Source organism: Lactuca saligna, chromosome 5 (assembly GCF_052625555.1).
Source record: "Lactuca saligna cultivar CGN05327 chromosome 5, ASM5262555v1, whole genome shotgun sequence".
Lineage (NCBI taxonomy): Eukaryota > Viridiplantae > Streptophyta > Magnoliopsida > Asterales > Asteraceae > Lactuca > Lactuca saligna.
Window position 1 is genome coordinate 53857186 of NC_136421.1, and position 65501 is coordinate 53922686.

The window sequence follows — 65501 nt, forward strand, 5'->3', positions numbered from 1 at the left end:
AGTAGTTCTAGACTTCGGTCCAATGCAGTAGTTCAGTGTGCTTGATGTATTTTTGATTCAAGCATGTCTTTGTGTTATGTGTTCCAAACGTCGGTTCGATGTAGTATGCAATGTATGTGTAATGCTAGTAGTTATGATTATGATATGCTATGTTCAGTCAGTTTCGGACTTTGATCCGATATAGAGGGCAAGGCCCTGGTTAGTTTCAGACTTCGGCCGATGCAGTTTCCGGACTATGGTCCGATGTAGAGCGCAAGCCCCTGGTTAATTCCGGACTTTGGTCCGATGCAGTTTCCGGACCACAGTCCGATGCAGAGGACAAGGCCCTAGTTAGTTCCAGACTTCGGTCCGATGCAGTTTCTAGACTTCAGTTTGATACAGTGGGCAAGGCCCAGTAGTTGCTTTATATGTTATTGTATGGTAGGTGGTAGTTTGGGGGAGCTCACTAAGCTTTGTGCTTACAGTTTCAGTTTTTGGTTTCAGGTACTTGTGCAAGTAAGGGGAAGAGCTCGGGATGATGGCATGGCACACACACCACAACTTCAATTTATCCTAGGAGTTTTATTCGGATGTTTTTGATATGTTTTGACATCATTTGATTTGATACATTCGCTTTTACATTTGATACATGCGATTCGTGGTTTTATTATATGATGATTGATTTCATGGTTTTAGTAATGTTTAAAACAAAAAAAATTTGGGTTGTATTTTTGGGACGTTACACTATGTATAATAAAGGAGATGCCTATCAACGGTTGGAAGTTTCCTAAACTCCCACCAACGTAACCTCAATCTGAACAGCCACTTAATTATCCCCCACTTGGGATCGACGAAGCTCTCTCACCTCTTAATTCTGATGGATCTCCGACCCGTCTCCCTCAAATGGCATGAACCGCCTATAACTTGCGCTAATCAATACTAGTGTTCCATTGCTAGCCAAACTCAATGATCGTCCAATTCCTGAAATCCTGAAGAATACTCTTGAAATCTTAACCGGTATAATATTCCAATTCACATGCCATGATATCAATTCCTGAGTTCTTATGGTGGCGACTAAAACTATAACCCTTGCCCTAAACCGATGAATCTTTATCCCAACTTCCATTCTTAAACAATCATTGAGTTCTAACTGACTATACCCTATGAAAAAATAAAACTCCTCTGACACTTCCAATGACCAAACAACTCATGTAATTGACACTACCATCTTTTTGCTACCGCTCCCCTCCTAGCGACATCAGTGCTTGAACCCTAAAGTTCTTCCATAGGCAACCACCACTCCCACGGAAACAGATACTAAAACAACTAAATCCTGATGATTACTAGAGAAATAACTCGCCGAATCATGACCATAGACCTTCCACACAATACCCATGGACCGATCTCAACCAAACCCATGATAACAATTGAACACATTGGAACCCGCTACACGAGATATAACCCCTTAATAACCTACTAATGATTCAAGGCATGAAAAAGACATAATTCTCAAAGATATATCCCAATAATAACATAGAATTAAACCAAAGATAATTCTTACCCAAACCAATATAAAATTCCAAACAACATGCATATTGATAACAACTGAAAAGAACGCAAAAGATAACATACCCGCAAAATCACTTGTCGAAGCACGTGCCTCCCCTGTTTGACATTGCAATGACCGTATCCTCTCTACTAGGGCTCCTACCCTATCATCATGACTATCAGAGATCTGGAAAATAGCCAGAGCAAGTGCACTCACTACTTGTCCCCTCCTTATCAGACAGACATCCCTCTTGTGGCCCACTTGGTTGCAGAGAAAATGTAATAGGCTTACCCCTTGAGGACAATCCCTGTTGACATGATCAATCCTATTACACTTGTCACAACCCATACCCCTAAAGCGACAAGCTCCATCGTGCAGTTACCGACACGTGTTGCACTGAATTCGGCCCTGCTGGCCTCTCAAACACTGATCAAAAGTCTTGCGTCTGTTCCACGACCTTCTGTAACATCCCAATTTTTAAGGCCAAAAATTTCGTTTTTAATTAAGCAACTTATAAAATCATTTAATGAAAACATTGTCGATATTATATCAATCCATAAAACCATAATAAACATATCTCAAAATCATAACATTGAACAGTAGTAAAATCTGAGTGCAATCCCATGAATCTCAAAATGCAGAATCGTGTGTGTGTATGTAATGTGTTGTTACCGCGCCAGCTCCTTCCTCTTCAATGAAGAGGTACCTGAAACAAAACTGGAAACTGTAAGCACTAAGCTTAGTGATCTCCCCCATCATACCACATACCACGTAATTCCTATTCCTCAATATCTTTCAACCGGTAACCGGGAACTAACCTCCTATTCGGTATCTTTCAATCAGTAACCGGGAGCTAACCTCCCTTTCAATCTCTTTCAACCGGTAACCAAGATCTAACCTCCCCTTCGGTATCATTCAACCAGTAATCGAGAACTAACCTCCCCTTGGGTATCATTCAACCGGTAACTGGGAGCTAACCTCCCCTTCGGTATCTTTCAACCGGTAACTGGGGACTATTTCACCCCTACCACTATCACATAATAATGTATCATGATCATACTACTAGGCATGCATGGGTACTACCTACCCCTTTGGTATCTTTCAACCGGTAACCGGAGACTATTTCACCCCTACCACTACTAACACATATATCTTAGCATCCTAGCACATAAATATAACATATATCAACATACAAGACGACTATCACAAACACAATCATCTTTACTACAATGTCTTACTGATGGGCCGGCCTTGGTGTCTTAGACCCATTTCTACTGGAAGGTAACTCACCTCGTAAAACTGTGCGTCGAATCTCGCGGAAAGTAGTCTCTAACAGCTACTCTGATGACTCCCGGCTATCATAATTTCACATTAACACTCAATCAGAGTCTATAACACTACATAGGGTAGAATGACCATTTTAACCGTTGGTCCAATTGGAACATTCATAAGTCCCAATTCCAGCTTATTAAGCCCAGCCCTCCTATGGCCCATCAAAGACTCCCTAAGGGTCCACTAATTGCCCAATTTCTGAATTAGGCCTTATCCCCTAAATGGGCCCATTACAATTCCAAAAAGTTCCAAGTCCAAACATAATAATTCCAAAGGGTCCAATCATGGCCCAATAGGCCTAATACTCTATTTCTACATTCCTAAGTCCAAAAATATGCTTCATAGTGGCCATGGGGCCCAAAGGGTCCAATCATGGCCCAATAGGCCTAGTACTCTACATGCATACGCACGACGTACCTGGCACGTATGCCTAGCGTACGCTGGCCTTGACCAAAATGGGGAGTTGACCCAGTACGTGCGGCGTACTGGCCAACTTCCTTGGGACTTCATTCATGACTTAATCCAGTAAGTCCTTACGTCCAAATTGTAGATGCAGGTCCTTTTAGACCTCCTAAACCATAAAGTCACAAAACTTTATGTGCTTGCATGCATGGTTGGGGTCAAAACATGATTTTGGTACATTTACAAGCTTCAAGACCAACTAGCACTTGCATGGTTGTGGCTTAACCATCAAGGACCGATTTTTATAACCATAGATGCTTCTAAGAGTCCAAAAGGACAAATCTTATGCTCTGAAACCATCAACACTCAAGAATTCTCAATAATGCAGTCTAAAGGTGAAAAAAAAATACCCAAATAAACAACTCTAAGCATACAACGGTGTAACGCCCGCAGATCCGGGCTAGTCAATTTAGAGGCAATAGGGGTCAAAAATGACTTTTCAACAAAAGATTATTTAGAATGAATAGTCTTAACCAAGTTTTAGAATATGTCACAAGGTTTCCGTACATATAAAGAACGCCGAAATCCGAGTTATAACGAAGAAGTTATGGCCCGCCGAAGTTTTACGGCAAAACCGGCACGGCACCGGAAGACGTAAATAGTGAATTTACGATAGAAGACTTTTTAGCCTTAGTAATCTAAACAAAAGTCGTAGAATATGTTAAACTAAGGGCGTCGATAAAAAGAACGCCCAAATCTGACTTCGTATGAGGAAGTTATGATTTTTCTAAGATTTGGCTTAGCAGTGTACAGCCCGAAACTCGAATTTTAGTTCGAGCGGTTTTTGGCTTACGTGAAGTAAATGAGAGTTGAATATCTCATTAATAGGAACTCAACGGTAAAAAGACAGACGAAAACGGAGTCCGTATGAAGGAGTTACGAATTCTTCGCGGTCATTTAACAGTCTAAACGCCTCGTACTGTTAAATTTAAGATCGGTCGAGAATTAGCCGACGGAGTCAAAATGAAAGTTATAGATATTATTTTTACCTACGCGTGGATATAAAGAACATCAAAAACGGAGGTCGTATGTGAAAGTTACGGATTTTAGAAGTCGGAAGTGTGTTGTGCGAAAATGGGTGATGTGGCACAATCTTGGCCATTGCTTTCTCCCCAAGTCTTACCACTAAAAGGTGACATGTGGCACCAAGTTCAGCCATTTTCACCCTATAATACCACCTCTCCCACCCTCATTTTCTTCACACCTTTCTCATTCTTTCTTCTCTTTACTCTCTCTCTAGAACCTCTCTCTAGCCCCGAAATCCCCCGAAAAGCCTAGGGAACCTCCCTAGCACGAGGCGGAAGCCCCGGAGTGCTCGACGGCTCCGAGAAGAAGAGCTTTTCGGCTCGGAAACGCTGCTCCAAGCAAAGCCTGGTTTTCTATAAAACCCGCTGTAAGTGAGCTACGCCTACACAATTTTTAATATAGTTTTTATTTAATTATATTAACGTTATTAAGAACATATAATAAATACTTGGGCTATTATTATGGGTTATATAAGTATTTTTTTTAACGCTTATATAATAGTAATAATAGCTAGACTATTAATTAGTCTCGGCGAATAATAGACTAAAATCTATTGGTGATAATACTAGGTTTCGTCAAAGGAAATTATTTTAAAGTAAACGAAGCGCTGTCCGAGTACCGAGTCACCACCTTCTCAGGTGAGTGCATAGTCCCTTTCATGAACATGATTTTAATACAAGTATTGATTGAAATATTAATTATATGTTTATGTGCGAGTTAATTGATGTTGCTTGAAATTCGTGTTAAAGAACATACCTGATTATATTTGATAATTTAGGATAAAGAGTAGACCTAAATTAAATATGAGGAATATTGGGTAGTATATTCTTACGAGTACAAGTAAGTTAAACTCAGAGAATAGAAGTTAGTATATGTCACTTATCCGGGAGTATGGATTAGACATAGTCATTGTCCCTAGTCCAAGAATATGGATTAGGCATAATCATTCGTTAATCCGAGAGTATGGATTGGCTATTGTCCCTAGTCCGAGAGTATGGATTAGGCATAATCATTCATCTTTAATCCGAGAGTATGGATTAGTCATTCGTCCCTAGTCCGAGAGTATGGATTTGGTAAATTCGTTCATTTCTAATCCGAGAGTATAGAGTAGGTAAAACGACTAATCTTAGGTCCGAGAGTATGGATAGCCTCGTTGCGAGGATCGACGGGGTGGGATAAGAGTTGTTTATATATATGTATGGTGAAATTGTATATTTTGTGAATTTTAAACTATATATATGGTATAACATTGTGGGATTGAAATCCCTATGTGCTCACCAGGTTTCCCAACCTGACCCACTCAGTTTATTTATATCACAGGTGTTGATATGAAGTGACATTACACTGAAAGATTTAAAGAGATGTAGACCACTAGTGTGAATAATTGTAAGTTCTGTTTATGCTTATGTTCCTGTATTAACGATGACATCCCAAACGTTTTAAAATGAAATAAATACGTTTCTTCGAAAATGTTTTAATAACGTATTTACCATGTTTTTCTGGGAACAAATTCCGCAACCTTTTTATAAAATGAAGTACTCTGATTTTTATAAAGCATAAACAAAATCGGTCTTTTCTGGCCGTGATTTTGGGGATGTCACAAACGGCCAAGTATGGAACTGGATACCTCAAAAGAGTCAGAAGTGGTGCCAATCTCCTGGATCTACAAGCTCTTGGTGGATCCTTGCTTCTTCTTAAAGCTTCTTGCTTCCCTTTTCACTAACACCACACACAGACACTCTCAAATGGCTTCCAAATCACAAAGGCACACAAATATGAGCTAAGGTTTTCGTGGTGGTTTTCTATAGGTGAAGGGAGGCTGAGCAAACATGGGTAATGTTCTTTATATAGGGAGAAAACCCTGATTTTTAGGGTTTAAGGATCTGCACACATACGATGGGCGTACATGCATGGCTTTGGCGGTTCATTCTCATGAGTTCGCAGAGCGTACATGGAAATATACGCTCCGTGTACGCAGTTTCCTCAGCCCACTTGCAAGGGCCCAAAGGTCAAGCCCAAACCAACCAATTACACAATTTAACTAGGATTACAATATTAAATACCTAGAAATTCCCGGTTACACTCACCTGATTTGGCCCCCTCCTTCCTAGGTGCTCCAAATCAAGTTCCCGCTCTCGAGCTCTAGAAATCATATCATTAAGGGTCTTGCACCCTGAAATAGCCACAAACTCCCTCATATCATTCCGCAACATATCATGATACCTCACCTTCTTCATTTCCTCATCAGATGCATATTGTGGAACCCATAATGTAACAGCATAAATTTTCAAAACAAATTTTCAATTTTAAAACATAACATATCTCATGATGAAATCTCAAAACATCAAATGTATCAAAATTTATCATGGTAGAAACCTACCCTAGAATCTCAAATACAATTGCATAATACTCTATAAGTGTGTACAAATCATGTTGGCGCCTTCCCGCAATCCTCACCGGTACCTGGAACACATATCACATAACACGATAAGGATAAATGCTTAGTGAGTTCCCCAAAATACCACATACAGCACATAAGCCACTCGAGGCTATAACTCGGTATGACCCTCTGGTCAATGTGTCTCAAGGGGACCCTCCATTCCCGTAGCTCATTGGACCCTCCGGTTCGATCTAGCTCGTTGGACCCTCTTGTCCGGTCTGATCGAGGACCCTCCGGCCTCATGAGTCGTTGGACCCTCTGGTCCGGTCTATATAACACATATCATACACATAACACAATGCACATAAATCTCAAACATACACATACACATAACACATAAGACCCTCCGGTCTGCACATAGATACCACTCTAGGTAATGTATACTGAGAAGACTCACCTCGGGTAATCTCAGAAAGTCTTGAACTCGATGTGCCGGTCTAGCCTCCGCATAATCGCATAAAGTAATTTTACCTCTAATTAACAACGATTCCCAAAGGCTAGACTAATCCCTTCATCTAGTCTCTTAGAAGGGAAAAAGACCATTTTACCCCTCCAACGATCCAAAAGTCCAATCGTTGACCAAACCCTAAAAGTCAACGAAAGTCAACTCAGTCAACGGTCCAACTTTGACCAGACTCGCCGAGTGCACTCATGGGACTCGGCGAGTTCATGCACATTTTTTGAATCCTTATAAGGCCTCACTCGACTCATCGAGTTAACCTTTCACTTGATGGGTTACCAGTGATCCTGAATCGCGGGGCAACCCGACTCGACTCGTCGAGTCCTCCCATGGACTTGGCGAGTTTCTTCCATGACAACTCCCAAATGACCTTCTAAGGTCAGATATGTTTCTCTAACTTATAAATCTGACCTGTAAACACTCAAAAGTCACGTAAAGGTCCAATCTTTATGTTCATGCAACACTCATATGGCTCTATTTGATGAATTACCTCTTAATATGACAACCAATATCCAAAACCCCAAAGGGACTGCATAAAGCTGGATGATTGGGACTCTCTGGACCTCTCAAGGTAGGTCCAGGTCCAGATTTAAGGTTTATTTCAGATTGGGACTTCTCATGCTTCTTATTCCAACTCAAGAAAGGGTAAAGAAACCCTTGATTAGATCAGCCTACAGAATAAAGAAGAAAAGGGCCAAATTGCTACCTCAAAGTGATGTCTCCTTGCTTGAAAGTCTCAGAACAAGAACCTCCTTTGGTCCTTCTTGCTAGATCATTTCTCCTCCTTAGAAAAATCACAACAAATGGCTCAAGATGGCTCTCTCTCTCTCTCTCTCTCTCTCTCTCTCTCTCTTCCTCTCACTTCACATGCTCAAAAATGCTAGGGTTGCTTTCTTTGGAAGGGTGGCCGCAAGTGACGGCCATAAGGACCCTTAAATAAGGCACATGCCCAAGGATTTAAGGTTTCTGTCAACAGCAAGGACGTCGAGTCTACTCATTAATCCGAGTCATCATTAGCAATCCTACTCGACGAGTTAGGGCATCAACTCGTCGAGTCACTCCTCATATCTCAAAATAAATAATCATATAATCATACCTAGGAAAATGGATGTTAAAATTCTCCCCCACTAGAATCAGACTTCGCCCTCGAAGTCTTACTCAAACAACTCTGGATGCTGCTCCCGCATCTCCGCTTCCGGCTCCGAGGTCAGCTCGGACCCTCTCAGATGCTACCATTGGACCTGAACCAAGGGCACCTTTTTGTTCCTTAGAACCTTGATCTTCTGATCCAAGATTGTGATCGGCCTCTCAATGTAGTTCAGGCTCGCATCCACCTTAATATCCTCTAGCGGCACTACTGTCGTCTCATCATCTTTACACTTCCTCAACTGGGATACGTGGAAGGTATCATGGATCTGACCCAACTCCTTGGGTAGCTCTAAACGGTATGCTACTTTACCCACTCTGACGATCACCCTAAAAGGACCAATGTACCGGGGGCCCATTCTGCCCCTTTTCTTGAATCGAATCACTCATTTCCAAGGAGATACCTTCAGGAGTACGAAATCTCCTACCTAGAACTCGAGCTCTGATCGCCGCCTATCCGTGTAACTCTTTTGGTGGCTCTGGGCTGTCAGCAATCTATGCCTGACCTACTGTATCTGCTCAGTCGTCTTAAGCACTATCTCAGTGCTACTCATCACTCGTTGCCCCACCTCGCCCCAACAGATAGGGGTCCTACACCTCCTCTCGTACAATAGCTCAAAGGGAGGCATATCAATACTCGAATGGTGGCTGTTGGTGTAAGAAAACTCGGCTAAAGGTAGATATGAATCCCAACTTCCACCGAAGTCCATGACACATGCTCGAAACATGTCGTAAAGCGTCTGAATCATTCGCTCACTATGTCCGTCCGTCTATGGGTGATAAGCAGTGCTGAAATGCAATCCCATGCCCAACTCCTCATGAAACTTCTTCCAAAACCTGGAAGTAAAACGAACATCTCGGTCTAACACAATTGAGATCGGCACTCCATGCCGCGACACCACCTCCCTCACATAAATCTCTGCTAGCCTCTCTGTAGAAGTGCTCTCACTGATACCAAGGAAGTGGCTGCTCTTCATCAGCCGATCCACAATAACCCAAATTGCATCAACACCCCTCGCGGTCCTCGGCAATTTGGTGTTGAAGTCCATAGAAATATATTCCCACTTCCACTGGGGAACCTCTAGTGGCTGCAACTTGCCATGCAGACGCTGGTGCTCGGCCTTAACCCAACGACAGGTCAAGCACCTTTCTACTACCCATGCAACATCACTCTTCATACAAGGACACCAATAATCTTTCTCCAGGTCCAAATACATCTTAGTGGCCCCGGGATGGATCGAAAATCACGATCTGTGCGCCTCCTCCATCAGTATGCTATGTACCCCGCCCATAAACGACACCCAAATCCGACCATGAAAGGTCATAAGCCCTCGACTATCGGTAACAAACTCGGTTATGTTGTAGAAAAAGGCTAGTCTTTTAAACAAAAGGGTGAGATAACTAGACGTCTTCTACTAGTGATGGTTACTTGTTGGGCGAATCCTCAGATCCGCTAGTTGACGCATAACTTCTTGAAGGTGTCGATCATGAATCCTTTGGCGTGCTCGGAGTTCCCTAACTTCGGCTCGGGATGCAACCAGCTGATGCTGCAGAGCCTCGTTGGTCCTCCTTGTCTTGTCCATGGCTTCTTCGAGTTGACGGATGCGAACCGTGTTGAGATTCAAGTTGCCATCCACTTCTACAACTCGACCTATAGCAGCTTGACCTTGCTCGACATTCTTGGCAATCCTTCGGATCATGATGGGCAGAACCCGATCTGATGATCCTCCTTTGCTTATGTTGTAGAAGCTTCGGTCTCCATTGTATGGCATGGGCTGACCCTGCTCCTCGTTCCATCTGTGAAAGGATATGGCCCACATAGGAGTGGGACCCTGAAATGTCGGATGAGGGTTGGGGTTCGGAGCTCCGGGAGGTAGGTTATTAACTTCTGGCTCGGAGCCGGAGTTATCCGAAAAGCCTTCTGCTCTGTGGTCATCCAAAGGGATTGGGTGATCGTCGTCCGACTCTTCGCTGAGCCATCCTCCATTTCCCTGGTTTGGGTAGTACGGGTCGCCTGGAGGGTGGAAGCCAACCATGATATCTATGCGAGAAAAGGGAAAAGAAGATTAATAGGCGCACTAACCTAAATTACTTATAAGATGATCGTCACGAGTTAGACCAATAATTGCATAATGCATACTAATTACATGTGACCGGGGCAGCATAGTCCGTCGAATAAGTGACCCTAACTCTAAATCCACAACCAAACAAGGAACAGGAAGTAAAGCAAAGATCACAGATTCTAAGTCTATAACGCCCTAGTCACATATAACCGGAAAGTATCCATTTAGCACCTATTGCTCCATCAGTAACGACCCTTTTTAGTTCTCACACATGTATGTTTTAGAGGTACAGAATACTCCTATAGTATTCTTATGCTAACGTTATTGTGGTAGTGTTGGTAATTTTTAGACTTGTTGTAACACCACAACCAAGCTGAGGCACGTGCTAGTCACTCCCAGGAAAACGTAGTTGATCAGGCTACATCCCTCTAAATGTGACTATATGTCTCTAAGCCCAATTGTGCTATCCAACAATCTTAATACTTTTGTTTTGTTCTAGGGTGATACTGACTTTTGTGTTTTACAGTGATGTGTGTGTGTGTGTGTGTGTATATATATATATATATATATACTTAGTTAAATCCTTTAGATACTTAGCAGTATATATTCTTGGTCAGAGTGTTTTAGTCCCGAAGTGTTTATAGTTCGTATATCTTTTATAGGTTGATATACTTGATTCACTATAAACAATGCTCTGATACCAATCTGTCACACCCCAAAACCAATAACGGCGGAATACGTTTCGTGGGGAGGGGGGGACGTAGTGTATAGTATCATCACAATTGCATAATAGTAAAAGCAAGAAACATACAACCATTTCATTTACATAGTGAGTGTATTTACAAGTGTGTTTTGTAATGTTCAACAAACACCAAAAGTAAACCAAAAATAAGAGATGGGTCTTGCATGCTCCATCTTCTCCAAAAATGCTGCATTATTACCAGTCTATCTTTGACCTGAGGATACAAGTTATTTTGAAAAGAATATCAGCATAAAGCTGGTGAGTTCATAAGAGTTTAGTGTGAGTTCTTGTATAAAAAGCATTTGAACCGATACTATGAAAAGTTGAAATTCACAGTCATAAGTAGTAGTAAAACTTAGAAAATCCTATATTTTCCAGAAATGTATAGTAAGTGAAAACCTTTAAGAAATATGTCATTTTCATCTTTGAAAACCATTTATCGTGGAAGTATAATAGTGACTCACCAATAAGTAATGCAATATGGTAAGTTATACTTGAAGTAATTAATAGTGGTGCAACTTCCTTTAGTATTAGATACTTGTTTACTTCGGGATATTAACTTTACCTTTTTGTTTAGTATTTTAGTGTGGTTATAGTGTATTTCTTGTATGTTATCAATAGTGTGAGTAATAGCGGACCCCATGACCTTCCCGATCATGCACAGTGTAGTGGAGTAGACGCATCCCTGGACCTGTGCGGCTCGGACTGAAGTTAACAGTCGGGATGTAATAGCGTCTGCCCCGTATAGATCTATACATATAGCGTCGTCTTCCTATCGGAAAACTTCGGGCGTAATGCGTAGCGAATAGAGTATCTCATAGTAGGTTAATGTGTTATCTCATGATTAGTACTTTCTCTTGTATTATAGTGTAGTAGTCTTTTGTATAACTCGTATTGTATTCTCTTATTAGTGTATAGTTTCATAATAAAGAGTATTATAGTGCTGTAGAGTAGTAGTTAAAACGAGTAATAGAGGCCTTAACTATACCTATTATAGTTAACTTAGTGTGTATGATTCTGGTCAGGTTAGTGATTTAGGCATCTAATGAAATAAGAAATACTCGTAATCCATACTAATATACAAGATATATAACTAAGAAATCAACGACAGTCGGATGGATAACCACTACCCTAAGCCCACAATCAAACAAGAACAGGAAATAAGGCGAGCTATCGGTCCTAAGTCCTTCAAGTCTTACTTATATAAATATATCAGTGTGGTTACATTTTATATGAAGATTTGTTACATAAAAGTATTTTCCAAAAGAAACATTTAAAAACTTGTTTGTTTATCCAAAATAGTTTTGAAAACAAATAATTTATTTATAAGGCATAGTGACAATTCACATGTGATTTGAACTACGGGTAGTGAATCACATGTGATTAATTTCTGTAACATGAATAATTGTTTTGTATAAATTTCCATAACATGTATAATCAACTTGTACCCCCCCCCCCTAAAACATATAAAACATTTGAAAGGTTCATTAAAGGGGTATGAACTCACCTGAATTCGCGTAAATCGGGTGAATCGGCTAAATCGGGTAAAAGTGTCGGTTGAGCGTTTTGTACCAAATAATGACTTGTGCACCTTTTAGGACCCTAATGTCATATGAAATATGTATTTTACAAGAAATTAATCATTTTATGCTTTCCATTTAAGTATTTAGGCATTCTAGCATCAATTCGGGGTTTTAGGGCCTAGAAGGGGTTCCCGGGAGTGGTACAAGGCCATGAGGGGTTTACGGGGGAGTCCATGAGTTCACTCCCTTGGAGTTTACAGCCCAAAGGCCACTCCTTGAGAGTTTACAGTGGTAAGCCCCTAGGCTTGGCCGTAAACTCATGTGGTCCTCTAAAATTGCAAGTTAAGGCCTTTAATCACTTCCCTAATTTCCTAGCAAGTGTCTTGAACTAATTTGGAGGGTTTAAACCATCATTTTGGGGCATTTTGGGGATTTTACGGTCTAGGATTGTGCTTGGGCCGTAAACTCCATTTTGTTCTTCAAAATGGCATGTTAAATGGTCCAAAACACTCTCCTACACCTTAGATGAATTTATAAAGGCCTTAGGTGGGGTTTTAGGGACTTTTTGGCAACATTTTTGGGTGTTTACAGCCCAAGACTATACTTGGCCGTAAACTCCTCTTTTATCCCTAAATTGTGTTGTTTAATGGCCTTAAACATTTCCAAGTTTCATAGCTAATTTACTCCATGCCCTAGATGAGTTTATGGGACATTTATCAAGGGTTTTTGGGTGTTTACGGCCTAAGCATAAGCTTGGGCTGTAAAATCCTTTTTGGGCTTCAATTTCTTATGATTTCATGTCTAAACTCTCCTAGGTATATCCCTTAATTAGTACACAAGCTTAAAGGAAGGGAAAATGGGGCTTTTGGCAAGGTTTTAGGTGTTTACGGCCTAAGGGGATTCCTAGGCCGTAAACTCCATTTAATCCCCTAAATCTTATGATTTTTGGCCTGAAAATGTTATGCACTATGATTTGGACAAGATAGGGAAGAAACCCTTACCTTTGGAAGCCGGAATTCGCGGTTTTAGAGTCGGGTTCGGGTCTAGAGAGAGAAAGTAGTGAGAGAGAGTGAAGGAGTGGTAAAAGGCTTAAAAGTAGTGTTTATTTGCTTATATATGTCTCGGGTATTGCACCTGGTACACGGCTACCCGATGCTAAAGTTTAACGGGGTTAAAACTTTTTACCCGGGTGAAGTGGTTGAAAAGTAATATAACTCTATTTAGTTAAACGAGGTTAACATTTACAAGTTATAATTACTTATGATAATATCGGGACATATAAATAACTAGATATTTGTTTATTGACGACTCCAAACATTACAGAAAATAACATATAGTGACGCATTCCGTTAGTGAAGATGGGATTTGTAACGGCAATATATTTGGGGTTGTCACATCATCCCACCGTTAGGGGAATTTCGTCCCGAAATTTAGAATTGATACAGATAAGAATTACAGTGCTACTAAGCGAAGAGATGGGGATATTTGAGTTTCATTTGGTCTTCGCGCTCCCAAGTGAATTCCGGTCCTCGTTTGGCGTTCCACCGAACTTTCACAATTGGGATACAACTTTGTTTCATTCGTTTTACTTCCCGATCCATTATCTCCGTAGGCTCTTCCACGAATTTGAGGCTCTCATTGACTTCAATCTCGTCAAGGGGAATTACGAGAGTCTCGTCTAACAGGCATTTCTTCAAGTTTGAGACGTGGAAGGTAGGGTGTATGTTGCTTAGCTCGTGAGGTAGGTTGAGTTTATAAGCTACGGGGACGATTCTGGCGAGAATCTCAAAAGGCCCTATGTACCTCAGGTTCAGCTTTCCACGCTTTCCAAAGCGTATCGTGCCTTTCCAGGGTGAGACCTTCAACAGGACTCGATCTCCCACCTGGAATTCCAAGGGTTTTCTTCGTTTGTCGGCGTAGCTTTTCTGTCGATCCCTAGCGACTTTTAGTCGTTCACGTATCTGTACAATTTTCTCGGTCGTCTCTCGAATGATCTCCGGACCAGTGAGGGCGCTGTCAGGAACTATTCCTTTAGCTAGCTGAGTGTCACCCACCTCAGCCCAGCACAAAGGGGATCTGCACTTCCGGCCGTAGAGGGCTTCGAATGGAGCTGCCTTGATGCTCGTATGATAACTATTATTGTAGGAAAACTCCACAAGAGGTAAGTGTGTGTCCCATGATTTGCCGAAGTCAATCACACAAGCTCGCAGCATATCTTCTAAGGTTTGGATCGTCCTCTCACTTCGTCCGTCGGTCTGCGGATGGTAGGCTGTACCTATGTCCAGCCTCGTCCCTAGTGCCTTTTGCAATGATTGCCAAAACCTCGAGGTGAATCTACTATCTCGGTTTGAGATAATAGATATAGGGATGCCATGCAGTCGTACTATTTCTTTTATGTATGTTCTAGTGAGCTTCTCCATCTTGTCCGTCTCCTTGATGGGTAGGAAGTGTGCGGACTTGGTCAACCTATCAACGATGACCCAAACGGTATCTAATCCACTCGCAGTCTTGGGCAGTTTGGTTATAAAGTCCATTGTGATCCGCTCCCACTTCCATTCTGGTATCTCGGGTTGTTGGAGGAGTCCTGATGGCTTTTGATATTCGACCTTGACCTTCATGCAAGTAAGGCACTTACTCACAAAGGTAGCGATCTCCGCTTTCATGTTCGGCCACCAGTATAGCTTTTTGAGATCCAAATACATCTTATCTGAACCCGGGTGGAGGGAGTATCGAGTGTTGTGTGCTTCCCTCGTAACCAAGTCTCTAAAACCTCCATGACGTGGAGTCCAGATTCGGTCCATGAAGTAGTAGGCTCCGTCACCCTTAACCTCCAGATTTTTATCCATTCCGCGTAGGGATTCTCCCGTCACGTTCTCAGGCTTTAAGGCTTCCAGATGAGCCTCTTTGATCTGTGTGGATAGATGCGAATGAATAGTCATCGTCAACAACTTGGTCTTTCGACCAGTATACTCCTTCCTACTCAGTGTGTCTGCTACTACGTTGGCTTTTCCCGGGTGATATCTAATTTCATAGTTGTAATCGTTAAGTAGCTCGACCCATCGACACTGCCTCATGTTGAGTTCTTTTTGGTTCAGTATGTGTTGGAGGCTTTTATGGTCAGTGTACACCACGCTCTTCGTCCCATACAAGTAGTGTCTCCAGATTTTTAGTGCGAAGACTACCTCTCCTAACTCGAGGTCGTGAGTAGTGTAGTTTACTTCATGGGTCTTTAGCTGCCTCGAGGCATAGGCGATAACCTTAACTCATTGCATTAAGACACAACCGAGCCCCTGATTGGATGCATCACAGTATACAACAAAATCTTCTATCCCTTAGGGAAGGGATAATACTGGTGCGGTGCATAGGGCTCGCTTCAAGGTCTGAAATGCCTTCTCCTGTTTCTCTTCCCAGTCGAAGGATACACCCTTCTACGTTAGCATAGTGAGAGGCTTCGCAATCCGAGAAAAGTTTTGGATGAATCTGCGGTAGTAGCCAGCGAGGTGAGGAATTTCCGTAGGCGTCTTCGGTGCTGACCAGTTCTCAATAGCTTTAATTTTGGAGGGATCCACGTGGATTCCCTCTTCACTAACTACGTGACCTAGGAATTCGACTCTTCGGATCCAAAACTCGCACTTAGAGAACTTCGCATATAACCTTTCGGATCGCAACGTTTCCAGGACTCGTCGTAATTGATCCTTGTGTTCTTCCTTGCTCCGAGAGTAGACGAGGATATCGTCAATGAAGACGATGACGAACTGATCCAGGTATGGATGACACACCCTATTCATCAAGTCCATGAATACTGTGGGGGCGTTAGTAAGTCCAAAGGGCATCACTACGAACTCAAAATGCCCGTAGCGGGTTCGGAAGGCTATCTTCGGAACATCTTCCTCAAGCACCCGTAACTGATGATACCCAGATCTCATATCAATCTTGGAGAAGTAACTTGCTCCTTGTAGTTGGTCGAATAGATCGTCGATACGAGGGAGAGGGTAGCGATTTTTGACCGTGAGTTTATTGAGTTCTCTATAATCGATGCACATCCGAAACGATCCATCCTTCTTCTTTACGAACAAGACCGGAGCTCCCCAAGGTGAGAAGCTCGGTCTTATAAAACCCTTGTTGAGCAGTTCGTTAAGTTGACCGGATAATTCTTGCATTTCGGTGGGCGCTAGACGGTAGGGCGACTTAGCTATGGGGGTAGCTCCTGGGACTAGGTCGATTCTGAACTCAACCTGACGTTTGGGAGGTAGGCCGGGAAGATCCTCCGGGAAGACATCAGGGAAATCGCATACTACGGGAATGTCTTTTAGATCTTTCGATTTCTGGTTAGTGTCGACGACGTGGGCAAGAAAGGCGCGATATTCCTTGCGCAAGTATTTCTGAGCCTGAATACTGGAGATAATACGAAGACTCGTACTCGGCTTATCTCCATATATCAATAGGGTTTCGTGATTCGGAAGGTTCAGGTGAATGGCTTTGTCGGAGCATAGGATATCGGCGCGATGAAGACTCAACCAATCCATACCAACAATGACATCGAAATTTTTGATTGAGACCGGTATAAGATCGATTGAAAATGAGTGATCGTCTAACATGAGAGTGCAACCTATGTAGATTTCATTAGAGCCTTCTGTTTTCCCATTACCCATTTCTATGACGAATGTTTCTTTTAGTGGTTGAGGGGTTTGTTTGAGTAAGTGTTTAAAGTTATGATTTACGAAGCTTCTTTCTGCACCACTATCAAATAAGACACAGGCATAGGAGTTGTTGAGAAGAAACGTACCCGTGACTACCGTGGGATCCGCTACCGCTTCATTGTGACCGATAGCGAGTAACCTTCCAGTTCCCCCAGCATTTGTAGCCTTTGGACAGTTCTTCTTGAAATGACCAGCTTCGCCGCAGCCATAACACGTCGGGGTCACTCCCGAACCCGGAACGTGGGAAATAGGTTTGGGAGGGGCTTTGCAGAATCGAACAGTATGGCCCTTTCGGCCGCAGTTGGAACACTGCAATTCACGGCAGGGGCCATTGTGGTGGAAAGGGCACTTGGGACACTTGGGCAGATTCCCGCTATAAGCTTTTGGCGGGGTTGGTGCGGCTGGAGTGGTTGGGATGGTGGCAGCATGGACCGCCACGATTTGCTGGTCCTTTGAGGAGGTTTGAGTTTTCTTGCCCTTCTTCTTATCCCATTGCTTCCTCTTCCTATCAGATGAAGCGGGTGGTGCAGTGGTTGTTGTGGTTGCTGTTGCTGGAGTGGAGGAGATTTCGTGGTTGATCAGACTCTGGGCCAATTCCTTGGCGCTGTCAAAAGTGGTAGGGCGTGAGGCTAGAACATTTCCCCGATACGGGGGCACTAAACCCCAGATGTACCGTTCAATCTTCTTGCTTTCGGACGGGATCATGTTGGGACACATAGCCGCCAAGTCGCAAAACCTGGCCGTGTAAGCTGTTATGTCAGTTCCTTTCATCTTGAGGTTCCAGAGTTCTTCCTCAAGTTTCTGAACTTTGCCCCTAGGGCAGTACTCCCCTCTCATGAGGTCTTTTAGAGTGTCCCAGCCCATGGCATTGGCTGTGACCAAGGAGAGTGAATTGACATGGCCGTTCCACCATGTCAAGGCCCTGTTAGTGAGGGTAGCAGTAGCGAATTTGATTTTGCTCTCCTCGGGGCAAGAGCACATTTCAAATACAACTTCGGTTCTTTCGAACCATTGGGATAATGCCAGAATTCCTCCAGTACCGTCGAAGAAGGTAGGTTTACAGTTCATGAAATCCTTATAAGTGCATCCCTGCACCCTTTGATGGACTTCACCGAACCTGGAGTTACCACCGCTCGCGTCCCCAGAGTTCATTTGGGCCATGGCTGCTGTCACAGCCGCGGTCACCGCTGTTTGGAAAAACACCGGGTCGATTTGCAGAGGAGGAGGTGGTGGAGGAGGGGTTTGAGTTGCTGGTCTTCCTCTGCTTGGACGCTTTCGTGGAGGCATCCTTTACTGGAAGATCATAGAAATGATAGCAATAGTAAGAGCCTATTGCGAATATGAATAAAGTGTCTCATGGATTGAATCACATAATTCAAGATCATAATGAGAGTCATAGCAATAGAGTAGTTAACTGCCAATATACTGGTATTAATGATGTAATACAGGTTCATGAAAATTGACCTAACAGTAGGTCTTACATCAAACCATAGAGAAAATTTTGGCAGGTTAAAGGTTTAACTAGAGTACTTTTAAGTTAGGAATGTTTACAGACGGGAGATCTACGGAACATAGAGAGAAAAAGGCTAGTCATTTTAAAAAAAAAAGGGTGAGATAACTAGACGTCTTCTACTGGCGATGGTTACTTGTTGGGCGAATCCTCAGATCCGCTAGTTGATGCATAACTTCTTGAAGGTGTCGATCATGAATCCTTTGGCGTGATCGGAGTTCCCTAACTTCGGCTCGGGATGCAACCAGATGATGTTGCAGAGCCTCGTTGGTCCTCCTTGTCCTGTCCATGGCTTCTTCGAGTTGACGGATGTGAACCGTGTTGAGATTCGAGTTGGCATCCACTTCTACAACTCGACCTATAGCAGCTTGACCTTGCTCGACATTCTTGGCAATCCTTCGGATCATGATGGGCAGAACCCGATCTGCTGATCCTCCTTCGCTTATGTTGTAGAAGCTTCGGTCTCCATTTTAAGGCATGGGCTGACCCTGCTCCTCACTCCATCTGTGCAAGGATATGGCCCACATAGGAGTGGGACCCTGAAATGTCGGACGGGGGTTGGGGTTCGGAGCTCCGGGAGGTAGGTTATTAACTTCTGGCTCGGAGCTGGAGTTATCTGAAAAGCCTTCTGCTCGGTGGTCATCCAGAGGGATTGGGTGATCGTCGTCCGACTCTTCACTGAGCCATCCTCCATTGCCCTGGTTTGGGTAGTACGGGTCGCCTGGAGGGTGGAAGCCAGCCATGATATCTATGCGAGAAAAGGGAAAAGAAGATTAATAGGCGCACTAACCTAAATTACTTATAAGATGATCGTCACGAGTTAGACCAATACTTGCATAATGCATACTAATTACATGTGACCGGGGCAGGATAGTCCGTCGAATAAGTGACCCTAACCCTAAATCCACAACCAAACAAGGAACAGGAAGTAAAGCAAAGATCACAGATTCTAAGTCTATAACGCCCTAGTCACATATAACCGGAAATTATCCATTTAACAACTATTGCTCCATCAGTAACGACCCTTTTTAGTTCTCACACATGTATGTTTTAGAGGTACATAATACTCCTATAGTATTCTTATGCTAACGTTATTGTGGTAGTGTTGGTAAGTTTTAGACTTATTGTAACACCACAACCAAGCTTAGGCACATGCTAGTCACTCCCAGGAAAACGTAGTTGATCAGGCTACATCCCCCTAAATGTGACTATATGTCTCTAAGCCCAATTGTGCTATCCAACAATCGTAATACTTTTGTTTTGTTCTAGGGTGATACTAACTTCTGTGTTTTATAGTGATGTGTGTGTGTGTATATATATATATACTTAGTTAAATCCTTTAGATACTTAGCAGTATATATTCTTGGTCAGAGTGTTTTAGTCCCGAAGTGTTTATAGTTTGTATATCTTTTATAGGTTGATATACTTGATTCACTATAAACAATGCTCTGATACCAATCTGTCACACCCCAAAACCAATAACGGCGGAATACGTTTCGGGGGGGGGGGGGGGGGGGACGTAGTGTACAGTATCATCACAATTGCATAATAGTAAAAGCAAGAAACATACAACCATTTCATTTACATAGTGAGTGTATTTACAAGTGTGTTTTGTAATGTTCAACAAACACCAAAAGTAAACCAAAAATAAGAGATGGGTCTTGCATGCTGCATTCGTACCAATCTATCTTTGACCTGAGGATACAAGTTATTTTGAAAAGAATATCAGCATAAAGCTGGTGAGTTCATAAGAGTTTAGTGTGAGTTCTTGTATAAAAAGCATTTGAACCGATAGTATGAAAAGTTGAAATTCACAGTCATAAGTAGTAGTAAAACTTAGAAAATCCTATATTTTCCAGAAATGTATAGTAAGTGAAAACCTTTAAGAAATATGTCATTTTCATCTTTGAAACCATTTATCGTGGAAGTATAATAGTGACTCACCAATAAGTAATGCAATATGGTAAGTTATACTTGAAGTAATTAATAGTGGTGCAACTTCCTTTAGTATTAGATACTTGTTTACTTCGGGATATTAACTTTACCTTTTTGTTTAGTATTTTAGTGTGGTTATAGTGTATTTCTTGTATGTTACCAATAGTGTGAGTAATAGCGGACCCCATGACCTTCCCGGTCATGCACAGTGTAGTGGAGTAGACGCATCCCTGGACCTGTGCGGCTCGTACTGAAGTTAACAGTCGGGATGTAATAGCGTCTGCCCTGTATAGATCTATACATATAGCGTCGTCTTCCTATCGGAAAACTTCGGGCGTAATGCGTAGCGAATAGAGTATCTCATAGTAGGTTAATGTGTTATCTCATGATTAGTACTTTCTCTTGTATTATAGTGTAGTAGTCTTTTGTATAACTCGTATTGTATTCTCTTATTAGTGTATAGTTTCATAATAAAGAGTATTATAGTGCTGTAGAGTAGTAGTTAAAACGAGTAATAGAGGCCTTAACTATACCTATTATAGTTAACTTAGTGTGTATGATTCTGGTCAGGTTAGTGATTTAGGCATCTAATGAAATAAGAAATACTCATAATCCATACTAATATACAAGATATATAACTAAGAAATCAACGACAGTCGGATGGATAACCACTACCCTAAGCCCACAATCAAACAAGAACAGGAAATAAGGCGAGCTATCGGTCCTAAGTCCTTCAAGTCTTACTTATATAAATATATCAGTGTGGTTACATTTTATATGAAGATTTGTTACATAAAAGTATTTTCCAAAAGAAACATTTAAAAACTTGTTTGTTTATCCAAAATAGTTTTGAAAACAAATAATTTATTTATAAGGCATAGTGACAATTCACATGTGATTTGAACTACGGGTAGTGAATCACATGTGATTAATTTCTGTAACATGAATAATTGTTTTGTATAAATTTCCATAACATGTATAATCAACTTGTACCCCCCCCCCCTAAAACATATAAAACATTTGAAAGGTTCATTAAAGGGGTATGAACTCACCTGAATTCGCGTAAATCGGGTGAATCGGGTAAATCGGGTAAAAGTGTCGGTTGAGCGTTTTGTACCAAATAATGACTTGTGCACCTTTTAGGACCCTAATGTCATATGAAATATGTATTTTACAAGAAATTAATCATTTTATTCTTTCCATTTAAGTATTTAGGCATTCTAGCATCAATTCGGGGTTTTAGGGCCTAGAAGGGGTTCCCGGGAGTGGTACAAGGCCATGAGGGGTTTACGGGGGAGTCCATGAGTTCACTCCCTTGGAGTTTACAGCCCAAAGGCCACTCCTTGGGAGTTTACGGCGGTAAGCCCCTAGGCTTGGCCGTAAACTCATGTGGTCCTCTAAAATTGCAAGTTAAGGCCTTTAATCACTTCCCTAATTTCCTAGCAAGTGTCTTGAACTAATTTGGAGGGTTTAAACCATCATTTTGGGCATTTTGGGGAGTTTACGGTCTAGGATTGTGCTTGGGCCGTAAACTCCATTTTGTTCTTCAAAATGGCATGTTAAATGGTCCAAAACACACTCCTACACCTTAGATGAATTTATGAAGGCCTTAGGTGGGGTTTTAGGGAATTTTTGGCAACATTTTTGGGTGTTTACAGCCCAAGACTATACTTGGCCGTAAACTCCTCTTTTGTCCCTAAATTGTGTTGTTTAATGGCCTTCAACATTTCCAAGGTTCATAGCTAATTTACTCCATGCCCTAGATGAGTTTATGGGACATTTATCAAGGGTTTTTGGGTGTTTACGGCCTAAACATAAGCTTGGGCCTTAAACTCCTTTTTGGGCTTCAATTTCTTATGATTTCATGTCTAAACTCTCCTAGGTATATCCCTTAATTAGTACACAAGCTTAAAGGAAGGAAAAATGGGGCTTTTGGCAAGGTTTTAGGTGTTTACGGCCTAAGGGGATTCCTAGGCCGTAAACTCCATTTAATCCCCTAAATCTTATGATTTTTGGCCTCAAAATGTTATGAACTATGATTTGGACAAGATAGAGAAGAAACCCCTACGTTTGGAAGCCGAAATTCGCGGTTTTGGAGTCGGGTTCGGGTCTAGAGAGAGAAAGTAGTGAGAGAGAGTGAAGGAGTGGTAAAAGGCTTAAAAGTAGTGTTCATTTGCTTATATATGTCTCGGGTATTGCACACGGTACACGGCTACCCGATGCTAAAGTTTAACGGGGTTAAAACTTTTTACCCGGGTGAAGTGGTTGAAAAGTAATATAACTCTATTTAGTTAAACGGGGTTAACATTTACAAGTTATAATTACTTATGATAATATCGGGACATATAAATAACTAGATATTTGTTTATTGACGACTCCAAACATTACAGAAAATAACATATAGTGACGCATTCCGTTAGTGAAGATGGGATTTATAATGGCAATATATTTGGGGTTGTCACATCCCCGGCCTGAGTCTCCAACTCAATCTCCCTCTTCTTGGGATTTGCCTGTATCTTGGAAAATTTCCAGTATGTTGAGTTCGCCACGAACTCACGAATGTCTTTCCACAATATGCTCAGATATCGGCTCATACGTGCCTGCTCGGTAGACACGTGCTCAGGGAAAAACAACGCCCTTTCATGAAACATCCGTGTTATCACAGTCATGGACTTCGTCCCCTACTTGAGGGATAGGAACTCCTGCGCCAACCGTTCCCTCTCCACTGGGGGACCGTACTCATCATGGAACATGGTGGTGAACCTCTCCCAGGTCACCGTTGTAATCTCTACAGAAGTGAAATCAAACGTCACAAATTTCCACCAGTTCTTCTCTCCCAAGTGAAGCTGGTTCAAAGCGAACCGTACCCTCAGATGCTCTGGACAAGAACAGGTGTAGAAGCATCCCTCAATGTCATAGATCCACCTCATCATCGGATCCTGAGTCCCATCAAACTCGGGTGGTTTCGTATTGCTGAACTCTATGTACAGCAATGAGTCACCCTCCTGTGGCCTCGCGGCAGCGACAGCCGTAGTGGCTACAGTAGCAGTCGCCTCAGTAACAGTAGCATATCTCTCATCAAACGTCTCAATCAGCATGGTCTTGATAGACCCGAACATCTCAGGAATGACCTCCTAGATCGCTGCGGCCACATCAACATGAATCATCTGATGAATCTCCTCGTCGCTAACGCCGCTGCCCCCTGGTGTGTGGCATGTCCCGACCATGATGTCTCTGAAACACAACATAAAAGAAATCAGAGACTCGTTCGAGCATACTCGCACTCGATACTCAACCCTACTTGTTCCTTAGTACCCTAAGGATTCTTACTTGGAATGCTCACTGATTCGGTGTTTCCAGTAGTACGGACCCTGTACTACCTTCCACACCATATCAGTATTCACCCCAAGTCCTCCTCCAAGGATCCCAGATCACAAGTACACTATATCTTATTGAACACAAGCTACCCTCTAGTAGACCACTCATAAGCTCCTCGCTGCTACCAACTTACTCTCGAAGCAACTCATAGTAGCAGTAATATCCTAGGCTAAGGCATCACAATCAGGCCACTCTAGTCCTAGATATGAATACCTAGCCGAGTCTATCATATCAAATAATATCTCATAACACATAATGTAAGGGTATTTTGGGCCTTGAGTTGAACCAAGCTAAGATAGGGGTAAGCCAGTCTTTTACCCCAAGCTTAGACTTATGATTTTTATGTTGGAACCTAATTATTAATTGGCTGATGTTTTGATATTGACAGTTCGGGAATCTGTCATCCAGTAGTTGGGTTTGTGTCTATGGGACTTCAGTAGTGGGAGGTGAGTCTTCTCACCATACCTATGGGTCTAAGGTACCAAGGCCGTCCCATTATGTGATTATGATATATGTGTTAGTCATTTTGTGATTTGATATGCTATTTGATTATGTGTTATTACATGGAAGACCCCGGGGGGAGCCCGTGATATTGGATGTAAAACCATGTGGGGTAGCCCATGGCATTCCTAGGTAAAGAACATGTGGGCTAGCCCATGACACAATAGTGTAAGACCCTGTGGGGGAGCCCACGGCATCCTTACAGGTTTATTTGTGTTATGTGTAGATATTTCTGTGATATATGATATGTTTATGTGATATGTGTTATGCTAGTTGTCTTTGTGATACTTGTATGGAAGACCTCGGGGGGAGCCCATGGCAATTAGATATAAGACCATGTGGGGTAGCCCATGGCACAGTGGTGTAAGACCCTGGGGGAGCCCATGGCATCCTTACAGGTTTCGGTATACATGGCTTATGTGTTATATGTAGCTTCTATAGCTAGTGGGAATTGTGATACGGGTAGCTTTTATAGCTAACATGATATGTGGATTGTATGTATGGTATGCTCTTGGAAACTCACTAAGCTTCGTACTTACAGGTTTTGTTTATGGTTTCAAGTATCATCGTTTTGGAAAGGAAGAGCTCGGATTAATCGCAACGCACACACCTACGATTTCCGCAATGAATGATATTGGGATAAACTCTGATAGATGATTTAATTGACTATGATTTGAAATGTTTGAATTAAATGATATTAATGTTTTAGTTATATTAAAAACAAAATTTTTACCCTTGAATTTTGGGTTGTTACAAGTTGATATCAGAGCCTTGGTTTGAGGGATTCGGGCACAGTCTAGGGTGTGTCTAGACTCAGACTGGGGACTTTGTATGAATTTTTTCCAAAAGAAAATCATTTTTACAAAAATGAATTTGAAAAAGAAGCTTAAAAGGAAAAGAACTTTGAAAAGAACAACGTGTGTGATGCATGCACTCAGCCAAGCTCAAGTAAGTTTCCCTAGAATACCCACATATGTTGTCTGTTATGACTTGGTTTATGAATCTGTGACTCGCATGCTAGTTAGGGCTAGGGGATATGCATGTATATGTTGTATGAGCTCGTAGACTTGCATGCTAGTGTTGAGTAGTCAACAATAGGTTGGCCTGATATGTGATGCTTGTTGCCTTGGAATATTGGATGCCATATTGGAATGAGAATGATAATTGGTATTTGTAACTGCTATGTGTATGCTTTTAAAATTGTATACGATTAGGATCTTATAGCCTTAGAATAATATATTTGGCCTTATTTCCTATTCCTTGTTTGGTTGTGGTCCTAGGGTAGAGTCTATTATTCGATAGTCTATTGGATCCTGTTTTGTGTATAATTTGCATGCATAAGGCAGCCGGCAGTAAGGATTGATGGATGTGGATAGCACGAGCTACGATATGTGGACTGAATTTTTTATGGTAATTCTTTGGGTCGAAGTGCAACTGCACGAATGTTGTTTGCTTTGTGCTTTGTGGAACTCTTGAGTGATGGGAGTTAGTTACTAAGTGGATGTGACGATATCCAGGAGGTAGATGGCTGACATCATGGGGAGTTCTTCAGCAGCTGATGGCAGGGCGAGGTTGGGAACCTAGGAAAGCCTAGGATATGCTCCAGTGAGTTAGTGGGGAGATTTAGTGAGGTTGGGAACCTAGGGGAGCCTAGGAGTTGCTTCGGTGAGTATCGTGTTGATGTTTAGCGGATAATTGGTGCATCAATGGGGTAGGTGACTTAGAGGATTCGAGAGGATTGCTTAGGAAAGTATGGATAGGTGTGGAAGGTAGTATGGGCCCGTACTACTGAAAGAACAGGATCCATACTCGAATCAGTGAGATACTTGGAGAATCTAAGAAGCCCGGGAAGGAGAATCCTTGATTATGATTGGAATGTGGGAATAACTAATATGCAGAATGCGGATGAGCGCGTAAGGAAAAGCACCAAGGTTTGGTCGCGACTCCGGTAGTGAGTCAGATAGTGGAAGGATAGCCAGGATTTTGAGTTTGCCTTGGATCCCTTGTATCAGGAAGCAAGGATTAATTATGTGATCTATTGCACTTTCAGGATTTGGAGACTAGGTCTTGGGGATGGTTAGTAGCCTGGTATAGAGCAGATGTTGCTCCAACTATTGCAGTTCATCCGTTGACGATTGAGCTGGTGATTGTGTCAGGGTGCGAGACCCTGATTGATATGATTTCTAGAGCTCGAGAGCAGGGATTGATGTGGAGCACATTGGGAAGAGGAGAATCATATCAGGAACATACATTGGACGGTCCCAGAAAGGGACCCAAGGGTTCGAGTCAGTTGTGAGAGGCCAGCAGGGCCGAGTTTAGTGTGGTACTTGCAGGAAGTTGCACAAGGGAGTTTTCACATCGAGGGTTTTACTAAGTGTATCTTTGGATGTGTTTCCCTGTTTGTGTTTGGACTATACATTCAAACATTGGTCATATTCCATTTGCATACTGTGAGTTACGGGGTGGTTAGTGAAAAGTGGTTTCCCTCTTTGCTGGTTTGGAGCATTCACTATTATCTGGGTTTAAGGTCGATATCGGTTCAGGGAAATGATGCAAAAGGCCTACGGACAGGATTGGTGACTCGGCCATTATGCTCGAGTTGGATTTTAGAAGCGCCAGGGGAAGTAGTTTACTATTGAGGCCTTGTCCTGGACATCGGTTATTTGAACCTCGAGATATATGTGGGGCATCATTTCAAGGCGTCTAAGATTATTAGTCTCGCTGGAATTCGGGAAGTGTTTGTCTCGTCTTTAGGAATGTGTGGTCCTTGGGGATTTGGGCCCGTAATAGAGCACTCGCACGGATGAGAAACAAGTTGTCAGCAGTTGGTTATTAAAGAGTAAGGAGGATCGGGAATTCTTCAAATCTCATGTATTGCAAAGACTTAGTCAAATCTAAGTGGGGGAGAACCGCGTAGGTATTCAGGATAGGGACATGTATGAGAACGTGATGGGCTTCTCGTCCTCATCAAGGTAAAATGGCAGCCCAAGTGGCTATTTGGTTGATGGTTGTGTGAGTTAGAGTCCGGTAAGACTCCCCGTCATGTGAATCGCATCTTCTTGGGGGCTTGATAACAGAATTTGGGGAGACGGGTTGGGGCTCCAGTCACAAATTGAGTTCAGTTCAGGTGTTCGGTCGAGTGTGTGATTGACTATGCATGTGTTCGAATCGATAGATTAGGGGTAAGGTATTGGGATACGGTTGTGTTAGGATGGAAGTGTTGTAAGACTACGGGGGAGCTGTAGCATTCACTAATGATCAGTTTGTATGGAAGTGTTACGGGGAGCCATAGCATTAACTAATGGTCAGTTGGTATGGAAGTGTTGTAAGACTACAGGGGAGTCGTAGCATTCACTAATGGTTAGTTAGGGTGAAAGTGTTGTAAGACCACAGGGGTAGCCTTAGCATTCACTAGCGGTCAGATAGTGATAAAGTATCGTGAGACTGCGGGTGTAGCCATAGCATTCACTAGGTTGGTAGATGGAATGAGCATGTTGTTGGAACACGGAAGGAACAATGGTACCCACCAATTCGGGTGTAGAAGTGATGATATGGAAATCCATTAATTGGGTTTCAAAATTACCCAGATGGATCAGATTTGGTTGAGACAGTGATAAGCCTGTAGGATCACCCCTACAGTTATGAGATCAGGAGAGTAATGGACTGCATAAGGTCATTTAGTACATTAGGCTACCATTGTTCGGGTAGCAATAACTTCTAGCCTTGGAATCGGTAACGCCAGGATTCGACGCATGGACCCGATCGATTAGATCAGGAGGTTGTTAGAGCCACAGTGGCATGATAACTAGTGGCAACTAGTTCCAGAGAAGGATTTCGTTCAAAAGACGTGTGAGTCAACTAAGTATGGAGCCCTTGGCTCCACAGCCGGGACGGAACCCGATATTTAAGATGATTGGTGAACAAATTGAGACCCGGGAGATCTCGTTAGATTTTGGAAAGCAGCCAAGTGGCAACATACTGCTTTAGGCAATTTAGTGTTCAATCAATTTCTACGTTTTGGGCAGTATTAGTATTTGTGTTTTGGGTTGCAAGTATGGACGAAATAACGGATTGCTTGGGTTATGCTAAGTCAATCGCAGTGAGATTATCTAAGCCTTAGCCGAGTGTAAGTGATCTGTAGAGGTAATTGGGCTTGTGACTGAGATTTATAATGGGAACCTTGAGTTATTGGAAGTTGAGTAGCTAGTAGAAGAATAAAGTGGACTGGGTCCAACGATAATGATTCAGTATGAGTGGTCTGCTAGGGATTCAGACCATCTTGAGACAACATATTTCAGACGTAGTAGATGTGATCTTGTTGTGAGAAATTCGTTCGCCTGCAAATCTTAAGGCTCCGTTAAGATTGGCCACGACTACCCTGGGAAAGCTAGGGTGTGCCCATGATGGTAACCATGTTACTAGAATGGTTGAGCCGGTAAGGAATGATTTCAAGGAAGAAATCTAATTTAAGTGGGGGAGAGTTGTAACACCCCTTTTATTTAATAAATAAAATAATTAATGAGTGTGTAATAGCCCTAAAATCAATAATTATATAGCAAGGTTACAATTTTAGAAGTCGGGGGTTACAAGTGTCAGTTTCAGATTAGTTTTGTAAATAATTATGAGGGCAGGGGCTATATGGTAACTTTTAGGACTCCGTTCAAGAGATTTTTGGAGGCTAAGGGACAAATTTGTGAATTATTGGGACTTCATTGAAAACAATTTGTAAAGGAGGGGCATAATGGTAAATATTGGAGCTAATTTGAAAAGATCCCAAGGGGAGGGGGGGACCGAACTTGTAAAAATGGGCAAAGTTTTGAGTGGAGCTCCTTTAGCCGCCACCTCCTTATCGTTGAAGCTAGAGTCAACCGCAACCAAATCGCCGACGAAGCTGCTACCAACGACGAAGTGCCACACAAAGACACTAGCAACAAGCGGTCGCTACTCTCCTCCAGTGAAACGCGTTGTGTTCGCCGCTATGCATGTCGGGTGTGAATCAGAAGCTCTCAGTAAGAATCGCAGCCACCCATCTATTCCTTTCTCTTCATTCTTCCTGTGATTTGGTGTCGTTCACATCGACAGGAGTTGTCGGTGGCCTTGGGTCACCGTTTCGGTGCTTCCGGTTGTCACCTTTCATCCGCAGTGGCTGGATTGGGAGTAATTTGGTGTCTAACTTGGGTTTGCGAGTGTGTGTGTTGTTTGCTCGGCTGGTTACAGTGGTGGCTATCATCGCAACTGTCGCTGCTATTGTCGTCTTGGTGCTGCTGCCGCCACCGTGAGCCACTAAGGGGGTGGTTGGTCATTTTGAGAAAATAAAAAATCATGTAGGTGTATGTGTTTTGCTGTAGATGGTGTTGATGGTCAGAAAACAGAATGGATATCCACCATTGCCGCCAGCCATGGTAGCTATCGCCGTGTACCACCACCGGCCACCACAAGGGTGGCTATGTGTGTATGTCTATATCAGTATGTGCGTGATTATGTTAGTTAGTGTGTGATATTTTTGGATTTGCGTGTTTTAAACTGTAATTGTGATGGAATGATGAAAAAGGAAACTCAAACCACCACTATAGGGTGGTGGTGGCGGTCGCCGTGTTGGGTGGCGGTGTGTTTTGCCTTGTTGTGTTGATTTGGTTGGGATGCTTGAAACCCTAATGGGCCTAGTGAAATCATAATGGGCCTAATGAACCCTAATTGGTCAAAGGACCTAGCTATTGGCCTATTAGGCTAATATGGGTTGGAAACTCTAATGCCATGAAACCCTAATTTGGGATTTATCGGGACCGCATCGAAATTATTTAATGAACTTAAAATATTAATTAATTACCAACTGCAATTAACCTAAGGCCAAGTGGGTCTTAATGGATTAAGTCCTTAATAGGTTAAGTGAGAAACACTTAACCCTAATCAGCATTTTATGTGAAACCCTCATCCTACTTGGGTTTATTGTTGGGCCTTTTTATTGGGCCTTGATGATTGGGTTATAAATGGGCCATGTAAGAATAATCATATGGACTAGAATAATTAGATGAACTTGAAGGTAAGGCATATATGTGAAGGTTTGGGCCCAATTTGGAAAACTGGGCCATAATTGCACCTTCATGATTATGAGATGTCGAGCCACCTTGTTTGGACTGGACTAAATAGTTGGTCCATAGAATAATACCATGTAAAGGTTTGGGCCCAATTTGGAAAATTGGGCCATATGTTGGGCTTTAATTCATAGTTTAACTTTTGGGCCTTTGGATTTGGGCCTTGAGTTGAACCAAGCTAAGATAGGGGTAAATCAGTCGTTTACCCCAAGCTTGGACTTATGATTTTTGTGTTGGAACCCAATTATTAATTGGGTGATGTTTTGATATTGACAGTTTGGGAATCTGTCATCCAGCAGCTGGGTTTGTGTCTATGGGACTTTGGCAGTGGGAGGTGAGTCTTCTCACCATACCAATGGGACTAAGGGACCAAGGCTGACCCATTATGTGATTATGGTATATGTGTTAGTGATTCTGTGATTTAATATGCTATTTGATTGTGTGTTATTGCATGGAAGACCCCGGGGGGAGCCCGTGGCGTTGGATGTAAGACCATGTGGGGTAGTCCATGGCATTCCTAGGTAAAGACCATGTGGGGTAGCCCATGACACAATGGTGTAAGACCCAGGGGGAACCCACGACATCCTTATAGGTTTATTTGTGTTATGTGTAGATATTTCTGTGATATATGATATGTTTATGTGATATGTGTTATACTAGTTGTCTTTGTGATACTTGCATGGAAGACCCCGGGGGAAGCCCGAGGCAATTATATATAAGACCATGTGGGGTAGCCCATGACACAATAGTGTAACACCTTGGGGGGAGCCCACGGCATCCTTACAGGTTTTGGTATGTATGGCTTATGTGTTATATGTAGCTTCTATAGCTAGCAGGAATTGTGATACAAGTAGCTTTTATAGCTAACATGATATGTGATATGTGGATTGTGTGTATGGTATTCTCTGGGAAACTCACTAAGCTTCGTGCTTATAGGTTTTGTTTATGGTTTCAGGTATCATCGTTTTAGAAAGGAAGAGCTCGGATTGATCGCAGTGCACACACCTACGATTTCCGCAATGAATGATTTTGGGATAAACTCTGATAGATGATTTAATTGACTATGATTTGAAATGTTTGAATTAAATGGTATTAATGTTTTAGTTATACTAAAAACGAAATTTTTACCTTTGATTTTTGGGTCATTACACAAATCCAAAATCAGAGGCAATAATGAAGAATTTTTTGTTGTCTGCGAGCAATGATGATAATTTTCGTATCTTAGAGGGGTAATTTTTGGAGGCTTCGGATGGGAATTTTCACCATAAAGTAGCAGAGATGTCTGAAACCATGGCATTTTGTTCCTCTTTTCTCTAATTATTAACAAATATGAGTATCATGTGTGTCTCATTCTTGTTCCTTCTAATTTTAGACATGAAATAGTGGTGTTTGTCAATTGTGGTTCTAGAAACCACAAATCTTCGTCTCTACTAGGGTTTGTAGAGCTGTTGTCGGTTGGCAACACTATAGGTTAGGGTTTTGCTAAGGGTTTCGTCGATAATGAGAGAGATACACACCATCTCCAATGCCTCCTAACATCCATATACACTTTTCTTCAAATCTACCGCCTTCTGTTTGACTAGGTTTGATATATTTCACTTGCCTGGATAAGGATTTTTCCATTTCTATTGATTAATCTGCTAGTGGTTGTGCAAGGTGGCTTTCGAAGAACATTACAGATCTTCACACACCTTCACCATGGACACAAATTGTAGGTTCGGTTATGATGGGCTGAGGTCTTGTGGTTTCCGACAGAGGTGGAGAAGACCTAGTTCATATGTTATTTATTTTTCTTGTAGAATAATCTTTGTTATTGGACATGTGTGAAGGTGGGAAAAGGGGGGCAAATCTTGGTTCTTAAACAACAGCAAATCGATATCAATTTTGAGATTGAAAAATAATTCCTTTCAATTTTTCCCTTTCTCTTTTCCTGATTATCAAGGTTGAATTTAGAAAGGGAAAAAGAAGTTGAAGAGAGGAAAATATGAAGACAAAACCATGGTGCTGATGTTTCCACACACACACATACACACATAGAGAAAGAATTTTATTTTTGCTTTTTAATTTTGTTTTAATTATAAAAGTATTTAAATAAATAAATAAAATGAAAAAGCAAAAAGTAAGAGCAGAATAGTTATTATAAAAAAATTCAAAGCAAGTTGGATCAAAGTCACAACAAAATAAAAACTCTCGACCTTTGGTACTAGTCTAAATATTTTTGAACCAAAATGATAATTTTCAGCTAACCATAAGGATCATTCTTATAGTTTTGTCTATTATGTAGCATGTCATGTTGATCGGATATTTATTGGGTAAATATGTGCAAAAAAAACAGGGTAACATTTCTGAACTTAGGTAAAAAATTAGTTATATTTTCTGAATACATTTAAAAAACTATTAATAATACATGTATCATGACTGTCAAAATCGCAATCTTGATCATAGGTTCGAACGATCCTACGATCTTAGATATGAAAAACGAGTCGGATTGTAAACGGATCGCATTTACGGTAGGATCGTATGATCGTAGGATTAGGATCCGATCTAATCGTACATTTCCTTCATTATTTATTTATTTATTTTGTTTGCATATGATTTTTTTGAACATTTTATGTCGTTTACCATTTACCAATTATCGTTTACCATTTTATGTAGTGATTTATAACTAATATTTTGAAGTTTTTTATTTTTAAATGCAAAATTGAATGTTTGAAATATTTTATATTTTAAAATTATGTTATATTTTATAGGATCTTAAGATCTCAATCTTGATTTTGCAAACTCAAAAACGATTGTAGTATGATCTGATTTTGACAATGCCAAATCTTGGCATGTACATTGAAGATAGGTTTATTGGTAATACATAAAAAAAGAAAAAATAAATAAAACTTTTTATACAATAGATTACAATATGTAACAAATACGTTATTGTTTTTAATAAAAAAAATTAAAAAAAAAAATCCACCAATAATACACAAGAAGTACATAATATCAAACATGATCAAATATCGAATGAATCTTGATTCCTCGTCGTTTGGGTCTCCGGCGTCTTGCAGTTGGATAGCTTCATCACCACCCAAACAACGAAAAAGATAGTATGAATCAACGCCGTAACCCCACAAACCAGCATCCAAATCAAACAAATCCAAACAGTCGTCGAATTCACATACATATCCGGCGACATGATCGCCACCGATTGCAGATAAGTCGCCACCATGAACACCACCGCCAGCAGTGTCCCCATCGTAAGCACCCACATCCAGAACTTGTTTCTCAATGGAACTCCGCTGATCAATAGAACAACAATCGCCAAAGGAACAATCATGGTGACTGTATTATACGCAACAAATTGGCTGAAATTATCCATGTCTACTTCCGTTTGAACTGCGTTTCCAAGAGAATACCGGCCATTTTGGGTATCGGAAATCGTCCCTCCGGGAGGGTTGATACCGGAAAGGTAAGCCATCGCCGCCACCACTAAGGCGGCAACTATGAGAATCCCACGTTGTTTTTCCAGCCATTGTTTGTCGTCATTCAGATATCGACCCCATGTTCTTGAGAGTAACCCTTTTCGTTTAGTTTGTGATGATGATATGGTGGGTGGTTGTAGTGGTGGTTTAGGGAATGGTCGGAGGTCATTTGCTTTTGAAACACCGGCTTCCATTAGAATCTGACGAGATTCGAGTGCTTTGAGATCTTGTGGACATTGATCTAAAACATCTAACGCCGTTAATCCAAATCTGTTTACTGCGTTTCCTGTAGCTTTGATACTTGGTTTCTTGAGCAAATAGTTTAAAATCTGTACAAAACCGATACATTCCATTAAGAACACATGTACAACTCATTTTGAACATGGTAAAGATTAAATCAAAACAAGAAGATATGAAAGTAATTTCAAACCTGTGTGTGTTTATTGATTGCAGCAGCATGCAACAGAGTATTTCCACCATCATCTGTCATCTTCGCCAACTCTTCTTCATCCCATAGTTCCATCAACACTTTCAACGCCTCAATCCGATTATACTTAACACACATATGCAAGATTGTTTCTCCGGTGACCGGAATATTCTCCTTTGCAGCATCCTGGTTAGCTGTAACCAGAGCCTTAACAACCTCAAGATGTTCGTTTAAAGCTGCAAGATGAAGAGGTGTTAACCCATCTTGATCATGAAAACAACACACATCTCGACTCCCTAATCGTATAAACTCCTGCACCATGTCCAGGTTGCCGTTGGCGGAGGCGAGGTGGAGTGGGGTTCGTCTTTGGGTGTCTAACGCCGTGGAAAGTTTTGGGTTTTGGGTCAGAAGCATGGTGGCGAAATGGAGGTGGCCGCGCATGGCGGCGATGTGGAGGGGGGTTTCATTGAAGGCGGTGACTGTGAGTGAGAGTCTGTCAAGGATGAGTTGGTCTTGACGGAGTAGTGCATTGAGTGATTGTACATCGCCTGTTAAAGATGCTTTGTAAAGCTTTGTTTCCATGTTTTGTTTACTCAAACACACTCGTTATGGGGTTTTTTTTATATGCGCAGATTGATGAAGGGGTGGGGTTCAGTGGGGTTGTTTCCTTGAAGTTGATGATGATAAGTCAAAACCTGACCAATTCAAAGTCAAACGACTCTTCACAAGTTGATGTTTATCATACGGGTAGATTATAGATGGCTTGTCTTGCTTATTCCGAGTATAAAATTTTAAATCTTAAAATAATAATAAAAATATTCGATCTTAAGTACGATCGATATTATAAAAGGTATTGACTTGAATATGTAAATGATGTAGAATCAACCTAAAACATAAAACATATATACACCTCATTAAAAAGATTTATAAGGTAAAGAAACAAACACAATTTGAATTACACGAATGCGCTTCTAATTTCCTCTAATACCAACTTAGTCCCGATTTTTTTGACAAAATTGCAAAAACGGTCCTTGTGGTTGACAAATTTATGTATTTTTGGTCCAAAACGAAATGTTGGTGCACCATTGGTCCAATTTTGAATATCTTGTGCAACTTTGCTCCCTATAATTGATATTTTTGTGGGGTTTTGGTCCACACCCAACTTAAAAAGACGGATATGCCCTTATATTTGTTTTATTAATTTCCTTTAAAATTTCTTATTATTAAAAGAAAAAGAAATAACACCTACCCCACCCCTCGTAATCACCATTACCCCCCCCCCCCCACACACACACACACACACAACAACAACAACAACAACAACACCATTACCGGTCACCCTACTACCTATTGAACCACCATCTGTTGGACCTCCACCTGCCGGACAACCATTTTTTTATTTCCAGATCTGCAAAACGAGACCGATGTCATCATAACATCCCACTTCCACTACATGCGTTCATTGTTGTCACCTCCATTCACTGCCACTGAGTCCGACACCGTCACCCCTTACCATCCATACCCTCACCGGCGACCATTATACCACCATAACTGATGGAAAACCATAGCCCTTCCGTTAGAAGACCACCAACACCACCTGTGGGATCTGCCATGGAAAGCCCCAAAAATCCCACCTTCTTTCTCTCTGCTCTATCTCCGATCACCATCTATGAGACTGGAGGATGTGGTGGCTCAACAATTGAGAATCGAGAAATCCAACCCATCTTTCCATTTAAAACGAACCTTTTGATCAAGACCAAGTTCATCTCATCTATCTGAATCTAATCATCAACGAAACCATTTTGATTACCAAATCGACGCAGTGAAATTCGTACCACTGAGATCGACAACAAATTGAAACCCATTAATCAAGGTCTAAATGATTTAAACAAACATACATATGACAGATTCTAGAAAATGAAGAACACGATGTGAAACAAGAATATTAAAATCAATATCCAGTGTGTTTGATGCTCACATAATAACCATCTTCGGCCACCATCATCTCTCTTCTTTGTTTTTCAGTAAACATCTATGTAAGAACAACGGTGGTGAAGGAGAGGTTTTTCAAATTTGAGTTTTTCAGATATGAGGAGAGGTCTCATCGAGTTAAGGCCAAGGAGATATGGAGGTAAGGGTAGGGAGATGAAGGTGGTTAGTGGCGAATGGTTGTAACGAACGATGATGGTTGGAAAGTGGTGATGCCTGTGTCGACTTCTCCGTCATCACCGTTGTCCCTTTCTTCCAACGGCTCTATGGTGCATAACAAAGTCGTCACCGCTCCTTCCCCAATGTACGAACATATCCGTAGCATCTGGTGGTGCTGGAGGATGGTGGTGGCAGTGGGGGTGTTATTGAATGTGTTTTCTTGAAAGAAAGAAAGAAAGATGAGAGGCGAAGAAGATGAAAGCTTCCACCCGGGGGGGGGGGGGGGAGAGAGAGAGAGAGAGAGTGTGTGGGGGGGGGGGGGGGAGGGGGGGTATTCTCTAATTTTTTTTAATTACTTAAAATCATTAAAATTTATATAAAAATAAGAAAAACAAATATGAAGGGTATAATTGTCTTTTTAAGTGGATGGGGACCAAAATCACTAAAAATATCTAATTTTGGACAAGTGGTGCACCAACATTTCGTTTTGGACCAAAAACACCGAATTTTGACAACCACGGGGACTATTTTTGCAATTTTGTCTTTTTTATATACAATTAAAGCTAACGGAATAAAAAACCATAATACTTTTATTAATTAACCAAAAACCAAGTGGCAACAAAAATAGAAATAACATACCCGAAGTCTTAAACTTTAATCAAAGTTTGTACTTTTGGTGGAGAAGGAACCTTGAAGGAACCATAATACTTTTATTAATTTGAGTGTTTTTGTGAAGCTTTTGGTGGAGAAGGAACCTTGAATGAAGGATAACTTGTGCTTCTAGCTCTTGGATCTAAGTTCTACTTCAATTGGTGCATCTTCTAGAGATATCAAGTTCAAAACTTGTTCATTGTTTGTTCTAGTTCTTATTTTGGGTCTTTTTATAGGGTTTTATGTCCCAAGTATGGAACTTTGTGAGTTTGGTGAGCTCCAAGGCTATTCATCTATCCTTTTAGGTGTGTTAGAGTATTCTAATCCATAAAAATGAGTGCTTAGACATCTTAATCTTTCCATGCATGAGTTGTATGGTCTTTTGTGTTGAGAAAGTTAGAGTTTTTGGGATTTGGGTCTTGTCCAGCCATGCAAAGGCTTAAAGTCAGCGACTTTATATATCAAGAGGCCTTATTTAGCTCGGATCTATAGTTGGAATGATTGTCTTAACAGATTAAGACCAAGTGAAGTGTAAAAAGAAAGTGTGATACGTCGTGTGTACTCCCAGCTACGCACATCATAACGTTGAGAATACCTGCCGCATGCTTAGCCAGTAGTACGCCCAACGTAGAGGGTTGTACGCCCAACGTACTCGTTGGGCATTGACTTTCATTGACTTTTGAGGTTGTCATCAATTTGTGGACTTTTGGCCAGGGAGGGGCAAAATGATCTTTCTACCCTCTTGAGACTTAGTAGAGAGGTTCGGTCTAGCATTTTGGGGTTATTAATATTAATTATTAATTAGAGTTAAATGTGACATATTTTAAGTGGAGTCTAGACCGACAGTTCGGGTGTGAGATTTATTGTTTCCTATGTGAGGTGAGTCCTCTCACTATATTTATTTGTGTAGTAGTTTATATGTGATCGGAGGGTCTCAATTGTGTTATTGACCGAAGGGTCTTATTCATGTTATTGACCGGAGGATCTTATTTGCTTATACCGATATATGTGTTTTATGCATTCTGTCTTTGTGACTTATGCTGTTATATTATTTTGTATATTATATATATATATATATATATATATATATATATATATATTGAGTTAGGATCGGAAGGTCCATACCGAGATGTAGGATCAGAGGGTCTTCACTAAGACACATGACCGGAGGGTCCTTATCGTGATATAGCCATGAGAGGCTAATTATTTGTGTATGTGGTATTTTGGGGAACTCACTAAGCTTTGTGCTTACAATGTTGATGTAAATGTGTTTCAGGTACATCTCAAGATCACAGGAAGGCGTCGGCATGATTGTACACACGCGTTTGCTAATAGGGATATTATGGATTATGGGATATTCTGACTTTGTTTTATGATGTTATGTATTTGAAAATTTTATTTAGCATGAGATGGTGTTAAAAACTATGTTTTTGGGAATCTTAAAAATGAAATTTTTGTTTGAAAATTTTGACAGTTACAATTTATATTAACATAGGACCAATCACATAAAGAGATAATTGTACAAAAAGCTAAATGCAGACTAACCACCTGGCGCATCGATGTGGTTGGACTTTGTCTATTACATGCACTACTGTAGAGTAAGACAAATTACATCAAGACAAAACAGTACTAAACTATGATCATTCAATCTTCACTTCACTTCGGAAAGTTCATCAGCTCAAATAACTTCATTATTTCAGATCACACCACTGTACACTTCATCGAAAAAACAGTTATCTCAAAAATTGGAAATTCGGATTGCTAAATGATCAGTTGTTGTGAACTAACAATCTCCCCCTAAGTGATCTTGAAAATCAATGAGCTTTCACACTTGATCTCTAAAGAAGAAAAGATATGATGTTTGCAGCCAGTTTCTAACCTTAATCCACCAACTGAGTTTCTTGATCACCTCTTGCTTGACTTGCTCGGAAGTTTGGGACTTAGCAATTTTGGAAATGAATCTTTAAAGCACATTGGTGTGAACCAAGTGCTCTTGCCTAGCCCTAAAGAACTCCTTTTTTTTGAATTCTTCCTTTTATAGATGTATTCGAGCTCTGGTTCTAAGAAAGGGCCTTCATGTAGCAAATCAATCTCTTCCAGCTCAATGTCGACTGGAGTAAGGAGCTTCTCAGTTCTAAACAAAGAGGCAAACTCAATGTTTGAACTACCAAATCCACCAACTAATGTCATTGTTGGTATGTATCTCCTTATTTATGTTGTTGATTTGATCTGTTTATGCTTATCTTATGTTTCATGTAGGTACTTTTCTTGTAAATTTTGTGTCTACTTTATTGATATTATACTCAGGTGCGAGTCGATTCTTTGTGTCTTATCCTTTAGTCGTTGTTTTAGCACTAGTCGTGAGGCCTTGAGTTGGCCATTGAGAGTTTTCATAGCCGACGAGCACGCGATTTTTGCTACCGATGTTTTTTGTGGCTGTGTTTTGGAGATTTTTGGTGTCGAGTTTTTGATTGATCTGGTGCCAATAATGATGACGGATGTATGTCTTATAGTGGGCATGGATTGGTTGAGCTGATTTGGAGCTTTGATTAATTGTGAGTGACAGCTGGTGACAGTTTGGGACTTAAGTGGTGGAGTGCTTACTATTTACGACGAGGTAACTAGATCAGGATCAACTTTCTATTCCGCCGCCATGGCAAGACAGAGTTTGCAGCATGGGTGTATGGGTTTTCTGGCCTATGTGGTGGATACTCGGTTGGTAAAGAAGGGATTGATTTATGTTTATGATGTTCCGGTGGTATGTGACTTTATGTTTCTGATGATTTCTCCAAGGAGTTACCGTGTGTACCTCCTGAGAAGCAGGTGATCAATCTGATTCTGAGGGCAGCGCCTATTGCCAAGGCACCGTATCGTCTTACACCGCTCGAGATGCAGGAGTTATCCTCTCAGCTTCAGGAGTTGTTAGGAAGGGGTTCATACGACCGAGTAGTTTTCCGTGGGAATCCTCGATCCTTTTTGTCAAGAAAAAGGATGGTTCACACCGGATGTGCATTGATTACTGGGAGTTGAACAACTTGACGGTGAAGAACTGCTATCCGTTGCCCATGATTGATGATTTCTTTGACCGGTTTCAAGGGCATTTTGGTTTTCCAAGATTGATTTGAGATCTAGATATCATAAGATGAGGTTTCGAGAGGAGGATATCCCAAAGACAACCTTTCAGACTCGTTATGGGCATCACGAGTTCGTGGTGACGCCTTTCGGGCTCACCAACACACCGACAGCATTCATGGATCTCATAAACCAGGTGTGTAGGCCTATATTGGATCGATCAGTGATCATTTTCATTGTTTACATTTTGGTATATCCGAAGACCAGGGACCGACATGAAGAACATCTCTGGGATTCTTGGGGTGTTGAGGATGGAGAAGCTTTATGCCAAATTCTCCAAGTGCGATTTTGTAACACCCCAATTCTGGTATGATATTTATATTCTATTTATTGTTATTTTTCTTCAAGTTTTAAAGGGGACTCGACGAGTCGGTAGCTGGACTCGTCGAGTAGGGTCGCGATTTCGAGCACGTTTAAGTTGGCGACTCGACGAGTCTATATTCCGGACTCAGCAAGTCCGCCAGTCTGGATGAAACCCTAATTTCAAGGGTTTTCACCCTATTTAAACAACTTTTGGGGCCTCTAGTCAGCCCCCATCACCCCTCAGAGCATCATTCTCGAAACCCTAGAGCCCTCTTTGCATTTTGTGTGATTTTAGTGTGTTCTTTGAAGATTTTGAGAGATAAAGGAAGATAGATCAAGAAGAGAATAAGGAGATCCTAGATCCTTGAGGAATTTCAGGATATAGCAAGGTATATCTTGGCCCTTTTCTGCTTCTATGCTTAAATCTCCTTTTGAAGCCATTAAAGCTATTCTTGAACCATTTCTTGGCTTAGTAGTAGCATAGAGGACTCATGGAGTTGATTAGCTTTTAGATCTAGCTAGATTTGAATTCCAGAAGCTTAGATCTAGCACCTTTATGGATCCATTTTTCATGAAAGCTCTAGATCTACTATTATAGTGTGTTTTGAACCTTAAAACCTTCATTTGATGTTATCTACACGTAAAGTTGGAAACTTTATGTGTAAATCAAGTCCCAGGAACCCAAAGCTATTAATGGTATGGACTGGTTTCAAGCATAATCGAGTATATAATGTTTGCATGCATACGACTCGGCGAGTCGTTCTTCTGACTTCAGTCCGATGCAGTTGTTAGTGTGTTTGATGCCTTCATGGCTCAGACAGGATTTATGTGTTATGTGTTCCGGGCTACGGCCTGGCGTAGTATGTAATATATGAGTTTATGATGATGTGTGTTATGCTAGTTGATATGTGTTTATGCTATGCTATGATCAGTTAGTTCCGGACTTCGGTCCGATGCAGTCAGTTCCAGACTTCAGTCCGATGCAGCTAGTTCCGTACATCGGTCCGATCCAGGGGACAAGTTCCCAGTCAGTTCCGGACTACGGTCCGATGCAGTTTTCGGGCTTCGGTCCGATGCAGTGGGCAAGGCCTAGTACGTGTTTATATGTTATTGTATGATATGTGGTAGTTTGGGGGAGCTCACTAAGCTTCATGCTTACAATTTCAGTTTTGGTTTCAGGTACTTCCGCAAGTAAGGGGAAGAGCTCGGGATGATGGCATCGCACACACCACAACTTCAGTCTTTATCCTGGGAGTTTGTTTTGATTCATAGTTTGATTTGATACAGTTGTTTCACGACATTTTATTATGAGTTGAGATATTTGACGTATGGTTTTTATGATATGACAATCAGTATATGATTTTTATTACTATTTAAACAAAACATTTTGGGTCGTATTTTGGGATGTTACAAGTTGGTATCAGAGCCTTGGTTTGAGGGATTCGGGCACACTTCCGGGTGTGTCTGAACTCAAACTAAGGAAATGGTAAAAATGTTTTTCGAAAGAAAAGAGTTTTAGAAAAGTAAAAAGAATTTTTATGAAAGATAAAAACTTTGAAAAGACAAAAGGAGTGTGGTGCATGCGATCAGCCGAGCTCAAGTAAGTAATCCCAAATTACCCATACAAGTTATGTTATGAATATCAGTTTCAGTTTCAGTATCAGTAGAACAACATGCTAGTATAGAACTAAGGATCTAGGATGATGCCTTATATGTCTGCTTTATGTGTTTCAGCCTTATAATAATTGCATGCTAACATAGAGTAATCAGCAGTAGGATAGCCTGTTTAGGTTATATCTGATACTATGAACTTAGCATTGTATGCTAGTACAGCTTCCCTCTTATGAGGATAGAATTGCTTGAGTGGTCTCCTATGTCTGAATGTTGCTTGCTTATTTCTTTGTGGGACTCTAAGTGATGGGAGTTAGCCATTAGGTGAATGCATCACGTCACATGTGAACAGGGTTGAATAATCTCAGAGTGCTAGACTTAGCCCTATTGCGCAACTCTTGTCTGAGTATAACCATTGTAGGGATGAGTCTTTTACTTGAAGGATTATCTGAGCCTCGCCGCATGTGATGGTATTCAGGTGATGGCTAATTGGCATCACAAGGAGGCTTTCAGCAGCCGAGGACTAGATCGGGTATAGTCAGAGAATTCCCTAGGGCAAGCCTAGGATGAGAGTAACATAGATCTTTAGCAGTAATAGTGACTTGGTGGAGTCAAGGCAGTACTTGAGGAAAGTATGGATAGATGTGGAAGGTAGTATGGGCCCGTACTACTGGAAGCAGAGGATCCGTACTCTAATCAAGGAAAGATGAGATGAGACCGGGAAACTTGTGGTAGTAGTGATTCCTCGAGATATATCAGTGTTCCTGACGTTTATTATCTTGTGTTTCAGAATGGTGGTATTACGCCCTAGGCCAACAGTTGGCAGTTCAGGTGCCGGAGGGGGATCACGATCAAACCCGGAGGCCGGGCAGTTGGATGAGAAGACTAAGGAGTTTCTCTCTTCAGAGATTACTTGCACCATACTTGAGCAGACTCCTATGATCTTTGGTTCGATCAAGGAGGGTATCTTGGAGTTGATGGATGAGAGACTGAGTACTTTCTGCGTTGAGGTATCGGCCATGATGGGGTCGCACACGCTTACTTTCAAGGAGTTCCGTGCATGTGGAGATCCAGATTACCACGGGGAACGGGACCCCATAGTGAGCACCAGATGGTTGGCAGATGTGGCCAACACCTTCCACACTAGCAGATGTCCCGAGGGGGACAAGGTCAGATTGGCGTCCTATCTTCTGAAGGACATGGCACGGGATTGGTAGGAGGAGATTGGTCATGCCATTGGGGATGACACAGCCTTGGATGCCATGACCTGGGAAGACTTTACTACCAGATTCAGAGCCGCGTTCACACCGGTTATTGAGGTGCAGCAGTTAGCACGCGAGTTTCAGGATCTTACCCAGACTACAGAGACGGTTGCGGAAATTACCGCCAAGTTCAGGGAGAGGGCACTTCTCGTTCCTCAGTACGCAGCTGATGAGGAAATGAAGAAAGCCCGTTATCATGAGATGTTGCGTAGTGACATCCGCCAGTTCATGAGCCGGTCCAGCTGTAAGATGTTGGATGACATGATTGCTAGGGCGAGAGAGAGAGAGAGAGAGAGAGAGAGAGATTGACCTTGAGATGGAGAGGAAGAGGAAGCTGGAGGCGGCTCCAGGTTCAGGGAATTTAGGCAAAAAGCCCAAGGGTTCAGATCATAGAGCTAGGAGTCAGCAGAGCCACGCTCGGTGTGGAAAGTGTGGGAGATTGCACGACGGGGCGTGCAAGGCAGGGAGTGTCGGCTGCTACAAGTGCGGTCGGACTGGGCATATGAGCAGAGAGTGTACAGCCACTACCACCACCGTCGCGGCATCAGATCTGATTTGCTTCCAGTGCAATCAGAGGGGACATAAAAAGTCCCAGTGTCCGAGTTTAGCGGCAGCGGGGAAGGTGTCAACACTAGCTCCTGCTACCTTGAGGATTTCAGATGGCCGTCAGGGCCGAGTCGAGACGCCGGTGGCGAAGAGTAGGGATTTTCAGCTAACAGCAGAGGAGGCGCGAGCGACTCCTGATGTGGTGGCAGGTATGTATTTTTCCCTTATCTCAGTATTTATTTCCTTATTGTTTCTTATGGTTATATGTTTTGTATGGGGTCGTTCTCGGTGAACGGCATCTCAGCTATAGTATTGTTTGATTCGGGAGCTACTCGATCATTCGTCTCTCTTGCACTTAGCAAGAGGTTTAGCAGAGCTCCAGGGGAGCTAGATTGTCCACTTGAGGTTGAGATAGCAGCTGATAGGACCGTTAGGGTGGCAAGGGTGCACAGAGGGTGTTCTCTGCAGTTATTCGATGAGCAGTTTCCGGTGGACTTGGTCCCTATTTCCCTGCGAGGGAATAAAGTCATAGTAGGCATGGATTGGCTGAGCCCCAATGGGGAGGTGATAGATTGTGAGCTGCAGTTAGTGAGAGTACGCACTCCCAGTGGGGGATAGTTAGTGATTCAGGGAGAGAAGCCACAGCGCGGGCTAGTTCTGTGTTCAGCAGTGAGGGCAAGACGTTATTTTCAGCAGGGTTGTGTCAGCTATATTGCCTATGTTTCAGATGCCCGGGAGAAGGGCAATATGACAGTTGATGATGTTCCGGTGGTGCGAGACTACTCGGATTTATTTCCGGAGGAATTTCCGGGAGTACCTCTTGAGTGACAGGTTGATTTCGGGATTGACCTAGTCCCTGGTGCGGCTCCGATAGCCAAGTCACCGTATCTGTTGGCTCCCCCAGAGATACAGGAGTTGTCTATGCAGCTGCAAGAGTTGCTAGACAAGGGATTTATCAGGCCGAGCAGTTCGCCCTGGGTGCACCGATTTTATTCGTGAAGAAAAAGGATGGGTCGCACCGTATGTGTATAGATTACCGGGAGCTGAATAAGGTAACGGTGAAGAACCGTTACCTACTTCTGAGGATAGATAATTTGTTTGATCAGCTTCAGGGAGAGTCTTGGTTCTCCAAGATTGATTTACGTTCCGGATATCACCAGATGCGGGTCAGAGGCGAGGATGTGCAGAAGACTGCCTTTAGGACCAGGTATGGTCATTATGAGTTCGTGGTGATGCCGTTTGGACACACTAATGCCCCGACCGCGTTCATGGACCTCATGAACCGCGTGTGCAGGCTGATGCTGGATCGGTCTGTGATAGTATTCATAGACGATATCTTGGTGTATTCCAAGACTCGGGAGCAACATATGGAACACCTAAGAGAGGTGCTAAAGGTTTTGAGGAAGGAGAGACTTTTCGCGAAGTTCTCCAAGTGTGAGTTTTGGTTGTGCGAGGTGCAGTTCCTTGGTCACCTCGTCAACCAGGAGGGTATTTTGGTAGATCCGGCCAAGATTGAGGTCGTGATGCAGTGGGAGGTTCCGAAGTCTCCATCCGAGATTCGGAGTTTCCTAGGATTGGCAGGGTATTACAGGAGGTTCATCCAGGATTTCTCCAAGATAGCAGTAACGCTCACCCGACTGACCAAGAAGTCGGTAGCGTTTCGTTTGGGGCCTGAGCAGCAGGTAGCATTTGAGACCCTCAGGTAGAGATTGTGCGAGGCACCGATTCTTACCCTGCTAGAGGGAGTGGAGGATTTCGTAGTCTACTGTGATGCCTCGATCACAGGTATGGGAGCAGTGTTGATGCAGTGAGGCCGTGTGATAGCTTATGCCTCGAGACAGTTGAAGCCTCACGAGGCTAGTTATCCTACGCATGATTTAGAGTTGGGGGTAGTGGTGTTTTCCCTCAAGATTTGGAGACATTACCTTTATGGGGTCCGTTGTACCATTTACACGGATCACAAGAGCTTGAGGTACCTCATAGATAAGCCAAATCTGAACATGAGGCAGAGGCGATGGTTAGATGTGTTGAAGGATTACGACTGTGAGATCCTTTATCACCCAGGGAAAGCCAACGTAGTGGCCGACGCCTTGAGCCGCAAGGTAGTAGCGGGCCCGATCAGAGGCATTTGTTTGAGGATGACGGTTATTGCTCAATTATTGGAGCAAATTAAGGAGGCACGGGTAGAGGGCCTCGAGGAGGAGAGACAGAAGTGTGAGAGGATCGTGGGCCGAGTAGCTTCTTTTGACTATGATAGTAGAGGATTGTTGACCCTTCACAGGAGAGTTTGGGTGTCGTACTGGGGCGGAGTATGGCAAGTGTTGATGGATGAGGCCCATAAGTCTTGATTTTCCATTCATCTAGGGGCTACGAAGATGTATAGAGATCTTCGACCCTATTATTGGTGGCCCTACATGAAGCGGGATGTCGCCTGGTATGTGGAGAGGTGCCTGACCTGCAGGAAGGTTAAGGCAGAACACTAGAGACCTCACGGAAAAATACAGCCGTTAGACATTTCGGTGTGGAAATGAGAAGACATTACCATGGATTTCATCACGAAGCTTCCCAGGACTGCGCGTGGAGTGGATTCTATATGGGTTATTGTGGATCGGGTGACGAAGAGTGCTCATTTTATACCGATCCAGGAGAGCATATCAGCAGAAAAGTTAGCTGATATTTATGTGAGGGAGGTGGTGGCACGTCATGGAGTACCTGTTTCAGTGGTGTCAGACCGAGATGTCCGTTTTACTTCCAGATTCTGGAAGCGGTTTCACGACGAGATGGGTACTCTTCTCCATTTTAGCACCGCTTTCCATCCTCAGACGGACGGACAGAGCGAGAGAACGATTTAGACCCTCGAGGACATGCTGCGGGCGTGTGTTCTAGACTTCGGTGACAGTTGGGATACGTACCTTCCGTTAGCAGAATTTTCGTACAACAACAGTTACCACGTGAGTATCGATCGACCTCCTTTTGAAATGCTCTATGGGAGGAAGTGCAGGATAGCGATTTGTTGGGGTGAGGTCGGTCAGCGAGTCATTGGAAGCACCGAGGTGGTGCTCAGGATGATAGAATTGATCCAGCAGGTTCGTGGCAGACTGCAGACTGAGCAGAGTCGACAGAAGAGTTACGTAGATAGGAGGCGTTCAGATTTGGAGTTCTAGGTGGGTGATATGTTCCTCCTGAAGGTATCGCCCTGGAAGGGGGTTATCAAGTTTCGGAAGAGGGGCAAGCTGGGCCCCAGGTTCATTGGTCCTTTTAGGGTTTTGGCCCAGGTGGTTCGGGTTGCTTATCGGTTGGATCTTCCGTCAGAGCTTAGCCAGATCCATAACACTTTCTATGTTTCTCAGTTAAGAAAGTGTTTGGTGGACGAGTCGGTAATAGTGCCCATTGAGAATATTCAGGTTGATAGCAGCCTAAATTATGTCAAGAAGCCAGTTGTGATCTTGGATCGGAAGGTGAAGACCTTGAGGAACAAGGTGATTCAGTTGGTAAAGGTATAGTGGCAACACCGAAAGGGTTCTGAGTGTATGTGGGAGTCCAAGGAGGAGATGCGGGGGCATTACCCCGAGTTGTTCTTAGATTTAACGGCAGCAGACTTCGAGGACGAAGTCTGAGACAAGTGGGGGAGGGTTGTAACACCCCAATTCTGGTATGATATTTATATTCTATTTATTGTTATTTTTCTTCAAGTTTTAAAGGGGACTCGACGAGTCGGTAGCTGGACTCATCGAGTAGGGTCGCGATTTCGAGCACGTTTAAGTTGGCGACTCGACGAGTCTATATCCCGGACTCGGCGAGTCCGCCAGTCTGGATGAAACCCTAATTTCAAGGGTTTTCACCCTATTTAAACAACTTCTGGGGCCTCTAGTCAGCCCCCATCACCCCTCAGAGCATCATTCTCGAAACCCTAGAGCCCTCTTTGCATTTTGTGTGATTTTAGTGTGTTCTTTGAAGATTTTGAGAGATAAAGGAAGGTAGATCAAGAAGAGAAGGAGATCCTAGATCCTTGAGGAATTTCAGGATATAGCAAGGTATATCTTGGCCCTTTTCTGTTTCTATGCTTAAATCTCCTTTTGAAGCCATTAAAGCTATTCTTGAACCATTTCTTGGCTTAGTAGTAGCATAGAGGACTCATGGAGTTGATTAGCTTTCAGATCTAGCTAGATTTGAATTCTAGCTGCTTAGATCTAGCACCTTTATGGATCCATTTTGCATGAAAGCTCTAGATCTACTATTATAGTGTGCTTTGAACCTTAAAACCTTCATTTGATGTTATCTACACGTAAAGTTGGAAACTTTACGTGTAAATCAAGTCCCAGGAACCCACGTCTATTAATGGTATGGACTGGTTTCAAGCATAATCGAGTATATAATGTTTGCATGCATACGACTCGGCGAGTCGTTCTTCTGACTTGGCGAGTCGAGTCGCGAGTCCCCTGTGTTTCCTGTTTCGAGTTATGCCGAGTGGAACCAGTGAGTGAGAGGTAGACTCGGTGAGCTAGAGGGTTAGACTCATTCGTGGAAGAACTCGGTGAGTCAATGCCCTGACTCAGCGAGTTCAAGGCCATCTTCATACTTCAAGAACAGACTCGACGAGTTGTTCATACAACTCGGCGAGTCACAGCTATAATGATCATCTGATGAAGGAGAACTCGACGAGTTGTTCATACAACTCGGCGAGTCGGATGCAGATTGTCGGAGTGTTAGTAGCGAAGAGGAACTCGTTGAGTTTGTGCCAAAACTCGACGAGTAGTAGCGAGTGGAATCACGAAAGTAGGAGTAAGGACTCGACGAGTTGGCGGCCCAACTCGACGAGTCAGGTCAACTGAATGTTGACTTTGACAGTTAGGTTGACTTGGACCAGGGGTAGGAGAGTCATTTTACCCTCAGTATTATTATCAGTATTTGATTGGTGGTGCTCATGGATATTGTAGCCGGAGTGAAACCGGAGGCGCATCAGACAGATTCCAGAGCAGTCCTTTCAGCAGCTAGGCTATGAGGTGAGTTTCCTTCCAGTAGGAACGGGTCTAAGGCCACAATGTCGGCACGTTTAGTTAGTAATAGTTTCCAAACTTCGATCCGATGCAGTTGTTAGTGTGTGTGATGCCTTCGTAGCTCAGACATGATTTATATGTTATGTGTTCCGGGCTACAACCTGACGTAGTATGTAGTATATGAGTTTATGATGATGTGTGTTATGCTAGTTGATATGTGTTTATGCTATGCTATGATCAGTTAGTTCCGGACTTCGGTCCGATGCATTCAGTTTCGGACTTCGGTCCGATGCAGCTAGTTCCGGACATCGGTCCGATGCAAGCGACAAGGTCCCAGTCAGTTTCGGACTACAGTCCGATGCAGTTTCCGGGCTTCGGTCCGATGCAGTGGGCAAGGCCCAATATGTGTTTATATGTTATTGTATGGTATGTGGTAGTTCGGGGGAGCTCACTAAGCTTCGTGCTTACAGTTTCAGTTTTGGTTTCAGGTACTTCCGTAAGTAAGGGGAAGAGCTTGGGATGATGGCATCACACACACAACAACTTCAGTCTTTATCCTGGGAGTTTGTTTTGATTCGTAGTTTAATTTGATATAGTTGTTTCACGACATTTTATTATGAGTTGAGATATTTGACGTATGGTTTTTATGATATGACAATCAGTATATGATTTTTATTACTATTTAAACAAAAAAATTTGGGTCGTATTTTGGGATGTTACAGATTTCTGGTTACGAGAGGTCCAATTCTTAGGACATCTCGTCAATCAGAATGGTATTTTGGTTGACCCAGCCAAAATTAAGGCAGTAATGTAGTGGGAGGTGCCGAGATCCCTATCCAAGATTAGGATTTTCCTTAGCCTGATAGGTTGCTATCGGAAATTTATTAGGGATTTCTCCAACACTGTTGTTGATGGGATTTTAGCATAACAACATTCCTATGGTGTACATGCAACCCTAATTTCTTCTCTATTGAACATGCAAATACAAACTCCAAAGCAATAAACCCTAAGACTAGCATACAATTTCACGAAATTGACATAAACTAGGGTTAGAAACTTTACCTTACTTGTTATGTAGTAATATGGATTCAAAGTCAGTCAAGGAACTATGGCATTAACATGAAAAGAATAACCTTATACTGCGATTCCGAAAGTGTAATTCGCATTTTCCATAACCCAGTACAACATTCGAACACCAAACATATTGCACTGAGGTATCACTTCATTAAAGATCACGTAGAAGATGGCAATGTTGAGATTCACTTTGTGAGATCTGCTTATTAACTACCTGACATCTTCACAAAGGCCTTACCTGAGAAAACCTTTAATAGAATACTTCAAGGCTTAGGAATGACTGAAGCATAATCAGTTCCGAAATAACCTTCACACTCATAATTTATTGGATGAACTGTGAATTGGTCTGAACGCTTGGAGCGACTCGCGGTCCACTGTTCATTTGGAGGTTTGGAGGTTCTTGTATCATTTGTATATTTTGTTTTCTTAAGTTTTTGTGCACTTGTGTTTTCATTTCTTTATTTTCTATTTCTATTTCTTTTTCAGAAAATCCAAAACTCATAAATATTTTCTTTATTTTCTGTTTTTATTTGTTTTTCAGAAAATCTAAAACTCAAAAATATTTTCTATATTTTCTATTTTTATTCCTTTTTTCAGAAAATTCAAAACTCCAAAAATATTTATGTTTTTATTTCTTTTATGAAAATATCAAAAATACAAAAAAATAATAGACACTTGAGCAAAACTGAAGGAACACATCATGACACTCTCAAATATGAATGATGGGGAAGGTATTTAACTCTAAATCTTTACATTAGTTAAGTGTCCCTAGAAGCATGTTGTTGCATGTTGTCCGAAGCCTCTGATGTAATACCGTAAAATTTAAAACAAATTTTCACATTTTTAAACATAGTTTACCAAACTCATTTATCAACAAAATCCCATTGTATCATAACTTTGTTCACAAAATATTTCCCCAAGATCTAAATACATAAAAATCCATGCGTGTGTACGAATCATGTCGGCGCTTTCCCGCGATCTTCACTGGTACCTGAAACACATAACACATAACACTGTAAGCATAAAACTTAGTGAGTTCCCCAAAATACCATACATAACACATACTAGCCACTCGAGGCTATAACTCTGTGGTCCCGTCGGCCCTAACTCTGTGGACCCTCTAGTCCTAACTCTGTGAACCTTTCGGTTCTAACTCTGACATACTCTGATATACACATGATATAAACCACATAGAAATAATGCAGTACAACACATCACATAATAGCATACGATAACTCTGTTACATATCTCTAATTACCACTCAAGGTAAAGTATAGTGAGAAGACTCACCTCAGATGTGCCGGTAAATCACTTACTCGGTAGCAATACGATCTAGCCTCCGCCTAAACACATAAAGTAATACTCTCATAAATATAACTCTCAGAACTAGACTCAACCCTCTCTAGGAACCCTTAAAAGGGTAACAGACCATTTTACCCCTCCTTTGGTTCAAAGGCCCTCATTGTTGACCAAACCCTAAAAGTCAACCAAAGTCAATGGTCAAACTTTGACCTGACTCGTCGAGTGCACTTGGGCGACACGACGAGTCCACCTGTATCCACTTAACTCTTTAGTCCCGTTTATGTGTCGAGTCCCTACCTTTACTCAACGAGTCCCCAGGTATGAATCGTCGGGCCACCCCGACTCAACTCGCAGAGTCTCAAGAACAACTCGGCGAGTACATGCCATGCACAAAATCCTTTGACCCTACGATCCGCTCGCTCTTCCGATATTCCTCCTTCATGGCCTCCTGCTGGGCCTCCCGAATCCGCTCCAATAGCGGAGTCACCACTATCATCCTCATGCAGATATCCCTGATCAGTGGTGCCTTGAGGCTAAGCGCGTCAGCCACCACATTGGTCTTACCCGGGTGATAAAGGATCTCGCAATCGTAATCCTTTACCACGTCCATCCACCGACGTTGCCTCATGTTTAGATTCGGATGATCCATGAGGTACCTCAAACTCTTATGGTCTGTGTAGATGGTACAACGAACCCCATAGAGGTAATGACACCAAATCTTGAGGGCAAATACAACAGTCCCCAACTCCAAATCATGCGTCGGGTAGTTCGCCTCGTGAGGCTTCAGCTGCCTCGACGCGTAGGCAATGGCATGCCCTCTTTGCATCAATACTGCGCCCAAACCTGAGATGGACGCATCACAGTACACAACAAAATCATACATGCCCTCTGGAAAAGCTAAGATTGGCGCTTCGTACAATCTCTGCCTCAGTGTCTCGAATGCGGCCTGCTGCTTTGGCCCCCATTGAAAGACCAAGACCTTCCTTGTTAACCTGGTCAGAGGTACGACTATCTTGGAGAAATCCTGGATGAATCTTCGATAGTAGTCGTCTATCCTAGGAAACTCCAAATCTCAGATGGAGACTTCGGAACCTCCCATCTCATCACGGCCTCCACTTTGGCCGGGTCCACTGAGATCCCATTCTGGTTGACGATATGCCCAAGGAACTGCACCTCGCGCAACCAAAACTCACACTTGGAGAACTTAGCATACAAGTTCTCCCTCCTCAAAGTCCTTAAAACCTCTCGCAGATGCTCCTCGTGCTCCTCCTGCGTATTGGAGTAAACCAAGATATCATCAATAAACATTATCACAGACCGTCTAACATCGGTCTACACACGCGGTTCATGAGGTCCATGAACGCGGCAGGAGCATTGGTGAGCCCGAAGGGCATCACCACAAACTCGTAGTGGCCATAGCGCGTCCAAAACGCAGTATTTTGTACATCCTCCTCTCTGACCCTCACCTGATGATATCCTGAACGCATATCAATCTTGGAGAACCAAGATGCTCCATATAGCTGGTCAAAGAGGTCATTAATCCTTGGGAGTGGGTAATGGTTCTTCACCGTTACCTTGTTCAACTCCTGATAATCTATACACATCTTATGCGGCCCATCCTTCTTCCTCACAAACAGAATCGAGGCTCCCCAAGGAGAGCTACTTGGTCTAATGAATCCCTTGTCTAACAGCTTATGCAGCTGTGTAGACAACTCCTACATCTCAGGAGGAGCTAACCGATATGGTGCCTTGGCTATCAGAGCCGCACCAGGGACTAGGTCGATCCTGAATTCCACCTGCCTCTCTAAAGGTATCCTTGGCAACTCCTCGGGGAATACATCCGTAAACTCTCGCACTACGGGCAGATCACCCACTGTCGCCTTACCCGCCTCCCGGGTGTCCATAACATAAGCGACATATCCTACGGAACCCTGCTGAAGGTAATGCATAGCTCTCGCTGCTGAACATACCGTTGGTCCTTGCTGTGGCCTCTCGCCCTGAACTACCAACTCTCCCCCACTTGGGGTCCTGATCCGAACCAGCTGCTGCTTTCAATCTATCACTGCTCCATTGGGGCTCAACCAATCCATGCCTATAATCACCTTGTTACCTCTCAACGGAATAGGAACCAGGTCCACCAGATAACGCTCCTCGAATAATCTCAGTACACAGCCTCGGAATACCGTCGATGCTCGCACCGATCGGTCATCTGCAATCTCTACCTCTAAAGGGCAATCCAACATGCCCGAAGACTCAGGAAACTTCTTTCTAAGCGCAAGAGATACAAATGATCGGGTAACCCCCAAATCAAATAGTACCTGAACTGGGATACCGTTCACATGGAACGATCCTAAACAGAGCACATACATAACATATCAAAATCACAGCAGCGCATTATAAAGCATAATGATAAGAAATCATACCCATCACCACATCGGGTGCAGCGCGTGCCTATTCGGTAGTCAACTGGAATGATCTGCTCCTCACCATTGGAGCCTCTTCCTTACCCTGCCGGCCATCAGTGATCCGCAGGGTTGCTTGAGCTGGCGCCTTCACTAGCGCTAATGTTGCTGTCAACTGGGGGCAGTTGGCCTTCTTATGGCCCTTCTGGTTGTAGTGGAAACATAGCAACTCAGACGTTTGAATAACCGGTGTAGGGGCAGTACAATCCCTGCTGAAATGCCCCGTCTTGCCACACTTGTATCAGCCCAACGATCCCAATCTACACGCCCCCTCATGTGGCCTGCCGCATTTCCTGCAGCGGCCCGGTCCTGACTAACCTTTCGCCCTACCGTCTGATCCCTTGGGCTTCTTCCCCGAAGCCCTAATCGCCTGACCCTCCTCTATCTTTCTTTTCCTGACATGCTCTAGATCAATCTCCCTCTCCCTTGCCCTGACAATCATGGAATCTAGGGTAGGGCACGCTGAAAAACTAACATGCTCCCGAATGTCGGCCCGTAGCATGTCGTGGTAGCGAGTCCTTCTCATATCCTCATCTCCCGCATACTGGGGCACCAGTAATGCCTTCTCCCGGAGCTTGGCGGTGATCTCCGCCACAGTCTCCGTAGTCTGTATCATGTCCAAAAACTCCCTGGCCAGATGTTGAAGCTCTACAGTTGGCGCAAACTCAGCTTGGAACCGGGTCACAAAATCTGACCATGTCATAGCCTCAACAGCCGAGGCTCCCAGAGAGTCACTAACGGACTCCCACCAATCCCTAGCCCGGTCCCTCAAACACCCTGCTGCAAATTGTACCTTCGACCCCTCGGGGCAGAAGCTGGTTAGTTGTGTAGACTCAATATCCACAATCCATCGTCTGGCAGCAATGGGGTCCTTCGCCCTGTGGAAATCTGGTGCACCACTGCCCCTGAAGTCCTTAAAGGACAGTGTGCGAGATCCTGACTGGCCAGATGCCATATCACTCCTGAACGCCCTGAGGCGATCCTCCATCAACTCGACTATCCCTTCCTTGATTGACCCGAAGATGATGGGGGTCGACTCAAGGATGCCTCTGGTGATCTCTGACACGATGAACTCGCGTAGCCTCTCATCTACTGGCTCAGAACTTGATCCCGAACCCAATCCCTCTCCTGAACTGCCAACTACTGGCCTTTGCCGTAGTACTACCATTCTGCAAACCATAATGCCAACCGTTAGTGATACCGATACACCTCGAGGGATCACATCCACTACAAGTTCCCTGGTCTTGTCTCAGCCTTCCTCAATTTAGGTACAGATCCTCTGCTTTTAGTAGTACGGGCCCATACTACCTTCCACATCTATCCGTACCTTCCTCAAGGACTACCTTGACTCCACCAAGTCCCTTTCGCCACTGCTGATTCTCTGCTATTCCCATCCTAGGCTTACCCTAGGGAAAATCTCTAACTCCACCCCAAACCTGTCCTCAACTGCTAAAGACCTCCTTGTAATGCCAGTTATGCATTACCTGAATACCATCACATATGATGAGGCTCAGATAATACTTCGAGTAACAGACTCGTCCCTACAACGGTTAGACTCAGACAAGAGTTGCGCAATAGGGCTAAGTCCAGCACTCTGAGATTATTCAACCCTGATCACCTGTGACGTGGTGTATTCACCTAATGGCTAACTTCCATCACTCAGAGTCCTACAAAGCACAAAGCAAGCGACATTCGGATGCATGAAAAACTACTCAAGCGAATTTATCCTCATAATGAGAAGCTGAACTAGCATATAATGTTGAGCTCACACTACCAGGCATAACCTAAATAGGCTATCCTATTATTGTCTACTCAATACTAGCATGCAATTCTCATAAGATGAAGCACATAAAGCACGCACATAAGGCATCATTCCTAGATCCTTAGTCCTATTCTAGCATGTTGTTCTACTGAAACTGATAAACATAATATAACTGGTATGGGTACTATGGGGAATACCTACTGGAGCTCGGCCGGTTACGCACATCACACACTTGTTCCTTCTCAAAACTCTTTTATCTTAGCTTTTAGAAAGTCATTTTCCTTGTAAAAATCTTTTAATCCCTTGGTTTGAGTCCAGACACCCCCGAAGGTGTGTCCGAATCCCTCAAACCAGGGCTCTGATACCAACTTGTAATGACCCAATTTTCACGACCAAAAATTTCATTTTTGATTAAGTGATTTGCACAACATTTGTATCAAAATATCAACCGGTCATATCATTTAATAAAAGCATGTCTCGTATCTGAAAACCGAATCGTAAAAACATAATAATGTCATAGTACAATTCCCAGAATAACTCATAGTGCGGAAAACAAAGAGTGTATGTATGATGTGCCGCTACCGCGCTAGCTCCTTCCCCTTCGCTGCAGAGGTACCTGAAACCAAAACTGTAAACTGTAAGCACGAAGCTTAGTGAGTTCCCCCATCGTACCACAAACCATGCAATTATATAACATACATACTCCCGGGCAATTCTGGGGTGCCCGACCAACCTGGTACAGCCATTCTGGGGTGTCGTCCTACCCATGCGGCCATTCTGGGGTGCCCTCCTACCCATGCGGCCATTCTGGGTGTCGTCCTACCCATGTCAAGCCATTATGGGGTGCTGACCTAGTCGTCGGTCCTAACAACCGACCATCGGGGACTATTCCACCCCTTACTGCTACCATCACATATATCATAACATAAACATACTATCAGACATATATAGGGTGTCCGAACTACCCTTCGGTACTAACAACCGAACTGGGGGACTATTCCCCTCCTACTACTGCTATCACATATAACATATCATGTCAACATATAAACATAGCAGCATATATTATCAGACATATCTGGGGTGTCTGACCTACCCTTCAGTCCTAATAACCGAACTCTACTACTATCACACATAACATATCATGCCAGCATATAACATATTAGGTAGTAGAAAACCTAGATGGTATCACAAAGACAATCATCTAATCATACAACTCCTACTGGTGGGTCGACATTTTGGCTGTAGACCCACCACTAATGGAAGGTAACTCACCTCGTAGTAGCTGCTGATCTATGCGGGAATCCTCTGAAAACTGCCGCTGCTGCTCCGGAAATCCTCCGACTATAATTTCCACAAAACACTTTCGTCATACACTGCTAACTGTTCTTAGAGTAAAATGACCATTTCACCCCTGACCAAATCAAAGTTAAAGTCAACTTCTAGTTGACCTGACTCGCCGAGTTGGATCGCCAACTCGCCGAGTCGGATCGTTCCATTTTCCCTTATACCCGTCTCTACTCGTCGAGTTAGGCGATGACTCGATGAGTTTTCCTTCTAAATGAACATCGACTGAATCCTCATCTGACTCGCCGAGTTGTATGAACAACTCGTTGAGTTCATCTTCAACTAATACACATGCCCTATCCTTGACTCGCCAAGTTGTATGAACAACTCGTCGAGTTCATCTTCATCCTTAAGAAGTTTGCCTTGGACTCGCCGAGTCTGCTCATGCACTCGCAGAGTCCCATGATCTTCCAGAACAATGGATTAGTCCAGAACGTTGGGTCACTCCCCGGGACCCCCTAAAACCTTTCCACACTCAACTAGGTCCTTATGACCCTCAACTGATATGGGACAGAAACCTTGGACTCGTCGAGTTGGTCACATCCTCTCACTAAATCTTCGATTTCTGATGTACAACCCTTGATTAAAAGATAGATCTATGCTTCTACAATCGATCTAGCACGTAAAGTTACAACCTTTACGTGCTTGCATGGGACTTTGAGCTCAAAAGGTCCTAAAACAATCTCTTACAATGCATGGGGCCTTCTTTGAGTGCAAGAGCCACTCCTTTCTGCCTTGTAACCCCTCTAAGGGTCTAGATCTGAAACATTAACCCCTAATCATGCTTGCAATCATGGTTGGTTACCAAAATGGCTTAGAAAAACCCTAAAACTCCACAAAATGGGATCTATCAAAAGAATAAACAAGGTGTAGACTTTATACCTTCTGTAGACTGCCAAAGATGCTCAAAATCGGATGCTTCTAGCCTCCTCTTGATCCTTCAAGCTTTTCCTTCCTTCCTTTGGTCACAAAAGCACCAAAATCACTCCAAATGCCTCAGATTTGCTTCAATAACGGCTAGGGTATGCTATGGGGGTCTTCTAGGAGCAAATGGGACGAAGGAGGCCGAGTTAAGGTGTTTAAATAGGGTGCAAACCCTTAGGTTAGAGTTTTTGTCCAGACAGGGCCTACTCGCCGAGTCCGGGACCCGACTCGTCGAGTCCACAACTTAAACCCCGCATCTCATCCCGCTTCTACTCGGTGAGTTGGTCCTTCAAATCGTCGAGTCCAAGGCCAAAATGAAAAAAATATTAATAAAAGAATACATACCAAGAACCAGGTGCTACAATCCAGCCACTAAAATTTATTTCAAAGCATACTTGTTCTTATGGCTACACTGGTTAGACAAGTACTTCTTCAGAACGTTCGGACTTATATCAAGTTTCGGAGTTTGGTTGAAGATGAATCCACCCATTAAGCCTTATGAAAAGAAGCTTTTCATTGTTTCTAACCAAACAGATGATCGTAATTCAACAGGACACCACACAGACACTTCTGAGTCTCTATTGACTCCGAAGGAAGAGATCGTTACTCGGGATCCAACTGCTTCATATCTTTATTGACATCACTAAAATCCCTTAGAATTTTTGCATTATTTCTTTATCATTGGCACACTTTTGTACAAAGTTCCTTGTGATTTTCAAAAAGTTTGGTTCGGAGTTATAATGGTTACTTTCAGATTCGGAGAATAGGCAATGGCAATCAAATACGAATGGGCAGTTTAGAAAAGGCAGTCTTTAAGGAATACGAATCGGTGAATCTTAAGGGATAATATTGCGATGATGGCGCATGCAAGATTTAAAATGTACTGAAATCACGCCTTGTCAGTTAAGCCTCCTAACATCATGTATGTCACACACGCTTTTTCAGGAAAAGTGAATAGTCTCCAACTATATTTCTCTCTCCTATACTGACGTATAAAAGGGCTTTGACAGTTCATTCTTCATTACCACTTTCAAAGACCTTCTGCTACCGGTGATTAAAACCCTTTTCTCTCTCAAGCACTATTCATCATCGTCTCCAACCACTTCAATGGTAACTTCATCCGACACTCCATCTGCTGCCGGTCAAACAACATCATCAAGTTTATTAGGTATCAAGTTCAATCAAAACTTGATTCTTGATCTTGATTCATCTAACTATGATGCGTTTCTTCAGCCTCTCATCAAATGTCTTTGTCACTCTCCACTGGCTACTTCCTTTTCAAAAATGGAAAACATGCAGTTGGCTCTTCTTTCTAAGGCCTACTCTACTGCACGATATGAATAACATGATTCCACTTCTATTTTTAGATTCACGACCAAAAGACCAACATTACCAAGACCAGGTTTTGTCGCTTGTTAGGGTTTTATCAAGGTCGTGATTTATTTGATCCTAAAACCATATCTAACTCTACTCTTCTGGAGATGTTCTACAATACGGGTTACAGAGAGTATCTTGTTGTCGTCTCCAAATTCAAGAAGTCAAACCTCCCTACCATGTGGAATGGTTTCTTTACCCTAATTTTCAAGAGCTTTTCAGAGAGGGTAACCAGATCGGATAGTAAAAGTAAGTTGTTTCTAACAATCCTCTATGGTGTTTACTCAGACATTAACCTGGATTACAGATCAGTGCTTTGGGCTCAACTTGTCCAGAGTACTCTTTCTATTACATGTCATAACGATATTTCATGTGCATGTTTTTGGGCCATCTTTATTCAAATGGCCATCAAACGCCACCATATTCCAGTAATCGAGGGTTCCATGATTGCTGCTATTCCAAATTTTCACACTTCCAATGTTATCGTGGCTGATAGTTCAAGATTCACATTTACTGGATCGATTCCTGAATTGATGCTTCGTTATGTACTGGCTAACATCGAAGTCATCCAACCCTATTGCAACAAACCAGATTCAGGTCCTCGTCCAAAGACAACTGCAGTGCAACAAGTTCTTGAGGAGGCTGATAAACCAGAGAAAGGGGCAAAAGGAAAGCAAAGGTTGGACCCTCTGAACTTATACAAGTTCTGAAGACAAAGAAGCAAGCCAGTCACATGCAACAAACCCCAACACAAAGTGATGAGGAGGATTCGCAGTCCAAGACAATCTCCGACATTCGCATTCCAGAGCAAGTCCAGCAAGAACAAGATGACATAGTTGTGACTTCGCATCCTATGGTCTCGAAGCCATAACTATGAATCCTAAGGTATCATTTTGTATGCTAACTTCAGTTCCAATTACTGATGATTTCTTTCAAGATTTCACTCCACCATCACCCACTGCTACAATAACGCCAATTTCAATTGCTCCATGCCCGAATGTTTCAATGGTTTTTTCAACCACAAGCATCAATTGCTCTATCAAACCCTCTCTTCACAGATTCCATAACGATGACCACCACAACTACTACAACACCCCAAGTAAATTAATGTCAACGTATCTGATACAGGGGTAGGTGCTTCGGGTGTATCTTTTGGTGCCGCTTTCACTCCTGTTTCTCCATTTCGTCAAGATGACCCGAATACTGTGTTCGGAGACGATCATGATAACCTTGAGGACTTTCATTACAGTCCTTTCAATGTTCAATAGTTTAACGGTGACGTTGCTCTTATGACTCATCGATAATTCAAGGTCCCTCAAGAGAAGTTAGATACTTTGATTGAATCATCAAATACCTCCTCCAGCTCAGACTACTCAGTTACAGCTCACAAAGCTTTGCTCGAGACAATGACAAAAGAGCATACTGACAATCTTGAAAAAGCAAATAAATTTTTTGAGGATTCTTCAATTGTTTGCAAGGAAATGAACGAAAAAGTCGAAAAACTAATTTCTAAAGCTCAAACCTTTATAGGTACTTTCCAAACATCCTTTGAAACTAACACTACCAAAGCTAATAAGGTGATTTCTAGTATTGGATCTACCCTTCACACTGAGAAGGATGCTCTTGAGCAGGTTCATACAGGTATTCAATATGATAATACAGAGTTTTACACTTCAATATCTTCCAAAATAGACAAGCTTCATGATGATTTAGCACTTGAGAACAAAATTATGGATGAGCTCGCTGTCAAAAGTAAGAAGGTGAAAGTTCTATTAGTAAATTTAGCGCATGCAAACTCTCAAATCGTCGAGCTAAAATCTGAGAAAGTTGGTATCAAAAGTTGAGTGGCTGATGTGAATGTTGACTTGCACAAATTAATCGAGACTCGTGATTCTCTCCTTACTGTCTTCATCCGTTAGCATCTAGCAGAGAAATTCAAGCCCATCTTCTCAATGCTCGACAAGATTGAAGGTGTTTTAGAATCCTTTATTCCAAAACAAGGGGGAGAACCTGCGAGAACTTTTGGTGCAGGAACAGGAACTTCTGGTGGTTATGATGTAACACCCGTAGATCCGGGCTAGTCACTTTAGAGACAATGAGCGTCAAAAATAAATTTTTGATAGAACATTATTTAGAATAAATAATCTTAACCAAGTTATAGTATATGTCACAAAGGTTCTGTACATATAAAGAACGTCGAAATCCGAGTTATAACGAAGAAGTTATGACCCGTCGAAGTTTTACGGCAAAATCGGCGCGACACCGGGAATCGTAAAAAGTAAATTTATGACAAAATACTTTCTAGCCTTAGCGATCTAGACGAAAGTCGTAGTATATGTTAAACTGAGAGCGTGCATAAAAAAACGTCCAAATCTGACTTCGTATGAAGAAGTTGTGATTTTTCTAAGATTTAGCATGGCAGTGCACAACCCGAAATTCGAATTTTAGATCAGTCAATTTTCAACAAAATAATCTAAATGAGGAATGAAGATATCGTTAATAGGAGTTAAATGATAAAAAGGTAGATGAAAACGGAGCTTGTATGCGAAAGATATGGACGAAACTTAGTCTATACTCTTCGAGCATGGCGAATTCGATACAGTTTTGTAAATCCGAGATAGAATGAGAATTAGCCAACGGTGTCTAAATGAAAGTTGTAGTGCTCATAAATACCAACATGTGGATATAAATAACATTGAAAACGAAGCTCGTATGCGAAAGATATGGACGAAGCTTAGTCTCTACTTTTCGAGCGCGGCGAATTCGAATACAGTTTTGTAAATCTGAGATACAATGAGAATTAGCCGACGGTGTCTAAATAAAAGTTGTAGTAATCGTAAATACCAATGCGTGGATATAAATAACATAGAAAACAGAGTTCGTACACGGAAGATACAGATGAAGCTACTCTACGATCAAATCCCTATAAATAAAGGATGAATCCTTCATATTTTCTTCACACCATAACCTCTCTTTCTCTCTCTAACTTCTCTCTAGACTCCTTAAACCCCTCCCAAGTATAGGGAACCTCCCTAGCACAAGAAGGAAGCCCCATAGCACCTGAAGGCTCCGAGAAGAAAAGCTTTAGGCTCGGAAATGTAGCTCCAACGAAGCCCGTTTTTTTAATAAAAACCCGTTGTAAGTGAGCTACGCCTATACTATTTACAATATAGCTTTTATTTAAATATTGTAATGTTATTAGGTCCTTATAATAATTATTTGAGCTATTATTATGTGTTATATAAGTGTCGTTATAATATCTTTTTAACCACTCGCGGTACGAAGAATCTGGTTTAAAGGGTCGCATAGGGTTGTTGGAGTTTAGAAGTGTTATATGCCAAAATGAGTCTGCCCTCCGGTGTTTTATGTCTGTCCCCTGTCTGTACATAATGGTTAGAAAATATTATTTAAACACTTATAATAATAATAATAATAATAATAATAATAATAATAATAATAATAATAATAATAATAATAATAATAATAATGCCAAGACTGATAATTAATCACGGTAAATATTAGACTAAAATCTAGTAGTAATAATACTAGGTTTCGTCGAAGGAAATTATATTGTTAAGAAACGAAGCGTTGTCCGAGTTTAGAATCATCGCTTTAACAAGTGAGTGCATAGTTATTTTCATCTTACACATAGATATGAAGTATTTTATATAAATTACGTGTCATGTGTGCATATTATCTGGATACTTGCTGTTTATGCTGGATGAATGATTTTATACATGTTTTAAATGATTTAAACTATATATTTATTTTATATCTACAAATATGTTGGGATAAAACATAGGTAGATGAAATAGTTGATGTGTGATGAAATAAAATGATGAGAGATAGGTGATAATAATTAGGTGATGATAGATAGGTGATGATGAATCGGTGATGTAGGATGAAAGGTACTATAACCTTGTCCGACAATTTGTGGATATAGTCATCTACCAGAGTATAGATGGTGACCACAGACTATTATAGACAACCCCGTGGAAACACCAGCAGGCTCATAACCTGTAGGTGATGAATTACGAGTCCAGGTAATGTTTTAACTACGTATTCATGCGATGATACTCTGACCCCTTACTATGAATTACGAGTTTAGGCGATGTTGTAACTACGTATTCATACGATGATACTCTGACCCCTTACTATGAATTATGAGTTCAGGCGATGTTGTAACTACGTATTCATGCGATGATACCCTAACCCTTGTTGGGCACGTATTGAGGGAGTAATCCCTGAATCAATACGGTCTATGCGATGATCCTTAGGGAGAGTCCTTAGGAACAAACATATAAGGAAATGCGATGTAAGGAGATGAGAGGTAAATATGATGTAGGAGACGACCCTTAGGATAAATCCTTAGGGAAGGTACTTAGGAATAAAGAAGATAATGGGGATGGGTAATTGGGTTAATTGTTTGATGATTAAACATAATAATTATATTATTATGGGTTGAAAACCCTATGTACTCACCAGGTTTCCCAACCTGACCCACTCAGTTTACTTGTATCACAGGTGACGATGTGAAGTTACATTACACTGAGAGATTAAGGAGATATAGATCACTAGTGTAAATGAATGTAAGTTCTGTTTATGCTTATGTTTCTATATTGACGATGACATCCCAAGTGTTTTAAAAGGAATAAAAATACATTTATTTGGAAATGCTTTGATAATGAAATTATCATGTTTTTCTAGGAACAAATTCCGCAACGTTTTTATTGAAAGAGATACTTTGATTTTTATAAATCATAAACAAAATCGGTCTTTTCTGGCCGTGAAAATGGGGATGTCACAGATGATGACAATGAGCAGAAACCCAAGTCAAATGAACCGAAGGATAATGTAGCTTCAAGTTCAAGAGGAAAATTAAAGGTAATTGATGATGATGATGATGATGCGAAACTAAAGCGTAAATCTCGCACTATAGAAATCAATGAAACTCTGTGAGTGGCTAAGGAAGTTGATGAAAAAGAAAAGACACTCTGTGAAGCCCAAGTCACACTGGAAACTCAGAAACTTTTATTTCCTTTGTGGACTATGGCGCGTATAATGAGTGAAGCAATTGATAATCCAAGTGTGTACTGACTAGAACCTGTAGTTTCATTCGAATTGGAGAACTCTTTAGATTCATAGCTTGATCTGCCGATGACTCCGAAGGCTTTCCAGTTTCTCTGCTTTGATTGGGTTGCGAACATTGATCTTTCTGATTTAGGTGCTGATCAAATGCTCTTCTCCTTTATCTAAAGCATATGAGGCCTTAATACGAATCGTGGAGCTCAAAGAAGATCACGACTGTTAAGGTGTTCAGACCGATTGAAACTGAAAGATTTCTGAACGCTCATTTCAAAGTCATAAGGGGTGCTACGATTCAGGTATATGAGTTTACTCTCACAGATCTTCCATGCCTGAACCCGTATGATTGGATTTTGCTACTTAATTTGTTGATGAGAGATGAAAAGAAGTTTGAACCCATCATTGCATATCTTAAGAGGATGTTGATCTCTTACATACTGGAGGTTGGAAGAATGGATGTTAAAATTGTTGCGGTCCTGCGAAGGAAGCCAACCGTGTTTCCCAAGGAAGCTCCTAAAGATTTTGACAAAATGAAGTTGAGCAGAATACCAAAGGATGGATGGTGTACGGCATTTCAAATTCGAGAAAGGCCTGATGTTGATTTTCACAAAGCTTGCTTCCATATGCCTGATAAGCATCTTTTCTCCACATCATGCCTTGAATACATTATGAAGATGATGAATAAAAACAAAGCAAATAGTGTTGTCGACAAGAAATGTTTCTCGGATATGATCAATTGGTATATCCAGGTTTGCAAGACACTGCTGAGCATAATGTCAAAACTCTTTA

General features: G+C 42.2%; 1 protein-coding gene across 1 annotated transcript; it reads right to left on the reverse strand.

The window, feature by feature from the left end:
• Nucleotides 1-33717: 33717 nt before the first annotated feature.
• Nucleotides 33718-35344, reverse strand: LOC145045008 (uncharacterized). The gene is made up of 2 exons (XM_078993358.1): nt 34739-35344; nt 33718-34637 (listed from the first exon to the last, which is right to left on the reverse strand). The coding sequence occupies exons 1-2, from the start codon at nt 35315-35317 to the stop codon at nt 33840-33842; spliced, it is 1377 nt and encodes a 458-aa protein (XP_078849484.1). The 5' UTR covers nt 35318-35344; the 3' UTR covers nt 33718-33839.
• Between the last annotated feature and the right edge of the window lie 30157 nt (nt 35345-65501).

Excerpts from the sequence above, each read along its gene's own strand:
- LOC145045008 (XM_078993358.1), bottom strand. The coding sequence starts at position 35,317 with ATGGAAACAAAGCTTTACAAAGCATCTTTAACAGGCGATGTACAATCA. Across the intron at positions 34,638-34,738 it reads CAATCAATAAACACACACAG|ATTTTAAACTATTTGCTCAA; the intron begins GTTTGAAATTAC and ends GGTTTTGTACAG.